The sequence below is a fragment of the Lygodium microphyllum genome, chromosome 30 (assembly GCF_053477565.2).
Source record: "Lygodium microphyllum isolate KBCC chromosome 30, Lygodium_microphyllum_v1.1.10, whole genome shotgun sequence".
NCBI lineage: Eukaryota > Viridiplantae > Streptophyta > Polypodiopsida > Schizaeales > Lygodiaceae > Lygodium > Lygodium microphyllum.
In genome coordinates, this window is record NC_141164.1 from 20,273,113 (window position 1) to 20,335,633 (window position 62,521).

General features: G+C 40.0%; 1 long non-coding RNA gene across 1 annotated transcript; it reads right to left on the minus strand.

Moving 5' to 3' along the window:
* Positions 1-47,184: 47,184 nt before the first annotated feature.
* Positions 47,185-49,065, minus strand: LOC148009608 (uncharacterized). Its single transcript, XR_015689714.1, has 3 exons — positions 48,760-49,065; positions 48,612-48,651; positions 47,185-48,400 (listed from the first exon to the last, which is right to left on the minus strand). It is a non-coding gene; the product is annotated as an uncharacterized LOC148009608 (long non-coding RNA).
* Between the last annotated feature and the right edge of the window lie 13,456 nt (positions 49,066-62,521).

A 62,521-nucleotide genomic window follows, 5' to 3' on the forward strand; every position in this document is an offset into this window, starting at 1 on the left:
ACTGGTTGCTTTTGTATTCAAACTCTTGAATAACGTTAAGCACAGACGATGCATCTCTTTCAATTATCTTCTTACAATGTTGGAAAACACCATGAATGACTTGATCATGAGAACATGGCTAATTGTGAAACTTTAGTGTATTGGCTCTTTGCGAAGGTGAAATTCTTAACTGCGATTGAACCAAAGCCTTTGAGGAAGATGATGAAGATGAATGCTCTTGAGGAGGAGAATTGCCCATCATCTGTTTCAGTGGAAGAAATAAAGTTTTTCCTTTTATATTTTGTACTTTTATAACTTTGGGAGGAAGTAATTTCTTCTTTCTGATGGAGGTGATGTCTAATTGCCACTCATTAGGCAATTCAATTTTGGACCAATCTACACAATCAAGTTAAAAACCTTTGTGTAATCTCATCTGATTTCATGATAATGGTTTGACCTTTATCATGGGACGAATTCACTCCTTCTACTACTCTAGGGATTGCTAAGGACATGCATCTAAATACCATTCTATATTGTATTGCTAGATGGACGGATGACACCTTCATTTGCACACCCATTGTCCTGATGTGTAACATGAGTAGTTCAGGTAAATAGGGATAATCTATGGTGATTATATAGTTTGGTCGTAACTCGAAAAAGATAGGGCCATTGGATAGGGGAGATACTGTTGCTCCTACAATCATATCATGACGATTTAGATGGCGGGTGTCTAGCACTATTACCATCATATAGAATGCATTTAAACCTCTACGGAATAAAGGTATAATGCCTATAGCAATATAGCCAAGATGTATATATGGATAATATTTTCTATTCTGTTGTTTTTGGATTTTTGGGTAGACAAGAGACAACATATTTACATGTTCATCTTCTGAAAGAGAGTCTCCAACTGTTAAAATACCTTGATCTTCAATGTACATGGTTGAAACCTTGAACTTGAAAATCCCATTTTCTCTGTAAATGTGAGGAGCACCAATTTCTAGCAGAATCCACTTTGAACTTGGCTGAGACTCATCAACAATGCTAGTAGAGTTTCCCAATGATTTGTACCTTTTGAAAAGTTGCTTGAATGCAGAAGAGAAAGCATTTCCAACTTGGGTGAGTAGGGTTATATATGAGGATAGCATTCCACCTCTTGTGATAGATGGTTCCCTATTTAGAAAGATCCAAAGGAAAAGATTCCAAAGGTGGTAGGATATATTGGACCTAGGTGAGATTGAGTTCAACCATTCACACGTGGTCCAAGGGGAGTATTAGCTTAGTGTGTAGGAAATAAGGTGACTCAAGGAGGCAATGAGTAGGTTGATTATTCCTTAGGTGTTGTCCTATGTGCCTACCCAACACAAGGTTGGTAGCTTGCATCCAAGATGCCTCTTATCAAGGCTAGGAAGTGTAATGATTCTACAGGGCTCCACCATAGCCTCAATCTTTTTATCTAGTGGCTACTTACCAAAAATATCCCTACTAAAAATATAGTATAAGAAAGAACAAGGATTTCTCACCATGGCCCTTTATATACTAGTCTAAGTGTAAAAATTACATGGCACAATGAATAGAATCTAAGCAAAGAGTAGAGAATACATAGCACATATAACAAGAATAGAGGTTGCTTTAATTTTACAAGAACTAATACAAAGATAGATGAGCTTCCACTATGAAGCTTAGATGCTGATCTAGACAAGATGATGGGCGAAGATCTTAAGGCTAGCTAGAAGAATTTTGACTGGATTGACAATGGATTTGGAAGGGTCTTACTTTAATAGATTGTGAAGGTAATCTAGTTAGCATGACCATATTATGAACCTTCCCTAGTTGGACAATGCATCATGTCTAGTCTCACACATGGCTTCTCCTCACAATGGGGGCCTTACAAATTAGAGCACCATGGATCATTGATGACAACTTACAAGGGTGGGGCTTTGAGCATATCTAACACAAGGAAGAATTTAATGCATCTATTTCACTCCTACCTAAAAGTGAGACAACTATGGAACAAAGTCTTTGCTATTATGGATAAACTACATTTGCACAAGAGACCGAGTATGTAATAAGCCATTTTGGGATTCAAGGGGAGTCTCAAAACTAATTCCAGGTGAATTTGGAATGTGATTAGAGTCCTTATTTACAAGTTATTTGGTTGGTTTTTAATGCTATAATGATAGGGTGTATAAAAAATGCAAGGGGTTCTCTAACCAACCGTAATAATCCTTTGTTCCAAGATTCATTTATATACCTTAGACATGTATATTACAAATATAGTTATTGCATGATTACATAATCATCAAGAAACACCACAAGTTACATGCACTAGCTTTATGCACTAATAGTATTTCCTTTTTGGAGTTGTATTATTTTACATCTCCATTTAGTACATATCTTACTTTTATGCATTAAAAAAGAAATACTAATGAGGTCTTGAGCTACACTTGTAAATGTCAATGTTTATCATGTTCCTACCAATGTTATTAATAGGGATCACAATCATAAGTGGAAGAGGGTTGTGCAGTTAGAGATGGATTCTTTGGAAAAGAATGCTCCATAGGAGTTAGTCTCTTTGCCTAAGGGCAAAAATGCACTACCATGTAAATGGGTCTACAAGTTGAAGGTACCTCCATCTAATGCATTGCCTAAGTATAAGGCAAGGTTGGTGGTCAAAGGATTTAAGACTTGGATGGGTATTTGAATGAAGATATTTATATACAAAAACTTGAGGGGTTAATTTTGAAACTAAGGATCAATTGGTATGTAAGCTACACAAGAGCTTATATGGTTTAAAACAATCTCATAGGGAATGGTATCTTACGTTTGATTCCTTTATGAAATATTGGGGGTACACTAGGAGTGAGACTAATTATTGCCTATATATAAGGAAGGCTAGGGTTGATAGCCCTATGGTCTTGATTCTTTATGTGGATGACATGTTGATCACTAAGAATTCAATTATAGATGTTGATGCTTTAAAACACATGAAGGACGTGAAAAATGATAGTCGCATTTTTTATATGTTCATTATTCAAAATTGAGAGAAAAAGATACTCTGTTTTCCTCAAAATGAATACATTGGGAAGGTATTGGAGTGTTTCAATATGGAGAGGGGAAATGTTATTAGTGTTCCATTTCTTCCATATTTGAAGCATACCCAAGAGAATAACCCCCAAGTAAAATGAGAAAAATGATAAAATGGCTAAGGTTCCTTTTTCTTCATCCACAATTGGTACCTTGATGTATGACATGGTTGCTACACATGCAAACATTACCTATGTAGTGAAAGTAGTTAGTAGGTATGTGGAAAACCCTAGCAAAAGCATTGGGAGGTAGTAGGGAGTATCATGAGATACTTGGATGGCACTAAAGAGACATGCATATTCTTCAAAAGAAAGGATACATCTGTCCTTGGATATGTAGATACTAATTTTATAGGGACTATAGACTCTAGGAGGTCTACTATAAGTTTTTTGTTTACTTTCATAGGTGGTGTAGTCTCTTGGATCTCTTGATTGGAAGCCATGTACAAATTTATCTGCCACTAAGGCAGAGTATGTTGTAGCCACCGAGGCTATTGAATGCTGAAGTAACCTGTGTTTTTTTTGTTGATTTTTGTTGTTTTTGGTTCTGATAGCTTCTATTTAGCTTCAGATTTATTATGTTTTTCTTCTATATGGAAGGATGGAGTAATTATTGATAAATTTTGAGGATGAATTTTGAGGTTTTTTGAAAGCTCATTGAATGGTTTTTTATGATTTTGGTTGGTTTTAGTTGAGTTGGATACTTTCTATTGACCTTTTGTAACCCTCTATTGAGCTTCTGTAGAGCCGTTGTTCTTATTCTGTCTCTGTTCTGTATGCCTCTGTAAGCGTTCTATGGAATGTATGTGTGACTTTGAGAAAACTTTCTAGCCTTAGAAAGAGGTGAATGCAAGTTCAAAAGAGCTCAAAGAAGTGGAAGAAGTAGCTATTAAAGACTCAAGAGAAGAATGGAGTAAAGTGACAGTAGTGAGCTATGAAGAGTCATTGTAGTGGCTCTAGTGACCTTTCATATCAAACACACCTCTTGAGAGGGGTATTCACGACCAAAGAAGGGTTATTGTGAGTGATTATTGAGTATTTTACTATTGAGAGAGTGTGTGTGAGAGATAGCCAATTCTATGCAAGACAATGTATCTATCTATGAGAGATTGTGAGAGAAAGCTATGGAATCTTTGAGGATGAGTAATATGTGATATATTTCCATTCAAAATGGAGTATTATTTTGTGTTTTTATGGTCTATTAAATAATTCTATGAATAATATAGAGAGAATGATTAATTTTTATTAAAGTTAAAGACATGGGAGAATTGTTTCTATGAAGCTGTGTGAAGATTTCTTGTTCCTGGTGTTCTTTTCTTTGTTGGGATTATATCAAATATGAAAAAGATGGGTGTTGATGATACAATATAGATTTTATTGCAGTAAAATACCCATTTCCTTGGTGTTCCTCTTAGGGCTCCATGTTTTTGGTGTGGAGCTAGGGAAAACTACCATCAACAAGCATCTGAAGAGGTTGAAAATGAAGAAAATGGCATTACCAAGAAGAGAAGATTCAATGGATGCTTGCAAAGCTCCTTCAACAACTAAAGAATTAGAGATTCTCATTTCCAAAGCCGCTTTCTACAAGAGGTTCATCCCACAATGGCAGAAATATATTACCATCATGACGCAGGCTCTATGTGGTGGACTATTTCCTCTCCCTGTTGAAGCAATAGAGATGTGCATCTTGGTGGCACACTGTTTGGGAACAAATTGAAATGCCAAAATAGAGAGAATGATAATCTATGGGAGATTTGGCATTCAATGAGAAGTTTCCAGACATCATCAAGTGGGAGATTGTGAAGAAGCTTCAGGAGCCGTGGTTAGTGGAAGTTCACGAAAACAAGAAAGAAAAGAGTTGAAATTTGTTCATGGATGCTCAACAGTATGACACGTGGGACGCATGGTGCACTAACAATCTCCTGTTTGTCCAATTAGCAACCCACTAGAAGCTAGTAGATAGAGTGTTCTTCACAATATACACTATTCAAGCCATCAAAAGTTGGCATTACTATGATGATGGCACTACAACGATCCTTAGAAGAATGAGTTTTGACACTTTTAGAACATAATATCTTCCTCTCTTCTGTAGCAGATTGAAAGTTGAATTCAAAGACGTAGAAAAGCACAAAGTAGAAGAAATGTTGGCAAGAGAGTTCTCTAGAGACTGAAGTCCCCTTTGATTATGTTCTGATTGAGTACAGACCAATTGGGTGGAGCTAACTCCCTAATGAATGACGCAATCAAGAGGCAAGCACTAGAACGAGTCTAGAGGTACGTGAGAAGAGGCAAGCACTAGAACGAGTCTAGAGGTACGTGAGAAGAGGGAAGGCAAAAATCAAAGCCGAGAATGAGCTAACACTAGAAGCCTCCTTTAACACCTTAGCGACACTTTTAATAGAAGTCTGCATGGCAACTCAAGGGCCCCTTCCTAATCAGATCCCGTCCTAGAAATATTGATGGCGGCAGAGCACCAGCAAATGTAGTCCCATTGCCCATTTTTAAGGGAGAGTACAATGAAGACCCCGATCTTCATATAGCAGAGTTTTTGGTAGCATATCTGGCTAACAATGCCAAAACCCCTGAGCATTGGTTGGCAATATTCCCTGCCACTTTCAAAGGCACGTCATTTCAGTGGTATGAGAGATAGGTAATAGGAACTTTTGGTACATGGGGCAATCTGAAGTTGGCCTTCCTCACTAAATTCAGGCATGAAAATTTTGAAGAGTAGCAGATGCAAGAGGAGTTCATGAATCTAAGTCAAACCTCTGGTGAATGAGTAGAAGCCTATGTCTCATGAATGAAATTCATACTAAAGATATGGACCATCATTTGGATGAAAGCATCCAAAAGGGAGTTTTCCTTAGAGGCCTATAATTTGAAGTTTGTAAGTTTATGGAATTGAGAAGACCAAGAAACCTACAAGCTACAGTGGAAGGTGCAAGACTGTATGATGAAGTTGAAGCAAGGTTGTAAATGACCTCAGGAAGAGGAGTCCTACCTCCTCCCATGCTGAGAATGGCCACCACAATAGCAGTGGCCTCAAACAGTTCCCCTAATGCCAACAACTCAACAACAATGGAATCCTACCAACTAGGATCAACAACCCCCAGTCTCAATAGGAGCTTTGAATCAAAACCAGAATAGAGGGCCCTTTAGATCAACCCAACTAGTGTATACACTGATCACATAAGCTTTCCAAAACCCTACTACAAGTACTCTAGGAGATGAAAATCTGAAGGACTACCTATCCAATTCAGTGGCAAGCATCAAGAAGGAGCTTATGGATGTGATTACAGAATAGCTACAGCTGCTAAAGATGAATACCGCCAATATATCCACTCTTGCGGGAGGTGGGAGAGATGTGATGTGTTCGAATACATAGTGTGGAAAGTGCCATCAAGCGGGACGTTTAGCCAATGAATATACCCACAAACCAACCATTCATGGAGCCTTCTGTTCATACTGTTTGAGGAAGAACCATACAGAGGATATCTGCTCTCTCTGAAGGAGATGCATGATAGAAGAAAGAAAGATGATGAAGAAAGATTCAATTTGTTGGAATCCAAAATGACAACGCAAGACATTGGACCAAAGCCTAGGGAGTTCGGTCCTAATTTTGACCCAAGGAGGTTTCCCTCTCAGAGTTATAGAGGACGATAGTCTGGTGATGGCTAGAGATCATAGGAGGTGGAGTGTTGTAGATGTGGAGAAAATAGTCATATCTCACTGAAATATCCAAACCCTAGAAGGTCTATCGATTACAAGCCCTTATGTAGTCAATGCAAAGGAGAAGGCCACACTACAAAAGACTATCCAAGTCTCGCTCCTATGAAAGCTACTCCTGATACCCAATAGAAGACCCAAGAACCTACTTCCAATTTTGTGAAATTGGAGGTTGCTACAATAACGTGTGCAAAGAAAGGAGAACCCACAATTCCAAAAGAGAACATTCCCTCTTCTAAGACCATGAAGTTCAACCTTCCTAGGGAGAAACAGAACAGTGCAGCACATAAAAATGTAATACAAAGTACTATAGAGCCACATAGACAATTGCAGAGAGAGGATCAGAGGTCCAGGAGATAGAGGATGCCAAAGTACCTCCTTAAAGAGAAGAAGCACAGATGTTGCTACTCCTAGAACAAAAAGGAAAGATAAAAGTGGGTGTGGCCCCATTTCCTAGCCAATTGGAGAAGCCTATGGATCTTATCAAAGAATATGACTTGATCAAATACCTAGATACTTTTAAACCAAACCAAACATTCTAACACTTGCTGATGTTGTCTCCTAGATATCGAAAGATATTCAAAATGATATTGGCGAGAAGACAAGGCTTAAAAGTTGATTCCTCCACAGCAACCAAGCCCAATAAAGCCCCAGAGTGTGTGAAGGAAGTGCATGTGGCTAATGCCCTCCTGGATCCTAGAGCCCCAAAGATTGGCATATGGATTGAAGGATGCTTTATAGCAGACACATTGATTGATGGAGGTTCATCAGTGAACATAATGACGGATGTGACAATGAAGAATCTATACTTGCAAGGAATGTAGCCTATGCAGTGGCTTATCCAACTCTTCCACTGAAGTAACAGATAGTATATTAGGAGATGGAGAAGCTGTCAAATAGATCTTTCCCAAGAAAACAAAGGCACTGTCCTTGATAGTGAGCACTATAAGCCAACTACCAAACAAAGCAAGGTCTTTGTCAATGGGTAAATATCTCATGCTTGAACCTGTTGAAATCACCTGTGACAATGAGATAGAAGAAATAGAATCTAAAGAGGACGAAGATGATAATGTGGAAGAAGAGACTATGAAAGCGAGCTAGAAGAGTCTATCCCCCTCGCAGAAGGCAGAAATGAGGAAGAAGTTTCAAAAGTTCCAGAAGCCTGAGAAGTCGAAGATCCCTTACTACTCGACAAAATGACTATGGTACATTTTGGACTGATTAATGAGTCATATTATATGCAAAAAATCCATAAGAAATGAATTAAGAATAATAAGCCTTCCTTCAGTAGTGGCTCTTGCCACCGTAATCCACCCCTCTCACGAGAAGATGATGACAATGCACCTTGCTAAAAACTACCAATTCAGCAGCTTAAACAGAACTCCAAAGGTTCCTGTTATGTGATGTTCTTGGATGCATCCTCGAAAGTTGAGTCTTTAAGCCAAGAAGTAACTCATTCCCAAACCAAACCTGAAATCACAATGATACCCTTTCAGCTTCCCAAGGAGCAAGCTAAGTATCCATTGAAAGAGGAAGTTGATTCTAATGGATCATCAGAAGAGGAGACTACTCCCTTGAAGGAGTTGGATCTCTACCCAGAAGCAACCCTGGGACATTCATGAAGTGAAGTGAAAGGAGAAAATCAATTAATTTTCATGGATGCAGAAGGTATTGAATGCCACCTAAAGGTGGGTATAAATCTTCTTGAAAAAGAATTATTGGTCCTGTGAGACCTACTGAAGGAGAACTTGGATGTGTTTGCATGGTCGTACAAAGATCCCATAGTGTGCCAACACCACATCGACCTAGAGCCTAATGCCAAACCTGTGAGGTAAAGAAAAAGGCCTATGAATCCAAATTACTTTGCCCTAGTGAAGGCCGAATTACTGAAGCTCCTTGAAGCTAAGTTTATCTATCCAGTGGCCAATAGTAAATGGGTTTCGCCCATTGTGGAACTACTCAAGAATGGAAAGCTACAACTATGTGTGGACTTTCGAAAGATGAATTCCAAGACAAAGAAGGGTCATTTTCCTATCCCTTTCACAAACCAACTGTTGAACATAGTGGCAGATCATGAGCTCTATTCCCTCTAGGATGGATTCAGCGGATATAACCAAGTCCAAATCACAGAAGAATATCAATCCAAAATGACTTTCACAAATGAATGGGAAACCTATGCTTACAGAGTGATGTCGTTCAGGCTCTGTAATGCCCTTGCCACATTCCAACGAGTGATGATGGTCACATTCCAAAACCATCTGCATGACTTTATTAGGGTGTACCTAGATAACTTCTGTGTCTATAGCCTAATCTATGAGCATTGGAAACACCTAGAGTAGTGCTTTGACAAATGTCAAGAGTATGGGGTTTCTCTCAACCCCGACAAATGCATCTTCGGAGTCTCGTCGAGAGTTCTTTTGGGCCACATTGTCTCTGCACACGGGATAGCAACAGATCCTACTAAGATTGAGAAGATTGCCGCCTTAATAGCGCCAACCAACCTTAAACAATTGAGGGGATTCCTTGGCCATGTGGGCTATTACAGAAGCTTCATTACACACTTTACAACAAAGGTAGCCCCTATTCACAAAATACTTACAAAATATGGAGACTTCATGTGGACTGCTAATTGTCATGAGACATTCAACTCCCTGAAGCAGTGTTTGATTGAAGCAGCCATCTTGCAACCTCCTGATTGGATTCCATGTGCACACTGATGCATCAGTTTGAAGGCCAAGATGTAGTCTTATGCCAAAAGGGCCTCTCAAAGCTAGATCAACCTATATATTATGCAAGTTAGAAAGTAACTGAAAGAGAACGAAACTACACAGTGATGAAGCTTGAGCCTAGCAATGGTATTTGCCTTGGAGAAGTTCCAACACTACCTGCCGTCTCAACGCACTTCAAATTCTACGTGGACCATGAAGCCATGTCCTTCCTGATGAACAAGGCCGATGTGAAGGGAATGTCAAGATTGTGGGAGAGAAGGAAGGAGTCTCACTTGTAGCTTTCTTGCTTGCACAATGGGGGAATACACACAAACGTGGAGGCTGAAAACTGTTTTCCTCTTCTTAGTTGTGTAAGCCAAAAGAACTCTAGTACAAGGAAATAGAAGAACCCTATATATGGGTCTCAAACCAAACTCAACTAACTAAGGTGACATACTAACTGAGCCACGAACTAGAGTAGATAAGGATAGCTATCATGTAGCTATTATTCATGGGCGGTATACCAACCGCATCTGCAATTGACAAGTCGGTAACCTAAATGCACAACGGTCACCCTGGCATATCATGAGTGGAGCTCGATATCTCAGCACTCCCCCTCGAGCTCAATCCCAATTTCTGCACACCAAGCAGGTCTCTAAACTTGCGCAGCTTCTCAGCGCCCAACGCCTTTGTAAATATGTCAGCTACCTGATCCTCTGTGCTGACATAAACTAGATCAATAAGACCTAGTAAAACCCTCTCCCGCACATAGTGATAATGCACCTCAATGTGCTTTGTTCTAGCATGATAGACTGGGTTATTTGCCAAGTGTATACTACTCATGTTGTTACAATAAATGACAACTGGCCCATCTGTAGGTTGATGCATATCATAAAGTAGCTTATGCAACCAAGCTACCTCACCTGCAGCCATTGCTGCACCCCTGTACTCAGCCTCTGTGCTGGACAAGGCAACTGTAGGCTGTTTCTTGCTGCTCCAAGTGATTGCAGCACTCCCAAAAGAGAACACATATCCACTGGTAGATCGTCTATCAGAAATGCTACCAGCCCAATCAGCATCAGTGTATCCATGCAACTGTATCTGAACCCCAGTCTCATAAAATAGTCCATACTGCAATGTGAACTTCACATACCTGAGTATGCGTCTAGCCGCATCCAAATGCGGTTTCCTTGGAGTCTGCATAAACTGACTTACCAATCCAACAGCATAGCTCAAATCAGGTCTGGTAATATTCATATAAATCAAGCTTCCTACTATGCATCTGTACATAGTAGGGTCTTCCAGAAGCTCACATGCATCTGCGCTCAGCTTCACATTCTGCTCCAAAGGAACTGAAATAGGCTTACAGCCTGTCATCCCATATTTGGACAGCATGTCCAATCCATACTGCCTCTGCAAGAGCTGTATCCCACTTGGTGATCTAATCACCTCAATGCCCAAGAAATAACGCAGCTCTCTCAAATCCTTCATCTCAAACTTATGCTTCAATAGCATTTTCACATGAAGGATATCTTCATCACTGTCACCTGTCATAATCAAATCAACATAAATGACAAGTAGCATAATACCTTTCTCTGTTTTTCTCACATAAAGTGAGAAATCTGCCTTGGAAATCTGAAAGCCAATAGTGACAAGATACTGTCCTATCTTGTCAGACCATACTCTAGGTGTTTGCTTCAAGCCATACAAGGCTTTCTTCAACCTGCAAACAAACTCAGGATGAACAGCATGCACATAACCTGGTGGCTGCTCCATATAGACCTCTTCTTGCAAATCACCATGAAAGAATGCATTCTTTACATCCATCTGATGTAAAGACCATCCCTTTGATGCAGCCATAGCAATGACTGCTCTTACGGTTGCCATCCTTGCAACCGGACTGAATGTTTCTTCATAGTCAATGCCATATGTTTGTGCATACCCCTTGACTACTAATCTTGCCTTGTATCTGTTCACAGAACCATCTGCATTGTGCTTCACCTTATAAACCCACTTACAGCCAATTGCATTCTTACCTTTAGGCAAAGGTACCAATTTTCATGTAGCATTTACTTCCAAGGCATCCATTTCTTCATCCATGTATTTCTCCCATTTTTCTTTTCCCATGGCTTGCTCAAAAGAAGTGGGTTCTGGTTCCTGTATCACTTTGACCATATATGCATAGTGAATGGCTGTAAATCCATCATATTTCAGCCTATCCACAGGATACCTAGCTCTCTAGACCTACGCAAAATAGGTTCACTCCCAGGTGCTCTCAAAACATCCCTGGTCTTCCTTACTCCAGGTGTAACAATAGAAGGAATACCCAACTCATCATCAATGCTCTGTTCTGAGCCACTGGATTCACCATCCACATAAGAGTGACTTGCATTCACATCAAACATGGGCTGATCAACATTCTCTTTTCCTTTTCGTGATACCTGCATACCACTATATGCATTGCTTTGAGAAGATTCTCCCGATCTCAATCTGCCTGTCCATGGCGAAGAATGTGAACCACTGCTAAAGGACGCTCCAGATCCACTAATATTTTGTGACTGCTGCTGTGAATTCTGTGCAACATTACCATTTTGTGCATCTACATCATCAATCACATTTATTGTTTTATACCAGCTACTCATCTCATCAAAAATAATATATCTGCTCACTGTAAACTTACGAGTAGAAGGGTTATAGCATCTATACCATTTTTGCTGCAGAGAGTAACCAATAAAGATGCACTTCTCAGCTTTTGGATTCAACTTGGATCTCAACTCATCTGGCACATGTACATAGGCAATGCAACCAAAAATTTTCAAATGAGAAATATCTGGTTTCCTACCAATATACCTCTCCTCTGGAGTCATCTCATGTATTGCTGCAGTGGGAGTCATGTTCATTATGTAGACTGTTGTAGCAACTGCCTCAGCCCAATAAAAATCCGGCAAGTCTTTTTCATTGAGCATGGTACGAGATACCTCTCCAATATGTCTGTTTTTCTTTCTGCATTTCCATTTTATTGTGGGGTATGACTACATGAATATTGCTGCTTTATGCCATGCTCCTGCAAAAACCTTGCAAACTCATTTGAGAGGTACTCTCCCCCTCCATCTGACCTTAGGCATTTTATTTGCAGGCCTGTTTCTTTTTCAACCATAGCTTTAAGAGTTTTGAAATGCCCAAAAACTTCACTTTTCTTTTTCATAAAATACACCCAAACTTTTCTGCTATAGTCATCAATAAAACTGACAAAATAATGACAGCCTCCAAGAGATGCAGCTTTAGTAGTCCACACATCAGTGGATTAATTCCAATGGCTTCTCACTCTCTTGAACATGTCTAGGAAATGGTTTCCTTGCCTGTTTTCCAAATTGGCAGGCTTCACATACCTTATGCATTTCTGCAACCTTGAATTTAGGCAATCCTGCAACAATATTTTGGGCCTGCATTGATTTAAGTCGTTGTACATTAACATGGCCAATGCGTTTATGCCAGATATCAATATCTGCAACTACACCGGTCCCATGTGCAAACATTGCTGCACTCAATTCAGACATGTCCACATCCAACGTAAACCTTCTGCCCTTCTTCTTTCCTTTTGCTATCAAGCGACCTTTATTTTTCATATCCTCAACAAAGCATCCATGAGGATTAAATCTGACCTGCAAGCCCTGCTCAACTATTTGACCAACGGAAACCAGATTCTTGGTGATATTCGGGACATGAAATACATCGGACAGGTATTTCTTTTTCCCATCCTGCATAGACAAAGGAATTTTTCCAATCTGCACAATAGGATATGCAGTATCATCACCAGTCTCCACAAATCCTGGTTTTTCCATTTTCCTTGCATCCTCCATCCATTCTGCATGACATGTCATGTGGTTTGATGCACCTAAGTCAACATACCATACATCATTGCTTTCTTCTACACTTGTCATAGAATTGTTCATGTGCTGCACCATAAACAAATGCTCATTTCTATCATCACCCTGTCTACTAGAAGATGAATAATTCCCTTGTTGCAGTTTTCCATTCATGATGTCATTCTGCTTTTTATAGCAGTCTTTAGCCATATGATCTATTTTACCACAGTAGTAGCATTCAACATTACTGTTTGCATTTTGGCTTCTTTGCCATCCACCACGACCTCTTTGGCTCCCCCTGCCTCTAGAGTTACCACGTCCTCCTCCATAGGACTGGTTTTCTTGAGCTTGCTGCATATTCTGATTTCTACCACAGCCTCCAAATCGACCTCATTTACCTTTGCCTCTACCTCTTCCAGCATTTGAGTAGAAGACAGCTTCTTTTGAAGTTCCTCCTGAAGAAGATGCACCACCATTTCTTTGCTCCTCAAAAATTAGAAGAGCAATCAACTCCTCAAAATCAGGAAATCTTTCACGGACGGAAATGGATGTTCGAAACTGTGCATAATCCTTTCCTAGACCATTCAAGGTCACAGAAACTAAATCATCATCTTCCACTGGCGACCCAATGGAAGCAAGTGCATCTGCAATCTTCTTCACCTTCATGTGATAGTCATTGATGCTCATACTTTCTCTTTGCGCATTGTACAACTCTTGCTTGAGCTGCATTTTCCTGGCTTGCGTATTTGTGCTATACATTTTTGACAAAGTATCCCATGCCTCCTTTGGCGTACTTGCATCTTGAATATGCACAATCATAGAGTCTAAAATGCTGATAGACAGTCAGTATATAACTTTCCTGGCTCTCTCATGCCATGCTTTAAATGCCTGCATTTGCTATTGATTGGGAACATCAGGAAGAACTGGTTCTTCTTCATTTCATACAACAAATTCCCAATATCATTTTCCCATAAGGAAATTCGTCATTCTAAACTTCCATGCTTGGAAGTTGTTCTTGTCAAGCTTTTCAGTGACAATCTGTGTGAGAGAATCAGACGCCATTACAGAACACTGCAAAAAATTTTGTCACTGCAAAGAACACAGCTTCAACCTCACAAAGGCAAATTTGCAAAACTGACGAAAGTGGTATTTGACCACACAGTCACTTCCTAGTGACGAATTTGCATCAATAGGCAACAAGGATGATTCTGTAACTCCCAATGTCTCTGCGCACAAGCATACAATGCAATTTCTACATTAACTTTTCATCGACCTGTAGAACAGTGTGTCAAGAATTGCGTGGTGGAGGGGGTTGCTCAAGATGCTGCGCCGAACACACACAGAATGCACAAGGAGAAGCTCACTCAAGAGACAAGAAGAGAGATGGAGGCCAAAACGTTTTCTTGCTGATTTCTTCTTCTTCTTCCACACACTTTACAATATACACAAAGTATAGATAAGATACAACATAAAAGGAAAGTGGCCTACTAAGTCAAACAATGCATAACCGACTACACTAGTCGACTGGCGCTATAACTATGCCAGCTGTAAATAGGTGTAACGACCTGAATATAATAAGTAATGAGTCAGTGGCCATGTGAGATTCATAATGACCACCGACGTGCTAAGTGTAGACGTGTGGACCCATCTAACCAGGCGGTCCATCATCAATGTCCGCATGTGTTGAGCTTGTCATCTCAACACAGTGGCTGCAAAGCATAAAACTGGGTCTTTTCCTGAGTGCGTGCAGAAAACTTCCGCCTTGTAGCTTTTTTGCTTGCACAATGAAGGAATACACATAAAGGTGGAGGCTGAAAACTGTTTTCCTCTTCTTAGTTGTATAAGCCAAAAGAACTCTAGTACAAGAAAATAGAAGAACCTTATATATGGGTCTCAAACCAAACTCAACTAAATAAGGTGGCATACTAACTGAGCTACAAACTAAAGTAGATAAGGATAGCTATCATGTAGCTATTATTCATGGGCGGTGTACCAACCGCATCTGCAAAAATGACAAGTCGGTGATATAAATGCACAACGGTCACCCTGGCATATCACGAGTGGAGCTCGATATCTCAACAGGGAAGAATGATAAAATGGCTCCTTCTATTTTGGCAGTTTGACTTTGAATTGGTTACCAAATCCAGTTGCTCTCATGTCCTGGCTAATCATCTGTTGCGAATCCCTCAAAGAAATTACAAAGAGCAAGATGATATAGACCTTCTTGATGCTTTCCTATTTCTAGTTGAAAATGTTACCCCCTAGTACGTAGATATAGCCAATCTACTAGAAACCCAACACTATCCCCCTGGTATCTCGAGTCATGAGAAGAAGAAGCTTCTATTGGAATTAGCCCCCTACACCTTGTTAGGTGGTGCTCTGCACAAGAAAGGCAAATATGAAGTCTTGCAAAGATATGTTGCATGAGAAGAGATTGGAATTGTATTGAAAGCATGCCATGATGAGTCCTATGGGGACACTTTACAAGAGAAGCGACAGTTAGAAAGACCTTGCTTGTAGGATGTTGGTGGCCAACCCTCCACAAGGATGCCTATGACTATTGTAAACATTGTGATGCTTGTCAACGAATGGAAAATCCTACTAAATCTAGTGCCATGCCACTGCAACCAATCCTTTCCCTAAAGCGGTTCAAGAAATGGGGAATCGACTTCGTTGGTCCTATTGATCTGCCAACCAAACAGAAGCAGAATAGATACATCTTGGTCTGTACAGATTATGTGACAAAGTGATGTGAAGCTAAATCTCTGAAATGAGATGATGGCAATAGGGTGGCCCTGTTCTTGTATGAGAATATCATCACTCGTTTTGGTAGTCCCCTAGAGCTCGTCAGTGATAACAGATATACTCACTTTCTTAACAATCTTATGAAAGAATTGACAGAGCTGTACAAGGTCCACCATCGTAAGTCCACACCCTATTATCCTAGAGCTAACAACCAACTCAAAGTTACCAATCACATCCTCTACTCAATCCTGACAAGAATGATTGCTGGACATCTCTCTGATTAGGACGATCAAGTTACAAAGGCCCTCTAGGCATATAGAACCTTCCATAAGGCTGCTACAGGACAAACCCCTTTCTAGTTGGTATATGGAATAGAAGCAATGTTTCCTGTTGAACTCGAGCTAGTCTCTTTACATGTGACTATCAAAGAATGCGTGGGAGATGATGAGTTAGTGCAACATCGTCTCTTGCATCTGGAATGTCTCAATGAGACTTGTAGGATGACCTTATAGTGCATGGAAGTCACACAAGCTTGTAGAAAGGCCTATCATGAGAGCTTCATCAAGCATAAGGAGTTCAAAGAAGGCAACTTAGTCGTAGCCTATGATTCACAATTTGGCAAGTTTCGAGGCAAGCTTCAACAATGCTAGATGGACCCCTACAAGGTACTTGCTATCAACCCTAATGGCTCTATTTAGATATAAACTGTTGATGGCTCTGATGATCCCTTCATGATCAATGGCTATCGCCCCTGAAGAAGTACTTTCCTCCTTGGGGATCCTGACAATCATAGTCGACCGACCCTCTCCCCCTTTGGCGTTGCACTGTAATTCTTCTAATGTTACTTCTGATAGTAGTTATTCTGCTACTACTAATGAGGCGGATGCAGCCCTTTGTCCCCTCAACTCCACCTAACCATCCGATACATGGTATTTCTACCATTCCTTCCCTTATGAAAAATAAAATAAAATTATATATATATATATACATATACATATATATATACATATATATATATATATATATATATAAAGGTCATGGGAGAAAAGTAAGAAATTCCCTGTCATAACATGCCTCGTTGCAAGAAAATGTGGCGCATACCCTTGGATGGGAAGCTGGTTGTGGAAAAGGTTGTAACACCCCACAATCTCTAGGACATCTGAATCTCTAGCAGAACTCTTGTAGCAAAAGTTTCAAAGCCGCCCCCCTTGGTCCGCTAAATCCTGTAACCCCATCATTGCTTTTTATTTCTACAACAAACGATATTTCTCATATGCAATCCAAGAACTGGACTCGTTGGCTACCTCCCTGGGTACGCCTCTTCATCAACCAATTCACATTGGCCTCAACAGCTAGATGAAGCTGATCTTCATCGACAAACCTAGAGCAATGTGAGTTTTCCTCCTAACCAGATGGGGATGTGACTATGGGCTGCCCTCTGTATTCATCAATAGAGTGTGAGATAAAGGGTGGGGTGAGTGACTAGTCCTTGCCCTTTATATCCAACAGAGAGGTGAGATGTGTGAATGGAGAGTTGCACGTATGGGATGGGCCTCTCAATGCACAAAGCACAAAATTATTCATGTGCATGGCACTATAAGGCTCCTTGGCCTTTTTTCTCGCACCATATGCCAGCACAGGGTGGATTGCACTATTGCACCATCAATTGTGCACAATGCATACAACCTTCGCACAAGTGGTTGTGAGGATTTAATCAATGGGATGTGAGAAACTCAATTGCCCTCTTGAAATCATCAACAGACTATGAGACAGAGGGGGGGCTGAGCATGATTAATTTTCCTTCACCAACTGAGAGGTGAGGATTGAGGGACGTTCAGACATAGGTACGTTCTCATTTTCCTATGCACACACAGGACAGGTCTCCTCCACCATATCACTCTACACTTCATTCTCTTTGGCATTCTACACGATAAGGCTCCTTGGCCTTCCTTCTTGCATCTATGCCAAATGGATTGGGACACACAGATGCACTATCAACCATGCACATTGGCATACTCCCTCCTCTGAACCATTTCCTTTGTCGATTTCTAAACTAGATATAAGCTACGGGTTTCAATCATTCTTTTTCAAGGGATGTGAGCCATGGGGTGAGTGACTGATCTATCATTTCAACATGAGTGATTGTCAAGATTGAGTGTTGTATACCTCGCCATCAACAACCCAACCAATGGTTCAACAACAAAGCTACCTCCTTGGGTGCTACTACGTGGTCCCTGCCATGCTGGACGAGTGCGACATGGCGATCTATGGTATCTCCTGCCGCAGACAATCACCTCTCTTCACGAGTTGATGATGGTTTCCCTCGATCATCTACAAATTGGGCCAAGTTTTTCTGACCCTAGCCCTTTTGATTTCAAGATTCAATCATGTTTTAAGTGTGGGGATGTAAATGTATAGGTTATGATCCTATGTTAGGCCATTGTTGCCTCGAAATTTGATTTATTAAGATCTTAAGTGTGGGGATGTATCCTTGCATGCCCGATGTGCATACTCTTTTTGAAACATCCCTATCAGACAATTTGCATATACTATGTCTTGGTCTTGGCCTAATGGGGTCCCTTCCCCACCCACCCATCCTCTTTTCAATCTATTTTGGGATTGTTTCTTATTAGTTTGTCATTTTCTTTTGTTTGGCCACTTTTCCATGAGAATGCACCTTACGTTCACCAAACATACAATCTGAACTCACAACCCTGTTTGTCGCTTTAAACTCGCAATTTTTCCTTTTACAACCCCCTATTTCGAGCCATGGATCATGAGTTATTGATTTTTGAAGAATTTTTTGTCCATTTAATGTGTTTTCATGTGAACGCATATTTCTTTCTTCATAACAATGATCTGATGTGATAGCCCTGAGGACCTACACCTTCCTTTGGGCATTTTTCCTTTTTACTACCCATTATTCCGATGTATGGTTTGTTTGTTATTAAATTTTCCATCTTTTTGAAAAATTTCATGTGCGTTTTTAACCAGTTTTCCATGTGAACCTACCTTAACTATCCTAGACTTTAATTTTGATTGAATCGCATGTTTGGCTTGGTCCCCTACATGAATTTCCTATTTCTCTCATCCTAATCTGACCTACTGATTTTCTTTTATTAATTTCTTTCGTGAATTTTTGTGGTTGTTTTTTCTATTTTTTCCACGTGAACGCCCCTAATACAATCAGAGCTGCATTTTGACTTAACGATCCTATCCCACAAACTTTCCTTGACATTTTTCCTTTTTGTTGCCCTCCGTTCTGATGCACATATTTTTTTGTATTAATTTTTTATTCTATTTTCACTTGTATATTTGTCATTTTTCCCATGCAAATGCACTTTACAATCCCCAAAACTAAGTTTGACCTTACCTATCCTATTTGATGTCATCGTGCAAACAATTTTTATGTTCACTTCATTGGGTTTCAACCATTGGATCTTTGTATTAATTTTCTTTCTAGCTTTACATGTGTTTTTACTGCTTTTTCCATGTGAACGCATTGTCCGAACTGCATTCTCCTATGATCGACTTGTCTAGCACATTATTCTACACACTTTTTCTTTTTTCTTTTTGCATTTCATTTCAACAGTCAAATTTTTCAGAATTAATTTTTCTATGAATTTGTGTTATGAAATTATGTGTGTTTGCGCACGCACATTCCCGCTTCCAGCTTCTCAAGTGCATCGACACATCCATCTCGCTGTCCTCCACCCAGATGAGTTTCCACATGTCCTCTTAATCCTCAAAACACTTTTTTTTTAACCCTTGCCCCACACACACACACGGGATGAGGGCGCCAACGATCGTTTCATTCTAAATAAAAAACAAAACAAAAGAAAAAAACCACACAAAAAAAACCCAAAAGAAACACTAAAAAACACACCCAATACACACACAAATACACATTTCGCCCCTTTAGACCTTACCCCCCCCCCCCCCCCCAAAGCCCCTTAAACAACACCCCCCCTTCCCTCATACCCCTTCCCACCTCCCCCCCTCCTCCCCCCTTCCCCTAACCGCCCCCCCCACCTACCTTCCCCCTTTTCCCCCTCCCCTCCCCCTGCGTACTCTCCCCCCACCACTTCCCTTTCCCCTCCCTCCTCCTCCTCCTCCTCCTCCCATGTGCTCCCTCCCACTCCTTCCTCTCCCTCCTCCCGTGCCGCAGACACCAAGCCGCCCCGCCCTACCTCATCCATGCCGCCCCATCATTGTGGTCGCCCATAGAATCGCTTGGCGCAGCTCGCAAAGTCACACATTGCCACTTGGACCGCCTGTCACGCCTGTTGCAACGCCCTTAACGCTGTCGTGCCGCTACACTTCTCCAGCCTCCTCATGCTTTCTTCCTTTCTGTGCCACCCATCAGCACTATCTAGCTGCCGCATTCTCCGCCACATCCTCCTCTTCTCTTAATTTATCAACAAATTTAAAAAAAAACAAAAAATCAAAATTTCAAAAAATGGAATTTCAATTAAAAAACAAAAACCCAATTTAAATTTTACAAGTACACAACCAACCAATTTAAATTAAGCATACAATTTTGGGGAGGAGAGGGGGGAGGAGGATGTGGTGGAGAAGGCAGTGGCTGCAAAGTGGGGGTGGGTGGTGCAAGGAGGAGAATAAGGCGTGAGGAGGCTAGAGAAGCACGGTGGCGCGATGGCATCCAAGGCGTTGCGATGGTCGTGACGGGCAGTCCAGGCAGTAATGGGTGACTTTGCAAGTAGCACCAATCGATTTTGCGAGTCGCAATGATGACGGCTTGGTGTCTCTGGTGAGGGAGGAGGGAGAGGAAGGAGAGGGAGGGAGCATAGGGGAGGAGGAAGAGGAGGGAGGGGAAAGAGGAGGGGTGGAGGGAGAGAGTACATAGGGGGGAGGGGGGAAAGGGGGAAGGTAGGAGGGGGGCGGTTAGGGGGAAGGGGGGGAGGTGGAAAGGGGTATGAGGGAAGGGGTGGGGGCCATGAGGGGATGGGGGGATCGAAAAAAAAGGGGGAGGGGGGGGTTTAACAAAAAAGTGGAGGTAGGGGAGGGTGGAAATGGGGTGGGGTAGGGTCTAGGGGGGGCAAGGTAAGGGGCTAACCAGGGGGGTAGATGTATTTGTGTGTGTGTTGGGTTTGTTTTTTTGTGTTTTTTTTTGGGTTTTTTGTGTTTTTGATTTGTTTTTAATTTGGAATGAGAGGATCATTGGCGCACTCATCCCGTGCGTGTGTGCAGAGTGAGGGTAAAAAATTTTGCATTCCAAGGATTGAGAGGACGTGCAGAAACACAGGTGGGTTGAGACTGCATGATACGTGTCTAAGAAGCCGAAAGCGGGAATGTGCGTGCGCAAACAAGCGTAATTTCATAACATAAATTCATAGAAAAATTAATTTTGAAAATTTTTACCTCCAGAATGAAACGCAAGAAAAAGGAAAGTGTGTAGAATAATGTGCCCGATAGGTGGGTCAGATGAGAATGCAGTTCCGACAGGGATAGAACATGTTCACATGGGAAAAATCGTAAACACGCAATCGAAACTAGAAAAAAAAATTAATACACAAAAATCCAACGGTCGAAACCCAACGAGGTGAACACAAAAAATATACGCACGACAATGTCAGACATGATAGATAAGGTTGAACTTAGTTCTGAGGATGGTAGAGCATGTTCACATGGGAAAAACAATAAAAATACCAACAAAACAAAATCGAAAATTAATACGAAAAAATCTATGCATTGAAAAGGAGGGAAACAAAAAGGAAAAATGTCACGAGAAGTTTGTGGGATAGGATCATCAGGTCAAAACACAATTCCGATGGCAGTAGGGGGCGTTCACATGGAAAAAAAACACAAAAATTCACGAAAATTTTAATAAGAGAAAATTGGTAGGCTAGATTAGGATGAGGGAAAAGGGAAAATCATGTAGGGGACTAAGTCAGATAGAGTGATTCAATCAAAATTAAAGTTTGGAGTGGTTAAGGTAGGTTCACATGGTAAACTGGTTAAAAACGTACACAAAAATTCTCGAAAAGCTAAAAATTTTAATAATAGATAAACTGTACATGAGAATGATGGGTAGTAAAAAGGAAAAATGTCCAAAGGAAGGTGTAGGTCAGGGCTGTCATATCATTTCGTTATTTCGAAGTAAAATAGACACATTCACATGAAAACACATTAAATGGGCAAAAAAATCTTCATAAATTAATAACTAATGATCTGTGGCTCAGAATAGAGGGCTATAAAAGAAAAACTAGTCATTTCAAATGGACGAATAGGGTTGTAAGGTTAAATTGTACGTTTAGCGAACATAGGGTGCGTTCTCATGGAAAAGTGGCCAAACAAAGGAAAAAGGAAAATGGACAAGAAGTAACCCCAAAACAGGTTGAAAAGAGGATGGGTGGGTGGGAAAGGGACCCCATTAGGGCAAACCAGGACATGGTATATGCAAATCGTCTAATAGGGATGTTTCAAAAAGGGCATGCACATCGGACGTGTAGGGATGCATCCCCACACTTAAGACCTTAATAAATCAGACTGTTGAGGCAATATGGGTCTAACACACGATCATAACCCATGCATATATATCCCTACACTTAAAACATGACTAAATCTTGAAATCAAAAGGGATAGGGTTAGAAAAACTTGGCCCAATTTGCAAATGATCAAGGGAACCCGTCATCGACTCGTGAAGAGCGGTGATTGTCGATGGCATGAGATACCACAGATCACCATGTCGCACTCGTCCAACATGGTAAGGGCCGTGTAGCAGCACCCAGGGAGGTAGCTTTATTATTGAACCGTTGGTTAGGTTTTCCATGGAAATATGTATATAACACTCAATCTTGACAATCACTCATGTTGAAATGATAGATTAGTCACTCACCCCATGGCTCACATCACTCAAAGAAGAATGATTGAAACTTATAGCTCACATCCAGTTTAGAAATCAACAAAGGGAATGGTTCAGAGGAAGTATGCCAATGTGCACAGTTGATGGTGCATTCGTGCGTCCCAACCCATTTGGCATAGATGCAAGAAGGACGGTTAGGGAGCCTTATCGTGTGGTGTGCCAAAGAGAATGAAGCATAGAGTGATGGACGAAGGAGGCATGTCCCATGTGTGCATAGGGAAATGAGAACGTACTTGTCTCCAAGTTTCAGAACGTCCCTCAATCCTTACCTCTCAGTTGATCTCAGTTGATGAAGGGAAATCAATCATGCTCAGCCCCCCCTCTGTCTCGTGCTCTATTGATGATTATAAGAGGGCAACTGAGTTTCTCACATTCGATTGATTGAATCCTCATGACCACTTGTGTGAAGGTTGCATGCGTTGTGCGCAATTGATGGTGCAACAATGCAACCCACATGTGCTGGCATACGGTGAGAGAAGGAAGGCCAGGGAGCCTTATAGTGCCCTGCATAGGAACAATTTTGTGTTTTGTGCATTGAGAGGCCCACTCCATGCATGCAACTCTCCATTCACACATATCACCTCTCTATTGGATATAAAGGGCAAGGATTGATCACTCACCCCACCCTCTTTCTCACGCTTTGTTGATGAATACAGAGGGAAATTCATCCTTACATCCCCATCTGGTTAGGAGGAAAACTCGCATCGCTCTAGGTTTGTCGATGAAGATCAACTTTAGCTAGTTGATGAGGCCAATGTGGATTGGTTGATGAAGAGGCATACCCAGGGAGGTAGCCAAGAAGTTTGGTTCTTGGATTGCATATGAGAAATATCATTTGTTGTAGGAATCAGAAGCATTGATGGGGTTATAGGATTCAGTGCACCAAGGGAGGTGGCTTTGGAACTTCTGCTGCAAGAGTTCTAGTAGAGATCCAGCTATCCTGGACTGCAGGGTGTTACAAACTTTTCCACAGCCAGCTTTCCATCCAAGGGTGCGTGTCACCTTTTCTTGGGACGAGGCCTTTTATGACAGGGAATTTCTTCCTTTTCTCCCATAACAGTTTTTTTTTTTCATTCTTTTCTTTTTCCCTACCCCCAAGAGTGTTTCCACCTTTTCTCGAAGAATAGGTTCGTATGACAAGGATCTAAGTCCTTTTCTCCCATAATCGATATATATATATATTCATAAGGAAAGGAATGGTAGAAATACCATGTATCAGAACCATCCTCGCCACAATTGTCGATTGAAAATAGAGGCTTGCATCCACCTCACTAGTAGTAGTACAAGAACAACTATCAGAAGTAGCATAAGAAGGATTACAGTGCAATGCCAAAGGTGGAAAGCATATTGATGAGTTATAGTCTAAAATAGTTACCCTCTTTGTTCCCCCTCCTACTCCTATTATGCCTTTTGTTATGCCTTCTAAGGAGGAGCTGGAAAAATTAAAGGAACAAGCTAGGATGTATGATGCCTTTGCTAGTGAGTTGAAAAGATTACAGCACCATATGGATTGTGTGTAGGAAGCTTTTGCTCATTACAGTGAACTTGTCTCCTCTTTGCCCTCTTTTTAGCTTAAATATCATCAACAAAGGATGGTCTTATATATCTTTTTGAGCAATGTGGATTTACAGCCTCCCGAGGGCGGTTGGCAAGATCTTTGGTCAAGTGATTTGCTTAAATCAGTGTTTGATAGAGCCTTGGATGATTTGTTTGATCCTCAAGTTAGATTGCTCTTTTTCATGTATATTAAAGGGGATTTGCAAATCCTAGATGAGGAGGATTTGAATATTTATGTGGGGGATGTGGTTTTGCAAGCTATATTATATATACATTTTGTGGAGTTTGATATTGTGGATGGCCTACAAAATTTTCATTAGCGCACATCATGGTGTAGAGAAGTTGATTAGCATCCTCCTTTGGATGATGCTGTCATGGGTCCACGCCATTGATAGAGTACTTTTTATAAGTTTGATATCTAGCAGTTATGTTCTAAGGTGTTGCAACACATTGTTGATAATCCCTTGTTTATTGAGGAGTTCTTCCAGAATTTTGTATTCCGTTGTTGGCCTAATATGGTTAAATGGCAAGATTAATATTCCCTCTACTTCTCCTTTCACACAAAAAATTATGGAGGAGTTGCATTCTTCGCCTTTAGCTAGACACCTTGGAGTTTTTAAAGCCTATAATAAGATCAGCAGAAGCTTTTGTTGGAAAGGGATGTGGAAAGATGTTAAAGATTTTATCATGAAGTGCATGCCTGGTCAATAGAATAAGGATAGCACCCATAAGCCACGTGGTTTGTTTTGTAACCATTGCCTATTCCTACTGGCAAATGGACGCACATTACCATGGACTTCAATACTAACTTGTGTACTACCAAAAAGGCATGGAATAGTATATATGTGGTGGTGGATAGACTTACCAAGGCAGCCCATTTCATTCCAACCAAGACCCAATTTACTGCTTCATAAGTGGCTGGTCAGTTTATGGAGCAAATGTTTAGATTACATGGATTACCGCAAGTGATTGTTCATGACAGAGATTCAAAATTTATGAGTAACTTTTGGCATGTGGTATTCACATCCATGGGCACTAAATTGGCTCCTTCTATCAGCCTATCATCCACAAACTGATGGACAGATAAAAAGTGTAAACAAGTGGTTGGAGACTTATCTTCGCCATTTCTATCATGATGTGTAGAATTTATGGGTTCTTGGTTGCACTTGGCTGAGTTTTCCTACAATAACTCCACTCATGCTAGCATTGGAGTTTCACTCTTTGAGGCTATGTATGGATATAAGGTGCCCTTACCTAGAGTCATTTTCAATGAGAAAATCAATCCTCATGGAAAAAAAGAATTACAAAGAATGCAAACCCTTCTTCAGTAGTGTAAGTTGAATCTTAGAAAAGCCCAAGATTAGATGAAGATGTATGCAAATGAGAAGAGGTGACCCTTAGAGTTCCAAGAAGGAGAATTACTTTTGCTGAAAGTGCCCAATTTTCGTTATTCTACCTTGAAGGATGGATCCAGTAACAAGTCTTCTCACAAGTTTTATGGACCCTCTATGAACTTGAAGTGCATTGGAGACTTGGCATATAGATTGGAATTACCCTCTTCCACTAAGATTCATAATGTATTACATGTTAGTCAGCTCAAGCCTTTCTATGGTGCTTCAATTGATACAGTTGATGAGATGCCACCTATTGATGAAGAAGGCCTTATTTAGTACATCCCTGAGGCTGTCATAGGTCAACATGAGAAGAAGCTTCGTTCTTGCTCTATCATTGAATATCAAAAGCTTCTTGGGGGCCCAATTCTATACTATGTTGCCGATCACATGCAAGCTACTGTTCATATGCCTCATCGCTGGTACCAGCCTTTTATTCGCATCATTATTAATTATTTAAAAAAACAACCCAAAACCCCAAAAACACATAAAAATTTATAAAACATTCAAATTAAATGGAAAATTTTACTTTTTTTTTTGGAAATCCAGACAACTCATTTCAAAAGGGGAAATTTCAATAAATAATTCAAGAAAATAATTGAAAATTTCATAAAAAAATGTCTAAATCATGGAAAAATCGGTAACAATTCATAAAAATAGCACAAAAATTCTTTAAAAATTCATAAACCTCCAACATAGTGCCTACCTAAATTCCACCCATTTTTTATTTATTTTTGCCAACATGACATCATCATTGAAAAAGTAAACTAAACATCAACACAAATATAATATCCAAAATTAAAAATAAATTAAAAAACAACAAAACAAAATACAAACCAATATATAAAAACCCAATAAAACATAATCCAACTCACATACAATTTACATAAATAAAATTCACCCAAACAAACAAATTGATAGTACAATCACACTCTTTAAAAAAAGAGAGAAAAAAATCAAAAATAAAAAATAACATAAACAAAATAAAACGTCAATACACTTATTCAAAAAAGAGAAAAAGAAAAAGAACCATAATTCACAAACTAAACTGGATGGGGCATGTTTTGAATGATGGGTAGTAGCCATCCAGTTTTTTTCAAATCATTGTCCAAGCAATCGATTCTCTGTGGTCGACCTACTGCAATATTGTTTGTGGATTTTTTTCGGACATGATGGGAGTCGTACTAGTTCTTTTCCACTGTGCTAGTAGACTTTGCAAGTGCCATATACACATTACCAGGTTCCATTTTCTTTTCCCTTCTTCACGTGCACCATACCACACATGTAATTTGTAAATAAAATTAACTTGAACATTGCATCCAAAAATTTAATAGAGTGCACCCCATACAATTTTAAATTAAAATCAACTAATCGTTAACTTGTAAAAGGAACCCCCACTGTTGCATAAGCACATGGCACAATAACTTGCATACTTTTGTAAATTAGAATTTACCTCTGATAGTCCACAGTGCATGTACACACGCATTGCAGACACATTTAAATTGTAACTAAAATGAACCCTCACCATCCCGCATGCATGCACTTTGCATGAAACATCATCTAATTTGTAACAAGTGCATTAGTAGAGACCAAAGTTCAATCTAAGTCTGAGTGGGGTTGGGTTATGCAATTCAATTCGCCATACATTAATAGGTAATTTAATAATAAAATGCAAAGTAAAATTTTTACCCATAAAAGGAATCTGTATAGTTCTCACCCACTCACATCACCGCATTATAGGTTGATGAACTATGCTTGTGGAGTTTACTACTTTAAAGTGACAAGTTTAATCTAGGATGAAGTGCTTGACAAGTTTAAAAAATTCTTGGCATTGGCTGAAAATCAAACAGATAAGACATTTAAGTGTCTTCACTCTGACAATAGTGGGAAATATGTGTCCAAGGCTTTTCAGGCATATTGTGACAGCAAAGGGATAAAGAGGGAGCTTACTACCCTTCATAATCCGCCCCAAAATGGAGTTACAAAGCGTATGAATCGGACCATACAAGATAAGGTCCGTATGATACTATCTCATGCTGCATTACCCCATGGTTTTTGGAGAGAGGCTATTATGACGGCCGTACACTTGATTAATCGGTCACCAAACAGGTCTTTTTGGGGAGGGGGGGAGTTCCTCAAGAAGCGTGGTTGGGCAAGCCACCTCCATATGCTCACCTAAAAGTGTTTGACTACGAAGCTTTTGTGCACATTCATAAAGAAAAACACAGCAACCTTGAGCCAAAGTCCTGTAAATGCATTTTCCTAGGATATGGTGACAAGGGTGAAATGGGATATAAATTGTGGGATCCTGAGAAAAGAAAAGTAATACGCAATAGTGATGTTATTTTCCGGGAAGATCACATGCAAAAACAGCCTAAAAAGACTGAGGAGGTCTGTAGGGTTGTGTTCCGGGAAGAAATACCTTTTGGACAGCAAAATGTACCCCCTGTACAGCAGCAAATACCTGCTGTAAATGAACCTGTAAATGTAAAAAATGATACTTTAAATGATCAGCCAGCTATTACCCATGATAATGAGCCACTACATATGCAGGAACAAACAGGAAAACAAGCTGTTAATGCTGATTTGCAGGCTGAAATGCCAGGACAGCATGCTGAAAATGGAAATTTGCAAGAACCGCCAGCAAACAATGATCAAACAATGATCATTGGGTTAGGAGATTGTCTAGGGCTACAAGACAACCTGATAGATTTGTTCCTAGTGCAAATTATGTAGCTGATTATGTCATGTTGACAAATTGTGGTGAACCATCTTGCTTCAAGGAAACAATGTTCAAACAGGACAGCAAGAAATGGTATAAAGCCATGTTGTCAGAAATGAAATCTTTTGAGAAAAATGGCACTTGGGACTTGGTGCAGTTGCCTAAAGGACAGAAAACACTTCCATGCAAATGGGTTTACAAGATGGTCACTTCTGGTTCCTCACCAAAGTACAAAGCAAGATTGGTTGCAAAGGGGTACAAGCAAGAGCTTGGAATTGACTTTGATGAGATTTTCTCTCATGTAGTCAAGATGACTACATTGAGAACCATTTTGGGCTTGGTTGCAGGTGAAGATATGGAGCTGATACAGATGGATGTAAAGACTGCGTTTTTACATGGTGATTTGCATGAAGACATATATATGCAGCAGCCTGAAGGGTTTGTGGGAAAAGGGAAAGAAAATATGGTATGTAAACTCAAAAGGAGTTTGTATGGGCTGAAACAAGCACCCAGAGAATGGTATCATAAGTTTGATACATTTATGCAGTCTCAAGGTTTCCATAGAAGTCAAGTGGATCACTGCTTGTACACCAAGAAGGCAGCAAATGGCAACCTGATTATCTTGGTTTTGTATGTAGACAACATGCTGATTGCTGGCAGGGATACTCATGCCTTGGACTCACTGAAGCAAAGTCTTCATGGCAACTTTGACATGAAGAATCTTGGTGATGCAAATCATATTCTTGGCATGTGAATACTCAGAGATAGGTCGAAAGAATTACTCTATCTATCTCAGCAAGAGTATATCTCCAAGGTTTTGCAACACTTCAATATGGAGGGGGGAAAAACGATTGGGATTCCATTGCCTCCATATGTGAAACTCAGTGCAGAGAACAGCCCTACATCTGATGATGAAAAGGCTGAAATGGCCAAGATACTATATGCTTCAGCTACTATTGGCAATTTGATATATGCTATGGTTGCTACACATCCTGACATTGCCTTTGTAGTGGGAGTGGTTAGCAGATACATGGCAACCCCTGGCAAGAAGCATTGGGATGCAATGAAGGATATTATGAGATACCTCAAACGCACAAAGGAGTTGTGCATCTGCTTTGGGAAGCAGAAGGCATATGTTGTTGGCTTTACAGATGCAGACTATGCTCGTCATGCGGATTGCAGGAAGTCCACTTCTGGATATGTGTTTTCTTTCACAGGAGGAGTAGTCTCTTAGATCTCCAGGCTACAAAAGTGTGTTGCATTGTCTACTACAAAGGCAGAGTATGTGGCTGCCACTAAGGCATGCAAGGAGGCTTTATGGCTTTGACGTCTAGTAGGAGAGCTTGGCATCACAGAGTTACCTGTTCTCTATTGTGATAGTCAAAGTGCTATCATGCTAGCACGGAATCCTGTCTTTCATGCAAAGACAAAGCACATACATGTGAAGTACCACTTCATTAGAGATGTACTTGACAGCAAGAGCATTGAGCTTGTCAAAGTGCATACACATGATAATCCTGCAGACCTTCTTACAAAAGGTCTTCTAGCAGAGCAGTTTGCTCATTGCCGACAGATGATGGAAGTTGGATAGATACATGTATTTCAGCTTTGTACATACCTAGACTTAGCTCATTCTTTTCTCCTCTTAAGGCACGTTGCCTTTAAGTGGGAGGTTGTTGGGAATAAAGACCCTCGTGCCTTTAAATGTGCTATGATTCTTTTCTCCTCTTAAGGCACATTGCCTTTAGGTGGGAGATTGTTGGGAATAAAGGCCCTCGTGCCTTTAAATGTGCTCGGGTGTGAACACACCCTTAGCACTTATACTTACACATATATATCTATCTAAAAACCTACAGCTACACGCTCGTCATTGTACCTAAAAACGTGCACACTCTGCTTTGCTCTCACCCACTCTCTCTCTGTCTCTCGCTACGCATAACGACTAACTGTCTCAATCTTCATGCCTAATCTGTCACTACAAAAAATTTATAAAGACCAAATGTCGTTCTAAAAGCAGTCTTATGGATATTCTCTAGTCTGATTCTGATCTGATGGCACCCAATTTTCAAATATATCCTGCTAAACATTCTTGCTCCCTCTAATCGATCAAGAATGTCATCTATCCTTGAAATCGGAAACCTATTCTTGATCGTGTTCTTATTCAAGGCTTTATAGTCAATACACATTCGCCAAGAGCCATCCTTTTTTTGAACTAGCAACACAGGTGAACAAAACGGAGAACTACTGGGCTGAATTAGTCCCTTCTCTAAAAGCTCATTAACCTATGTCATAATCTCTTTCTGTTGCCCTAGCGGCTGCATTGACCCTGTACGGTGGCCTATTGACCGGACTAGTCCCTAGAATAACATCTATAGTATGATCTTCAAGCCTCTCAGGGAGCAAATCTCCTGGTAACGAATCTGAGAAACAGTCACTGAATTCATCCAAGAAAGCCCTTCAACTTTCATCTAGTACAGACACATTACTGTCAACTTCATTAACTTGCTTTGCAAAAACCAAATACACATAAATATGATTTTTCATTACAGAAGTAATTGCAAAAGTAGAAACAATTGGGACAAACTCTCCTTTAAGCTTCACATCTAACACATAAGTCTTGCCCCTCTGTACAAGAGTAATCGTTCTATTGTAAGTATCCAAGATAGCATGCTTCTTGTGGCACCATGGAATACCCAACAAAACATCACAGCTCTCTAAAGGCATAATATGGAACCCCTCTGTGTCCACATAGCTCTGAATGTGCATATGGAGTTTGCCAAGAATGGGGGTGACAGGTTCAATATGTCCTGGACATGCCAAATCAGACTGTCCAACTGGTCCCATTTCCTTAGGACGTATACCCAATGTAGCTACCAATGCCGGTGAGATAAAGCTTGCACGAGCTCCAGGATCAAAGAAAATAAACACTATGAAATCTCTTATCTTTCCCCAAGCTCTACACAATTTTGTAACATCATCAACTGATTGATCTTCCACCATATTAGGCACTAGGCCAATACTGGGCTTCTTTTTACTTGGCACATCTTTATCCTCCGCATCTTTAGACGATTGTTGTGGGCAATTAGAAGCAATATGGCCTTTTTGTTCACATATACATCATTTTCCAACCATCATTAAAGCCTTTCTTTTTTCAAATGATTTGCCAAAAAGTGGCCTCTTCTGTCCATTGCCTTGTTTAAAAGAAGTCTAAGGTTATTGCTGAAATCCTTTCTTCCAAAAAGACTTCTTTGTAAAACTAGTCTTTTCTAGAAATTACTTCTTCTTTTTCTTGCCAGGATCCTGCTTAAACTGAGAATCCTTCTTTTCAATGCCTTTAAACCTATCAGCTTTTTCTTTCAACAATGCATTTGCCACACCAACATTTTTAATTAACTGTACCATATTTGTAACCCTAGTCTTGGTACAATAAACCCTGATGGCTTCGCACAAACCGCAACAGTACTTTTCAATTTGTTCTGACAGGGCCAGTCCTGTAAGAACTCTTGGGCAAAAGTGCTTCCCAAAATTTCTTATTGTACTATTCTAAATCTACACAATTTGCCGCATCCAATTTATGCCATGCAGTCATGACATCTACTTCAAACGCATTAGTTAACCATGAGGCTGCAAACAACTGTTTACAATGGACCCAGGTGGCAGGTGCATATCCTTGCATCAACAATATGTTCCACCACTGCAAAGCATTACCTTTCAAAAAAGTTGCAGCCTTCCACACCTTAGAAGTCTCGGTAAAATTCCCTCCAGTGTAAGCTGCATCAAACTGTTGTATAAATGTCAAAGCTTTCAGCTTCTCTTGCATACCACTGAAGGTTTCAAAATTTAATGCCTAACCACCCTCTTTATAGTCTTTAGGGTTTGCACTTTTTGGTGTCAGGTTGTCATAGACAGGTGGCTGTAAAAAGGGGAGTCCCTTGGGCGCATTATAAGCATTAATTTCACCAGTCTTAGCTGCCATATGCCCACTAGGCTGAAAAAAACAAGCCACTACATTTTTGTACTTCGTGCATCAAATAAGGACTCTACAAAGTCTAATAGCAGGGCTATAGACCAATATTAGTATAATGTGGGTTCACTGCCTCAATAGGTATCATTCATGATGGCCCTCTAGGGAAATATCCCTGATAACCTGTGGGTAATCCAACCATTGCTTGAAAAACAGACCCACAACCAAAGTAACCAAGATAAGTAGCAAACCAAGGAGGAATAGTCTGTTGTGCCACTTGTGCATAATTACCTTGACCATTCACTCCCTAATCCCGTGCTTGTGCTTCTTGTTGCACTGAACCTGTCTCCATGTTTGGTGTCTTTTCCACATGCTCACACACATTAGAGGCTTGCCTTTTTTAGCACTCCATGGTATGATGTGATGACTGAGCCTGAGAATCCTCATTATGTGACTTCAAAAATTTTTGCATCCGAGGATTCTTTACAAGCTGTTGGAGAGAGCCAACCATACAGAGGAGTTGTACCATAAACAAGTCCTCCTATTCTTACTCCTCATCCTGTGGTTCAATCTCGGTTCTAGAAGGTGCTGACACCTGTGTACCAATACTCTCTCTTCGGTGTCTATGAGCAGAAGAACTCTCTTCTTCATGGGGGAGTTTGCCTTTGCCTTTGTCCATGTCTGCCATCTCTCTAGTCTTGTATCCAGCAAATACTGTATCGAAGAAAAATCTTGTAGTCTTTCTCACCTGTAATCTCTGTTAAACCTCTGTGTATGGCCTTTTCACCCAAAACTGTCCAAGCTTAAATTCTTACAAAAAAGAATTCAAATCCCGAGGATGGAACCATGAAACCAATCTATGATTCACATAAAGCGGTAGTTCCTTCAATTAACATCTGGTCTTTTCACACACACAAACAGAGACCTCACTCCAACTTTAGCAATGGGAAAAGAGTTTTATTTGAAATTGTTTCAATAAATCAAGCAAGAAATAAGTTGAGTATCAAACTCTAATATTAACGCTATATAAATTTCATAAAGCTTAACTTGGGAATTTTTGAAAATTTCCTAGAATCTTACACCCACAATAATTCCCAACAAAGCCCAAGAGAAAATGAATCTTTTAAAGCAAGTCAAACCTCTTGAATTTGACAGGAGAGGCGAGAATGTGGAAGCCGATGCAAAAATTTGGATCGAATCCATGGAAGATTACTTTACTGCTACTTGGAACTATCCCAGCCAACAATCAAGCCATGATAGCTAAGCTAAAATTAATTAGCAAAGCTTGACTCTGATGGAAGCAGTGGTGCTGAGATCAAGGTGTCCCTGAAAATACCATTACTTGGGATTTGCTAAAAGAAGTTGTAAGAGGAAGATATGTACATCCAGCTTATCGTATCCAGAAGATGAATGAGTTTTTTAATTTGAAGCAAATGGGAATAATCCTGGAGGCATATTACTCCAAGTTTGTTTCACTTCTTAAATATGCATCCTCCATGGTTACTGCTCAACAAGTATCCAAGTTCTACAATGGGCTAAATTCTCCTCTGAACACTTGTTTGGAATCAATGCGCCCAATAGACCTCCAAGATGCTTTGATTCAAGCTGCTTCTATTGTGTGGGAAGTGCAATAAAAGCCTAAAAATAATAAGTTTTGGAGCTATAATAATTTTAACAAAGAAGGATTCAAAGGTCAAGCAAAAAGAACCCAAGGACAATTTCACCAAGGTCAAAAGAAAAAGGCAAAATCCAATGCAATTGAAAATTTTGTTCCTACCAGGGAAACAAGGATGGTCTTAGATGCTTTCACTGTAATCAGCCAGGACATTTCACGAGAGATTGCCCAAAGCTTGGTGGAAACACCAAATTGGCCCCGAACACCACCACCCCTCTTAGTATTTCTTTATCAATTAAAAGATGGAAAGTTACAAAAAATGAAATGTTCCAAAATACATAACATGTGAACAGTTGGTTTTCATCTTTTCTAAGTAAATCCCAGCTACATGAGGACAGTACAATATGACCAAAACAACACCCCTTTTAGGAAAGCATTTTCTATGACCATAACTCAATAATTCATGTGTAGAATTACAATCTGCAAAACTTTGTATTTACTATTTTTACTGTCCAACATATCCAAAACAACATCCCTTTTAGGAAAGCATTTTCTATGACCATAACTCAATGGTTAATGTGCATAAATGCAGTATGCAGAACTCTGTATTTACTGTTATTACTGTCCAGCATATCCAGAACAACATCCCTTTTACCCTAGCATCATTCTAGCAGTAAAACAATCCCACAAACAGTACTAAATCAGAGCTAAAAAACCCGGTTCCTGTATGGCATGGTCATCACTTTCTTTAGTTCCTGTATTGGAGAAGCCAAAGCTGCTCCTGAACCTGGATAGTAAGGCTCTTGCCTCACAGAAGTGCAAAGAAAACACAGGAATTGTACCTTTGATGGAATCAGCCCATCATGTAAAGCATTTCCTCTGAGAATAGAGAGAGAGTTGACCAGAGGGAGCAAGCACTACCTCCGTACATGAGTCAGAGACGAAGATACTCTCCATAGCTGATGAACTTGCAACAATCTGCTCTTAGCTCCTCCAAACTTCACTCTCAGATCTACCCCTCATACCTATCACGTTTTTTTTAATATACTCTCTCTCTCTCTCTCTCTCTCTCTCTCTCTCTCTCTCTCTCTCTCTCTCTCTCTCTCTCTCTCTCTCTCTCTCTCTCTCTCTCTCTCTCTCTCTCTCTCTCTCTCTCTCTCTCTCTCTATTGGGAATTTGTGCCACATGGCATACATGTAAAAATTTTCCCGTTTAAACCTTCCAGTCTAAAATTCCCAATGATCGGTGCAAATTTCAACCTTGGCACAGACCAGAGAATTAATCCTCGTGAAAAAACAAAGATAATGACATGAGTAAATTCTAGGGTCCAAAAATAGTAACTCCCTAAATCTTAGGGATGGTGACCCCTACATCCCTCAATGTGACATTAATGTGACATTAAAAGTGATATTTAATGTCACGTTAAGGTCATAAATATGGATGTGACATTAAAGTGACATTTAATGTGACATTAAGGTAAATCTAGGGGAACAAGCACGAGAATGACCGTCTGGGCTCTTGGGCGCCCGAACGGGGTTAAGGGGAGCCTAGAGAGTAAGAGAGTCCAAGAATAGTAGGACTCCAAGAAAGTGGACGGCTGGCAGAGGAATACGGGTGAGAGGTGCCAGCACTTATCTAGGCGTGGTTGGGAGGAGAAGAATCACTCGTGCTCAAGGTTTTCATCGTTTTCTCTCTGTCTTTCCCAAAGCCATCTTTCATTGGTATCAGAGCCGTGAGGATTCCTGGAGGTCTTCAACGAAAGGGCAGTGACGGATTCTCAAGTGCCCGCAATCTGTTAAGTCAACAGTCGACGGACCGTAAAGTCGTTGGTCAGACGTGACGTCGACAACAGTCGACGAACCCGTAAGTCACTGGTCAGAAGTGACGTGACACGTCACGGAAAACTTAACGTGACGTGTAAAATTGGTCACGTAACGTATCAAAGGACAGCCACTTTTTCACGCATGTTTGAAAAACGCGTAAGCTGATCATGAGCCATCGAATCTTGCCCACGCCTATCTGTGAATGCTCCTCCATGAACACGAAATACAAGAAGAACAATGGGAAGAATTTTTTGCTACATGAGAGCAATTTGATGATCTTACTACTCGTGTGCAAACTCAGGGGGTTCAAATGGAATTTTTAACTCAAACACTCACTGAAATAAAATCTCAATTAACTTTATTGTTGAAAAGAGATAAAAATAAGATAGAAACCTCAGATGTCCCATCTTCATCGAAAGATTTAGATGTGACTATGCGAGATCCTAAGGAACCCCAAACTTACCATAAATTGAGGGATAATCCAGTTCTAAAGGATATGAAACCACCTCAATTTTACGGGGAGGAAAAAGATAGGAATAAAGACACGATCTTTAATTTCCTCCAAAAATGGGAAGATTTACATAAATTAAAAAATACCCCACCACATCTCCAAGCACTGGAGGCTAGTTTAACTTTGGGGCCCAAAGCATATAAGTGGTGGCAAACTTTAAAGGAGGCGAATAAAATACCTGAAACTTGGGCTCAATTTGAATCTGTATTTTTGAAAGAATTTCTTCCTGAAAATGAAATGGAAAGAAATTGGGAAGATTGGGATTATGTCAGACAAAAGGGACGACCCCTGTTGACATATCTGGAGGAATATCGTGAGATAATCCTCAAATTGGAAGGAATAGATGAATTCCAAAAAACAAGAGGATTCATTAGGGGACTAGATAAAGCCTGTACAAAGAAAGTAAAACGGAGTTTACCTAAGATGCTGGAAGAGGCAACTAAATTTGCATTAATTTATGAAGATAGTATGCGTCCAGGTACACTCACTAGTCTCACTGATACGGAGCCCAAGTCTAAGGAAGTGGAAACCTCAAAATTTGTGGGCAAATTTAAAAGGAAAATGCCATTTTTTAAGGGTAAAAAACAACCTTTTGAAAAGAAACCATATATGAGGCCAAAGTTAAGTCCTGATGACTTTGATAAGGCCAAAAAAGAAAAGTTGTGTTTCAATTGCATATCCCCTAACCATGCTGCTTGGAATTACCCTCAAAAGAAAAAGGGGGAAGACAAAGAAAATGATAAGGACAAGGGCAAGGGAAAAGAAAAACAAATCCATGTAGTGCAGACCTTAGAATTAAAGGGCCATGAAAAGTACAAATCTTTAGAGGTCTTGCACATGGATGTATAACATAAGTGTTGTATGTCAACTTCTATGTGGCAGCCTACTTTTGGGCCACATGATTTACTTAGAGTACATGGATTGATAGCTGGAAAAAGGGTTAGAGTCATGATTGATGACTCTGCCACACATAATTTTATAAATTATGCACTTGTCAAAAAATTGAAACTTCCCCAACAAAAGAGTGGGCATCAATATGTTGTTCGTATGATGCAAGGCCAAGACAATAAAATATGGGACACAATGGTATCCAATTTGGAAATTGAGATTCAAGAATATAAAGACAAACTCGATTTTCAAATAATGAACATGGAAAGAGCTGATATTGCTCTAGGGAGGGAGTGGCTATGGGGATTGGAACCATCCTTAAAACGTAGTTATCACCATAATACACTGGAATTTGAAAGGGATTGTAAGACTTTTGTTATTCAAGGTGAACATGAAGTATCTGATAATCCTTTGCTATGTTCTACTGAAGTTCAAAAGCTGATAAAGAAGGAAGTTTGTGAGGTATATATGCTATGGTCTCTTCCTGTACAGAATACTTTTACTTTCTGTAATATAAAGCAACAATTTTCTTATGTTTGTGAGTTAAATGTTAATAATGAATTGAATAGTGTGTTAGATGATTTTAAAGATGTGTTTCCTTCTGATTTACCAAGTGGCCTTCCACCAAATAGGGGTGATATAAATCACCCAATTGATATAAATAAGGATATACACCCAATTTCAAAACCACCGTATAGGTTAAGTGAAACACAGCATCAAGAAGTTGAAAGACAAATTAAGGATTACCTGGATAAAGGGTTTATTCAACCCAGTAATTCACCTTGGGCTTCACCAATTTTATTGGTAAAGAAAAAAGATGGTTCTATGCGACTTTGTGTTGACTATAGAGCACTTAATAAAATAACGGTGAAGAATAAATTTCCTATGCCCAGAATGGAAGATCTTTTTGATCAATTACAAGGGGCAAAATTCTTCACAAAGATAGATTTAAGATCAGGTTATCACCAAGTAAAAATTAAGGCACAAGATGTTTCTAAGACAGCATTTCGTACTAGATATGGGCATTATGATTTTTTGGTGATGTCTTTTGGCCTCACTAATGCACCAGCTACCTTTATGAAGCTGATGAATAGTGTTTTACGGCCCTATCTCGGACATTTTGTAGTAGTCTTTTTGGATGATATCTTGATCTTTAGTAAATCAAGAGAAGAACATTTGGAACACTTACAATTAGTATTCCAAATGTTAAGAACACATTCCCTTTATGCGAAGAAAACTAAATGTGAATTCTTTGCACAAGAGGTCAAATATTTGGGGCATATTATCTCGAAAGAGGGAATCAACATGGATCCAGAAAAAGGGCAATTATTGAATGGCCACCTCCAAGGAACCTAGAAGAGTTGCAAATCTTCCTAGGTTTATCTGGATTTTATCGTAGATTCATTCGAGATTATGCCAAAATAGCTGTTCCAATGACAGACCAACTTAAAGGGAAAGGGAAAAGTTTTAATTGGGGAACAAATCAAAATGAAAGTTTTCAAAAACTTAAGGTAGCTATTGCTACAGCTCCAGTATTATTAATAGTGGATTCCAATAAACCATTCGTGGTTGAAGCTGATGCCAGTGATAAGGCAATAGGCGCGGTCTTATTACAAGAAGGTCGACCAGTTGCTTTTGAAAGCAAGAAATTAGATCGTGCAAAGCAGAACTATTCTGTTTATGAGAGGGAGCTGTGTGCAATAGTACATGCAATGAAGAAATGGAGGCACTATTTGTATGGTGCCAAACTTTTGATTTTATCAGATCATGAAAGCATTAAGTGGCTTAATGATCAACCGGATTTACACGGGCGTAAAGCCAAATGGGCCGAACTCCTCCAAGAGTTCAACTATGAGATAAGATATAGAAAAGAAAAGTATAATATCGTAGTTGATGCACTCAGCAGAATGCCCATCATTAATGAATTGAGTTTTACTCGGTTCACTTCCAACTTGCTTGAATCCTTAAAAGGGAAATGCCAGGTTGATCCGGCATATTCCAACATATGGGAAGCAATAAAAAATGGGGATCCAAATGAAAGTCCTTCTACTAAGGAAGGAATATCTGAGGATGTTCAACAAGGAAATGGAGCATCAGGGGTTGCTCAAACTGGATTCAAGTGGAAGAATTTTACCATTGATAATGGTTATTTACTCTACAAGGGTAGGGTATGTGTCCCTAAAGATACAGAAATAAGGCGTCAGATACTCTTTGAGTGTCATGATATCCCTAGTGCGGGACATCCAAGAGTTAATAAGACTTAGTCTTATTAAAAGGCAGTTCTATTGGCCTGGAATGAATAAGGACATCCTTGACTATGTAGTCAAATGTAATAAATGCCAGGTTAATAAAGCTGAAAGATTAAAAATGGGAGGACTTCTCCATCTACTAGAAATTCCTTCGAGAAAATGGGAGAGTATCTCCATGGACTTTATTGTTGCTTTACCTAGAACACAGAGGGGGCACGACTCTGTGTGGGTGATTGTGGATAGGTTAACCAAAATGGCTAGGTTCATTCCAACTTCAACTGATGTTAAAACACCAGAATTGGCTAGATTGTTCGCAGAGAACATATACCGATTGTATGGCCTTCCGACAAGTATAGTTTCTGATCAAGATAGAAAATTTGATAGCCATTTTTGGCGTGCGGTATTTAGGAATTTGGATACTAAACTTAGTATGAGTACGGCGGACTTAGTTTGCCTTTTACTTACATATGCAAACTGAAAGGGTTAACCAAATTCTTGAAGATATGCTTAGGGCATATGTAAGTAAAAGGCAAACTAATTGGGAAGAGTATTTACCGATAGCAGAGTTTGCATATAACAGTGCCAAGCACTCTTCCACTGGATATAGTCCATTTATGTTAATGTATGGGTTTCAGCCTAGAGCTCCTTTTGCAGTAGGACTGCATAAGGAAAAGGTTCAGGCAGCTAAAGACTTTTTGGAGGATATGAATAGTATGTTAAAATTTGCTCAAGAAAATATTAAAAAAGCTCAAAATCGAGCTAGAGCATATGCAGATCCTCACCGAAGAGACATCTCCTTTGAAAAAGGAGAATTGGTCTATCTTAAGGTGCCTGAACAAACTAAAACTATGAAAAAGGGACAATGTCCAAAGCTTTCACCAAGGTATTGTGGTCCTTTCATAATACTTAAAAGGATGGGAGAATTGGCTTACAAGCTCCAACTACCTGTTGGTAGTAAAATACATCCAGTTTTTCATGTAAGTAAATTAAGGAAGAAGCTGGGTGATTTGGATAATCTAATCTTAAATGATGATATTGAGGAGCTATTCAATGACCAATCTAATCCACATGAACCAGAAAAAATATTAAATGTTCGTAATAGACGAACAAGGAATACTATTTATCAGGAATGTTTGGTTAAGTGAAAAGATTGTTCAGAAGAAAGCTCAACATGGGAGCAAGTAAGTACTTTAAAGAAAAGGTTTCCCGATTTACAGTTAGACCTTCCAAGTATCGTTTTCGAGGACGAAACCGATTCTTAAGGGGAAGGAAATGTGACATTAATGTGACATTAAAAGTGATATTTAATGTCACGTTAAGGTCATAAATATGGAATGTGACATTAAAGTGACATTTAATGTGACATTAAGATAAATCTAGGGGAACAAGCACGAGAATGACCGTCCGGGCTCTTGGGCGCCCGAACGGGGTTAAGGGGAGCCTAGAGAGTAAGAGAGTCCAAGAATAGTAGGACTCCAGGAAAGTGGACGACTGGCAGAGGAATACGGGTGAGAGGTGCCAGCACTTATCTAGGCGTGGTTGGGAGGAGAAGAATCACTCGTGCTCAAGGTTTTCATCGTTTTCTCTCTGTCTTTCCCGAAGCCATCTTTCACTCAAGTTGTCCTGAGCAACTTTTATCATTGCAACCACATCAAAAAGTATAATGTGGCTCAATTGCAGTGACTTTTATTCCCTGATCATTCTCACATGTCTATCTTCTATCTTAGCCAGGCTCATTGTCCTACATTATCTCTAGTGCCTAAGCACACAATCCCAAACCACTAGCATTCTATTCTTCAAGGTGCATTCAATATGGAACCAATCCTAAGGCTCAAACAAACCATTAGTCCAATTTGTCCCAATGGCTGCTTCTTTTGGCCATGCAAAGATCCCAACTTAATCCAAGAGAGCTCTAGGAGTAAAAAGCAATAGCAACTAAAGAAAAATAAAATAAATTATTGATATAAGTAAATAAGGAAAGCAACTGCAAAAAGTATCACCACCTGGTGACACTTATAGCTTTTGAAATGCTACTACATCATCTTTCAATTCCATCCACAATGTTCCAAAGCCCCTTTGCAAGCAATACATGATGCATCATATAAGTACAGCATCATCATTACAAGCCATGGCCATCGATTGAACTTGATGCAAAAGTTTTCTCCACAATTGACCTTTGCCGAAATTTTTGAACAAAAGGATGAAATAGTCTCCATAGTATTGGTAGTAATGCAAATGGAGGCCAAAACAAACCAAAAACAAAAATATGGCGACACGAAGTCTTATGGGCTATTGCACAATATTTGTCAGTCTGTGAACACTCCTCGAATATCATCCCAAACTAAGGAAATCAAAGTGGAGAATGTAAACGTTGTCCAAGAGATCAAAGCCCACTCTAATATCAATTGTTGATTTTAGGATTGCACGAACGCAAATACACCTAGGAGAATAAAAAGCAGTGTATATATAGGGCCAAGGAAAAAAAAACCTCCTAAAGATGGAAAAAAGTGCCCCGGTGATCCAAGTGTGTTCATACACATCACAACCAAAATGCCAATTGAATGCCTCTATTATGAAATGACAACCATTAAATGTTAAAAATTATTGATTCAAACCCAATTTTAACAAAATTACAATTGGCATGGCTATCTTGCTATAGACGCCAACAAATCTCAATCGTGCGTGAAGGTTTGTTGCTGCAAATTTGAAGATTAACAATAGATTTGAAGAGTTTTGATCATCTACAACAACGGTCACTTGCATACAATTGTTAAAGACTTCACTTGAGTATTCAAAAACAAGGGGCAAATTGAGGATTACTACTACTAAATGTTCCAGACAACAAGTGATTCCAAATTCAATAGAGATTGTGCTTTGATTTGAAGAGAAATTGGGGACATTTTAGTTGCAAGAACTCATATGTATTTTGAGTTCTTAATTGAAGGAACTCAAACGTATATTGAGTTATTGATTTGGCCCTCCAATCTCTCAAAGCTTCGGTCTTTTTCCATTATGGTCACCTTTTATAGTAAAGATAAAAGAAATGCCGCAAGGGACACCCATTTTGAGGCCAAAAAATCTAAGACTTGTTTGATTATAAAGTGTTGAATTCATTGATGCATTAACTATTTGCATGCTGAAATGCCACAAGGGACACCTATTTTGAGGAATCTAAGACTTGTTTGATTATAAAGGGCTGAATTTGCTCATACATTTATTATTCGCTTGCTATAATAAACTCGTAGACAAGGTATTCACAACCCTTTCAATTGAGGAAAGCTAGTCTCATGGTTCCATTACTGAGATAAATGAACTCTGTCATTGGGCCCAAGGCATCTAATTGTAAGCAATAAAAGCAAGCAATTTGCTGAAATGGGTCTCAGCTGACACAAAATTTGGCAAGCATGTCATCTTCAAGCAATGAAGAATACATCACTCTCTAAAGAGTTTGGAGACAATGGAGAGAATGCAATGCTTGATCATGGAATGGGGTCCCAACATGGGCTACATGCTATAATGCTGGCTTTGGCCATAAAGCTGGAACTTCAATGCATTATGTCACTGAAAATCAGCAAGAACAAGAGAATTCAGCAAGAACAACAGAATTCAGATACTCAGTTTTAAGACTCGATTGATGGCAGCCGTGGGTACTTTATCTCTAACTCACTAAAGACCCATGTTTTGCTATATTCATATAGTCCCAAAAGAAAGGCAGCAAGCATGAAAAGGGAAAGGCATCTTCTAATGCTTCAAGACAGCATGTATCACCAACGGCAAAGGTGGCAAAGGCTCAAAATACAACCAATGCATCAAACCAGTAGATGGAAATGTTTGCTTTGGATCAAGAATAGCAAATGCATAGGAATATTGGTAATGCATACACTATGCCTTTTAGAACAGCAAGGTATACCTTAGAATGTGGAATATCCAAAGTACTTTGGAGGATCCATGCCTATGCTATGGTTGGTCATGGTACTATTGGGTATGGAGCTCACGTATGTCACCAGCAAGCTATGACAAATAGAACTCCTTTCCTTTCTTTTTTTTTAGGGTCCGGGAGGGGGGGAAGAGAGAGAGAGAGAGCTCTCTTGCATGTACACACACAGTGAGAATGAATTAATAATAATGTTGAGATATTAGCAATCACACCTAATGTAGCATCTTTGTATGAGGCAGTTTGGGATGAAGACATGCAGGCTGCACAAACCCCATATGCACAAAAAGAGAAAACTGTACCCATCTAACAACTATAAAGCATTGTACTTGACTATCACTTTTGATAGATGAATGAATACATGATGATGCTTTTCTTTATCAGTTAGTGTCAGCCTTGTACTTGTCAGTCTTACATAAGATTGTGTTTATGAGTCCAAGCTTCCATCTTGGAACCTAATTCACTTGTGTAACAGTTGTAGTCTTCAGTCAATGTCATCATGAGTTTAGTCTATGCTTACAAGCCGCCATAGCCATACTCTAGATCCCGTGTATTTCACATGAAATCAGAGCTCAATTGAGTATGGCCCAAACTCTCCTTTCACTCCTCTCAGCTCCTTTCCATCTCTGTTCAGCTCAGTTTGAGTACTGGACCCTATCTCCAACTTCATTTGCATTCCTACCTTCAATGAAGCTTCCATGGCAGCCATAGCCAACAGCACCTTGTCAGCTTGAAGCTTTCATATCTCTCTCCACAGGCCAAATCTCTCTGAACTTCCTTCGGGAGAAGTGTTTCTCTACTTCCAGAGCTCCTCCCTGGTACCTCAATCATTGAGATTGGGCAACTATAGCTTTAGCATTGCCTCTTCTCAAAGTCGTTGCCATAACCGTGTCTGTGGATAGCACCTACCTACCCCTGTTGGAGCAGCTATATCTCATCAATCAGCCCATATCTCTTCGAGCTATCTTCTCCAGAGTTGTTCTTTAGGTCAAGGCGCAACTTCTTGGCACAAATATCAAGGAGATTGACGCACATCATGCCCAGCATTTGCATTTTTCCAAATCTGGGCACAGTTTTGACAGCGACCACTTTGAAGGCTTAGATCTCTCATCTCGGGCAAAATGAGTACAAACCCTCTTGGCGAAGGTTAGACCCATTAGTGAGGATCCTCCATCTCAAAGGGTTTGAGCAGATTCGACCTGATGAGCTCGTGGGAGCTCATTTACCGGTCGTTGGTCCCTGTTTTGACAAGACAGCCATAACCACTTACCTTCAAGCTCATTTTTTCTTCATTCTCTCTCCTGCCACTTAAACCAAGCCAAGGCCACTCTAATCTAAAGTTTTCAACAAGTATTCAACCATCAAATCAGCAAGGAGGGGAAGCTATGAAGAGTTTTTGAAGAAAATCGAGTCAAACTCAAGCAACAAACATCAAATTACACAAACCTCTCTAAGACCCTTGCTACAACCTCTGGATATCCATCATGTTTGAGATACCTACACTTAGCATTTTCTGCGATAGCCTCTAGTGTTTTACCACGTTTTTTGTGTATCCACACTTTGTAGGTGTTACTTTCACTAAAGCCTCTACACACTTTGTATTTTCTCGTTGTGATTGAGGAGTGTTGAGATATTAGCAATCACACCTAATGTAGCCTCTTTGTATGAGGCAATTTGAGGTGAAGACATGCAAACTACATGAATCCCATATGCACAGAAAGGAAAAACTATATCCATCCAATAACTATAAAGCATTATACTTGACTACCACTTTTGATAGATGAATAAATACATTATGATGCTTTTCTTTATCAATTAGTATCAGTCTTGTATTTGTCAGTCCTACACAAGATTGTGTTTATGAGTCCAAGCTTTCATCTTGGAACCTAATTCACTTATGTAACAGTCGTGGTCTTTAGTCAATGTCATCATGAGTTTAGTCTACGCTTACGAGCCACCATAGCCATACTCTAGATCCCACGTATTTCACAAATAATGAGTGCTAGTATAAGTGATAGAGCCTAAACAATGAACATATAAGCTAAGCTAGTACAAGTGATAGTATACATACACTGTGAGAATGAATTGTTGTGTGTAAAAGTATACACAGAAGGATAAATAATGTGTGTTCACACACATGAAGATAAATAAAGCTAACAAACTCCCTTCATGTCATGGGTGCCTAAACTCATGACACAAAACATATAAAAAAGGAAATGGAAGATCGTACCTCCTCAAAGAGACACTATCTAAGCCTATATAATAATTTTGAAAAAGAAGATACATAAATGAAAGAGGTGTAGCACGAGGATGGTCATGACATGGTCTACCTAGAAGCTCAGGAACCCCAAGTAAGGCATGGTACAGAGGAGTGTGTGCATAGCTCAGAGGCTGATTAAAAACCTGTGTGGCTCAAAGACACTTGGACACATGACCAAAGATTAAATACATGGATATAGCTTTCAAAATCAACTCAGACGTCATGCAAAAAGCAATTACAAAACCCCCTAAATTATCTCCTTTATGAATCAAAATAAAATGAATTTTAAAAAATACAACTCATGTTGGATTGAAATCGAGGCAGAGGATCCCACTTAATAATTTTCATAATTATTCTTGAAAAGATCTTAGTGCATGTGTGAGCATGACCAATGTCTAATTCCGATCAACCAATTTTTTATCTTTATATTTTCAATGTTTTAAATACATATTTTGAATTTTAAATATTTTTAATGGAATCAAAATCCCCTCTCAATGTCAATGTTGAGGAAGATGCAATCAATGTTATCTATTTGTGGTGATGTCGCTAGGCAAATCCAATGTGTGACATACTCGCAAAATATAGCAATACCCTTGAGGCGCTTGGTAGAGCCTAGGAAGACTTACGTGAGCCCTATGTGTGGCCAACCAAAAATGTGAGAGACATGATAATGCCCCATGAAAAAGGATATACGTGCCCATTTTTTTAATACGAATAGCATTTTTTGGTTTAAAGGGCAAAAGATTAAATATTAGGAATCAAAGTTTGATTAAATTAGGCAAAACCTAGCTTAGCTAATGACATTGTTGTCAATGGGTTGCTAGTAGAGCACAAATCAACACACAGGAGGTAGGTTGAAGAAGGGAAGCCATAGTACTAGTGAGTAGTAGAGGGCTAGTGAACATAGTACTTTCTACTCTTCTTCTTTAGCGAGTTATATGGAAAGCAATTGCGCACTAGTAAAAGGCATAAACAACACTTCTTAAGCCTTGCATTCCTAAAAACTAATCATGGCGACTTCAGCAAGTAGACTTGGTGCAACAATCAACATACATGGCTTGTCAAGGTGGCTAAGGGGAGTAGACAAGCAAAATACAACAAGATGGCTCTAATACCATTGTTGGGCACGAAGCTTACGTGACTAGCAAGCTACGGTGGAACTCCTTTTTTTTTGAAGGGGGGAGGAGAGAGAGAGAGAGAGAGAGAGAGAGAGAAGAGAGAGCTCTTGCATTTACACACACAGTAAAAATGAATGGATAGATATGGATGCTAGTACAAATGATAAAGCCTGAATATATAGGCTAAGCTATGTAGCTAACCCTTTGATCCTTATTCAATACTAAGAGGTGTTTATCAATACTAAGAGGTGTAAACAGTGCACACCTAAACATGTAGTTTTACACACAATACTATGTGTTTACACAAGAGGCTAAATAAAGCTAATAGGTACTACTACTTTTGATATGCATGCCATAGACATGTTTGTGAAGAAACTACTAGGGTTTGCACTAAGGAAACATAGAGTGTACAACCACAACAAAAACACAAAGACAAAGATAGTGATGTGCAAAACTCAAACCCGGAATGCAAAAAGCAAAATTCAAAACTCAACGCAAAAACACAAACACAAACAAAGAGAGAAGGAAAACTCTCAAGTGAATTAATCAATGCAATAAATGAATGTAAGAGTGTACCGAATGCTCGAGGGTAGAGCAATAGAGTGTCGGAGTGTGAGGTCCATGGGAGATAAATTTAGAGTACTATAACCACCAATTGGAGTAGTTGAAGGGTGAAGAAGACCAAAACACAAATCACCAACAATAGTAGGATGCTTGGAACAATGGAGGAGCCTAAGGAAACTAGCAATGGTTGAAACTACCAAATGCGGCAAGAAGAGTGTCAACTAGAGCTGGTGATGGCTGTCTAGGGCCAAACACAGTAGTAGAAGGAACACTTGGCAATAGGTGGCAACTGGAAGGGCAATCGCTAGGAGCTAGAGCAACAAACAAAGTGGTGGCAACAATCGCAAAGGCTGGACAGCCACATGGAGGAAGGCTGATGACTGAAATCTGCATTGAAAAGTAAGAAACCTGCACAAAAGGGATGGGCTGAATGGTAGGCAGCTTGTCTATTTATGGATGTGGATGGACACAAAAACTCTCCCAAACTGCTCCCCGTTTTTAGGCAAGCAAAATGCATCTTTGAATGGCAAGCAAAATGCAAAACTCGCATACAATCACATCAATGTGATCCCCAGCATGCAAACAAGAATGTTTGGCAATGCATTTGGTGCTCCTAGCATGATTGGTGCACATCTGATCGGGGCCACATTTTGTGCTCCACAAAATGCTATGTTTAATGCTAGTCAAGGTGGAAGAAAAACTTCGTCTAGAACCAGCACTTGAGGGCTCCCGCATCATGGTTAAGCTAGGAGATCAAATCGCATCAGATGTATGTATATAAAGCAGCACTGATAAGTATGGCAACCACCTACACAAAAGGAATATAAACTTGCAATCAGAAAGAAGAGAATATGCTGACTGTAACTCTGTCATGTTCATGAACACTGCTTGTAGAAATCACAATTAGCAGATTTACTTACATCAGGATGTAAACATTGTAAGCTAGCACATGAGTTGAGGTGCCAAAATGCAGCCAATTATTTATACGAGAATGCAAAATAGACTATCAGGACTGATACCTTAGGTATTTGAGGCACTTGGTGTATGAGCTTCTGTGTCCTGGCAAATGGTTTCAAAAATTAAAAAGAGGAAAAACCCACACAGAGCGTTGTGGATCTTCCGAATGAAGAAGGTAAGCAAAAGATGAAGAACAGGAGGCAAGGGTACCTTTGATGGAGCAGACTAATCTTCACAGGACGAGCGGCGGGCAAGCACCTGCAATCCTTCCAAGGCCAGGAAACGCCCTTGGAAGCCCCTTCCAGAATCCCGAGCTTCGCCATTATCCTAGATGTCAGGAATGCCATGGGGTTCGATCTGCTGCTAGTGTCTGTTCGTCGCGGTCGTTTTTCTCTTCTGTCTGATAGAGAATGGAGTGGAGTGCGCACCCTTGAAGGTTGTAGAAACCCTTGGGCGACATGATGACGCCTCTACCCTTCGCTCTAGAAGAATGCAAAAGCTTCTATTCTAGTACTATGTGGTGTACCCTCAATCAACTGTTTCCTTCTGTAGCCTGGCCTTTCATATGGACCGTTGGATCGAGTAACTCTAAGGACTTTGGCGACTTAGCGAATTGTGGATTAAGGCAAGTGACATGGTGCTTACAATTATACGATCAATGTGATCCATGTGGAGCACAAATCTAACAAATTCGTTCATAATGCCAGTTGTTTCACACCCTCCATTCAAAAATCTGCTAGATGAACCCCTTCTTGGGTGTTCACCAGCTCCTAGCTAGTAGTAGTCACCACCTCTTAACAAGATGCACCCCATCACCTCCTTCACCTCCCATGCAACATCTTTTAATGAGGCTTCCATCTAACTAGTTGATGCTCTATGGCATGGTGGGTCTTGATCATCATACCTAGGGTGTGGTATGATAGGACCACCGAGCCTTCCCTCTAGCTAGTAGTCACTGGCTCTTACCTAGATGCACCCCATCACCTCCTTCACCTCCCATGCAACATGTTTTAATGAGGCTTCCATCTAACTAGTTGATGCTCTATGGCATGGTGGTCTTGATTTTCAAACCTAAGTGGTATGATAGGACAATGCGAGCTTTGAGTAGACGATCTTTGGTGCCAAAACGCAGAAGTGAAGGAATACAATAGTAAGCAATAAGAGAAAGAGAGTAGAGTTGGTCAAGGAAAATGCAAATTAAACATATTTAAAAACCAAGAAAATAGAATTAAATTGTCTTTGCATACCACATGGCTATGTAACATCATTAATAATAAATAATAAATTCTCGATGTTGAAAGCAATCAAAAATAAAGCCACACTTAAAGTTCTTATGTTTAGTATTCTCTCAAGGAGCATCCAAAGTGGTTTCCTCATTTCAATAGCTTTTGGAATTCTTTGGTTATAAACATCTTAATGGGAATAAGATTGGCAATCACTTTAAAGTATTGCTTGCACATTGTGAACTATAGAATTTATTTGGTAGTCACTATGGGTTTATTCCAATAGATTAAAATTGTCACTTTAAAGTAGTAAACTCCACAAGCATAGTTCATCTACCTATAGTGCGGTGATCTGAGTGGGTGAGAACTATACAAATTCCTTTTATGGGTAAAAATTTTACTTTGCATTTTATTATTAAATTACCTATCAGTTACGAACTTGCTATTGTTATGAAAGACAACCCCTAGGCTCTTTAGGTGATAGCCATTGATCAGGAAGGGATCATCAGAGGCATCAACGGTCTATACCTGGATAGAGCCATTAGGGTTGATAGCAAGTAACTTGTAGGGGCCCATCCAATGTTATTGAAGCTTGCCTGGAAACTTGCCAAATCATGAATCATAGGCTAGGACTAAGTCACCTTCTTTGAATTTCTTTTGGTGAGGTTGTCATGATAGGCCTTTCTAAGAGCTTGTGTGGCTTCCATGCATTGTAAGGCCATCCTACTAGAGGGCCTCTATAAGTCCATCATCCCAATCACGGCAATGTGTAACAATCACTCTTATCAAGATCAAGCAGAGGATGCTATTGGTAACTTTGACTTGGCCATTGGCTTTGGGATAATAGGGTGTGAACTTATAATGGCGGATCTTGTATAGCTTTGTCAATTCTTCCATAAGCTTGTTAAGAAAGTGAGTACCCTTGTCACTGACAAACTCTAGGGGACTACCAAAACGAGTGATGATATTATCGTATACAGGAACAAGGCCATGTTGTTGCCATCATCCCATTTCAGAGCTTTGGCTTCACACCACTTTGTCACGTAGTCTGTACAGACCAAGATGTATTTATTTTGCTTCCATCTGGTTGGAGAATCAATAGAACCAATGAAGTCGATTTTCCATTTCTTGAACGGCTTTAGGGTAAGGATTGGCTACAGTGGCATGGTGCTAGATTTGGTAGGCTTCCCCATTTGCTGACAAGCATCACAACATTTGCAATAGTCATAGGCATCCTTGTAGAGGGTCGGCCACCAATATCCTGCAAGCAAGGTCTTTTTGGCTACCTCTTCTTCTGCAAAGTGCCCACCACAAGGCTCATCATGGCATGCTTTTAGTATGATTTCAATCTCTTCTCTTGCAACACATCTTTGTAAGACTTCATCTTTGCCTTTCTTGTACAAAGAACCATCTAACAAAGTGTAGGGGTCTAATTTCAACAGAAGCTTCTTCTTCTCCACAGTGCTCGAGATACCAAGGGAATATTGTTGGGTTGCCAAGAGGTTGACTATATCTGTGTACCAGGGGGTAACAGTTTTAACTAGAAAGGGAAGTATCAGGAAATTCTGGATCATCTTGCTCTCTGTCATCACACCATATATTAGAATGCATCACATCTCTCCCACCTCCCACATGAGTGGATATATTGGCGGCATTCACCTTTAGCATATGTAGCTATTTTGTAATCACATCTATAAGCTCCTTCTTCATGCTTCTGACTAAATTGGACAGGTAGTCCTTCAGATTTTCACCTCCTAGAGCACTTGTAGTAGGGTTTAGGGAAGCTTTTGTGATCACTGCATACACTGTTTGGGTTGATCTAGAGGGTCCTTTGTTTTGGTTCTGATTCAGAGCTTCTGTTGAGATTGGGGGTTGTTGATTCCAATTGGTAGGATTCCATTGTTGTTGAGTCGCCATTAGGGGAATTGTCTGAGGCCACTGCTGTTGTGGTGGAACCATCATTTGAGGCACTGTTGTTGACGGCCACTGTGGATTTGGTGCACTGTACTACGACACTATTTGCATCTAGGGGTAGGGGTGGGGAACTTTTGGGATTGCATTTGGTGGGTATACCATTCTTGGGAGGTAGGACTCCTCTTCTTGAAGGTCATTGACAACCTTGCTTCAACTTTATCATACAATCTTGCACCTTCCACTATAGCTTGCATATTGCCTAGTCTTCTCAATTCCACAAACTTGCAAACTTTTGGTTGTAGGCCTCTAAGGAAAACTCCCTTCTAGATGCCTTCATCCAAATGATGGTTGGTCTATCTCTTCAGTATGGATTCCAGTCACAAGACATAGGCTTCTACTCTTAGGTTCATGAACTCCTCTCGCATCTACTCTTCAAAACTTTCCAACCATGGCCTTTTTGTTGTTGGATGCAAGTTGTACTCAAGAATCTACTAAAAAATGACCTAGTTGTCTACAATGGTGATAAGTAAACTTGAACTTTTTGTGTTTGCATTAAGATTCACATATTGAGGCTTTACCTTTTTGTCTCCATACTTTTAATATTGAGGCTTTACCTTTTTGCTTTCGTACTTTTATTTGATACCGCTTTTTGGTTGAAAGTTAGAAGTTTGGTTGGCTAGAAAAGAATCGAGGCAATAAGGATTGAAAGATTTCTTTGGGATGTGGTTGTTGTTGAAAGGCCAAGATGGATTGTATTGTTTCCCATAAATGATTTGGGTGATAGCTTGAAATTATTTCTCGGCATCATGGACATAAGAGATGGCATTGTGAAGTGAAGTAGGTTTAAGAGAATTCAACTTAGCTTGAATGCTCGATTGAAGACCATGTTCATATTTATGTTGTAGCATACTCTTTGAAACTTTCTCAAGCATCTATAATAACAAAAGATATTACCAAAAACTTTCAATGTATAGAGACACATTATCACCTTCTTGCCATGACAAGTTTATCCAATTTTGCCTTGCATAAAGATGCTGAGATGGAAGTAAAGATTCTTTGACTTTTCTTGAAATTCTCCCATGTCTTTGGCTAATTGGTGCTAATTTGAATGTGTCCTCTAATCACCTTGCTCTGATACCAATGTTTGAGAGGAAATAAATGGTGGGATGCAAGGTAGAAGCTATGGAATACAAGAGGGTTGAGAGATAGAGAGAAGAAAACAAGAGAGTTATGTGGGTACAAAATAAACGGTATACTTATTCTATTCTATCTTCACTTATGTACGACTATATAGTGTGTACATGTAAAAGGGGTGCCACCCACAACTATGGCCATTGGTCTTTACCCTAACAACCTCTCACTTAAATGCCACTGCACCTTTATGGGAGTATAAGAAGAAAGTGAAAATACTACCCAATGCCCATCAGTTTTCTATACTGTGCAAAGTACTCAGAAGATAAACTCTTCATAAGGAGATTTGCAGGATTATTATCCGTATTGATCTTGAAAAGATCAATGCACTTCTTCTCAAGCATCTCCCCAATAAAGTGATACTTCACCTCAATGTGCTTTGTCTTTGCATAAACAACAAGGCTGTGTGTCAATTGAATGGCAATCTTAGTATCACAATGCAATGTAGGCACCTTTCTTTTAATACCCAAGTCTCCTATTGGACGAGTAGGACATATAGCTTTCTTGTAGGCCTCTAGGGCCCTAAGAGGAACACCAAGGAAACTGGGATTCTACTATAAGAAAATATATATTGCATCATTAACTATATTTTTTATATTTGATATGATCCCAACAAAGAAAAGAACACCGCGAACAAGAAATCTTCACACAACTTCATAGGAACAATTCTCCCATGGAATGATGGAGTAATGATTGATGAAGTTTGAGGCCTTTGAAAGCTCTTTGAATGGTTTTTTATTATTCTTATTGGTTCTAGTTGAGTTGGATACTTTTTGCTGACCTTCTGTAACGCTCCTTCTGAAGAGCCTCTGTTCATGTTCTGTTTTGTTCTATATGCCTTTGTAAGTGTTATATGGAATATATGTTTCACTTTGAGAAAGTTTTATAGCCTTGAAAAGAGGTGAATGCAAGTTCAAAAGAGCTCAAAGAAGTGGAAGAAGCGGTTCCTGAAGACTCAAGATAAGACTGGAGTAAAGTGACAATAGTGAGCTATGAAGAGTCATTGTAGTGGCTTTGGTGACCTTTCATATCAAACACACCTCTTTGGAGGGGTATTCATGACCAAAGAAGGGCTATTGTGAGTGATTATTAAGTATTTTAGTGAGAATATAATGTACTATTGAGAGAGTGAGTGAGTGATGTTGAGATAACAAGCTCAACACATGCGGATATTAATGATGGACCGCCTGGTTAGATGGGTCCACATGTCTACATTTAGCATGTCGGTGGTCATTATGACTCTCACATGGCCATTGACTCATTACTTATTATATTCAGGTTGTTACACCTATTTATAGCTGGCATAGTTATAGCGCCAGTCGACTAGTGTAGTCGGTTATGCATTGTTTGACTTAGTAGGCCACTTTCCTTTATGTTGTATCTTATCTATACTTTTTGTACATTGTAAAGTGTATGGAAGAAGAAGAAGAAACCAGCAAGAAATTTTTTTGGCCTCCATCTCTCTTTTTGTCTCTTGAGTGAGCTTCTCCTTGTGCATTCTATGTGTGTTTGGCACAACATCTTGAGCAAGTCCCCCCACCACGCGATTCTTGACATAGTATCAGAGCCGCGCCACTGAGAGAGGCTGATTTTGAGGGCTGAAGTGAAGGAGAAGAAGCAAGGTTTGAGCAAGCAAGCCACGGGTAAGAAGCTCTCCCATTCTTCCACTCTTTCTCTTGGACGGTGCCTGTGGAGGCACCAGAAGCAGGGCAGAGCAAAAATCTTAGATTGCAGTGAGATTTGGTGTGCACGAAGAGCGTTGTGTTTTCTACAAATAGGTCCTTTAGGGCTTTCCCGCCGCTATTTTGGCCATCTGAGGTCATTTCAAGCCCCGTTTTAGAGCCATAAGGTTGGGGACAGCAGTTCGAGATACCCTGCAATTTTAGCTGTGTTTGCGTATATAGGTGCACAGGTTACAGATTTCAAATCTTTAAGTTCAAAGGTGTTTATGAGTGAATAAACACAAGGTTTATCTACAAACTAGTTGCAGATTGTATGTATTGTTGAGCAGATAGTGAAAAAGGCTGTCTGGTGTATTGCTGTGTACTACAGGTCAAGGGTTGCAGAAGATTTGCTTGCTATTTGGTATTAGTTTTGTGATAATGGCAGAGAACAGTGGAAACCCCATCATTGAGAAGCTCAACAAGAACAACTACCCTTCATGGAAGTTCCATGTCACAAACTTCCTTATTGGAAAAGGCCTCTACGAGTTTGTGTCAGGTGAAGAAAAGGAGCCGGAGGTGAGTGATCCTCCAACTGCAGAAGAGACAAAGGCACGGAAGGAATGGAATGCAAAAGACAAAAAGGCCATGTATTTGCTGTCTGTAGAAATTGACAATAATATTCTGGGACATATCAGAAATGTAGAGAATTCATATGCAGCTTGGACCATACTTGAAAGTATGTTTTCCGTAAATACAAAGGAACGAAAGATTCAACTCAAGCAAGAGTTGAATACATTGAAGAAAGGGAAGATGTCTATCAATGAGTATGCACTGAAGGTAAGGAGCATTGCAGATGCCTTGGCAGTGATTGATGCAATGCCCGATGATGATGATTTGGTGCCATCTACCTTGGGTGGACTTAACAATGAAAAGTCTTGGAAGTCTTTTGTAACTTCTGTATATGTCAGAAAGCCATTTCCAGATTTCGATGAGTAAGTCTCCCTTATAATCACTGAAGAGATCAACATGCAGAGTAAGATCTGAAAGAAGTGGTGAACAGGTCCAAGCTTTCTACTCCACTTCAGGAAGGGGACGTGGCAGGTTCTCTTCAAGAGGCTGTGGTACAGGACGTGGTAGTGACAACCAATAAAATAGATTGAATTAGAAATTTAGCGATATGCATGTTTCAGGAGGTTGTGGTAACTTGAGAGGACGTGGAAGCTTTAGAGGAAGAGGTGGATGGCAGAACAGAGGTTCTAACAACTCTGGTATTGTGTGTCACTATTGTGGCAAAACAGGTCATATTGCAGCCCAATGTTATGCTAAGAAAGATGATATTCACAATGGTAAGTTTCAGCAAGGAAACTATGCATCGTCTTCACGACAGAATGAAGACAAAAATGAACGTCTGTTTGTTATGCAGCATATGTTGAATGCTATTACAGAAAAGGGAACACACGATGATGTTTGGTATGTTGATTCAGGTGCATCCAATCATATGACCAGCCATGCAAAATGGTTTGGAGAGATGCAGGATTTGCAAAATGCAAGTTATGTGTAGATAGGTGATGATTCATGCCACCCAATTTCACACATTGGAAAAGTTTCCTTGTCCTTGCATGATGGTAAGACAAAGAGTCTTTCAGATGTATTACATGTACCATCTATTACAAAGAACTTGGTGTCAGTAGAGCAAGGGCTGCAAGTCAGATTTAATGCAAAGGGCTGCTTTGTAGAAGACTTCAATGACAAGTGCAGGTTAGTTGCAAAGGGAAGTAGAGTTAGACGTATGTTTACTCTGGATGCTGGAAGTCCTACTATGAATGCTGCTATGTATGCTAAAGGAAAAGATGTTGTTGTAGATATTGAAATTTGGCACAAACGCATTGGACATGTAAATGTACAAAGGCTAAAATTAATGCAGTCCACAGGGTTGGTTACAGGTTTGCCTACATTTAGAGTTGCAGAATTTCATAAGGTATGAGAAGCATGTCAGTTTGGTAAGCAGGCAAGACAACCCTTTTCACATGACAAAGATGTAAGTAGAAATATCCTTGATGTTGTGCATGCAGACATTTGGGGGCCTACACAAAATGTATCTCTTGGAGGCAGTTCATACTTTGTCACATTCATTGATGATTGTTCTAGAAAGCTGTGGGTATATTTTATGAAGGAAAAGAGTGAAGCTTTTGAGCACTTTAGAACTTTCAAGGCTGTAGTTGAAAGAGAAACATGCTTGAAAGTAAAGTGCTTGAGGTCAGGAGGGGGAGAGTACCTCTCGAATGAGTTCAGTGATTTTTTGAGGTCTCATGGGATAAAGAGACAGTTCACATGCAAGTATACCCCACAGCAAAATGGGGTTGCAGAAAGGAAAAACAAGCATATTGCAGAAGTTGCAAGCGCCTTAATGGGCTGAAAAGAATATGCCTAAGCATTTTTTGTCTGAGGCTGTTCATACTATTGTTTATATTATGAACAGAACTCCCACAGCTGCAGTTCATGGGATGACTCCTGAAGAATGCTTTACTAGGCAAGAAGCCTGATGTATCGCACTTGAAGGTATTCGGCTGTGTTGCATATGTTCATATGCCAGATGAGCTACGGAAGAAGCTTGATCCAAAGGTAGAAAAATGTGTCTTTATTGGATACTCTTTAGAGAAGAAAGGGTATCGTTGTTATAACCCTGTCACATGTAAGTTCAGAGTTAGCAGGGATGTCATCTTTGATGAAATGAGCAGTTGGTATGCATCTAGTGGTGATGCATTGGATGATGATAATGATCATGACACTCATGTGCAGGCTGAAAAGCAAGAATCACGGACTCTTAGTGGACCAAAGACATCATCTGGTAGTCCTTGGTCTGGGAGACTAAGGAGTAGCTCTATATCTTCAGGTGTATCTAGTAGCACTACAGGTAAAGACAAAGGAAAGAATAAAGTGTCAGATAGCATTGATGCAGTGCTTGATGGATACTCCAGTGGCTCAGAGAGCTTGGATGATGAGCTTGGAATTCCTTCTGTTAGGACACCAGGTGTACAGAGAGCTCATAGTAATGTAAAGGCTCCATTGAGTGATCCAGTGGTATGCAGATCTAGGAGGGTTAGATACCCTGTTAAAAGATTTGGTTTTGAAGGTTATACAGCTCACCATTATGCTTATATGGTGAAACTAGTTGAGGATGTTGAGCCCACTTGTTTTGAGGATGATGTTGGTCATACTCATTGGGATGCAGCAATGGATGAGGAGATGGCTGCATTAGAGGCCAATAAGACTTGGGATCTAGTATCATTGTCGGAGGGCAAGAAAGCTATTGGATGTAAGTGGGTTTATAAGATTAAGCACAATGCAAATGGTTCTATTAGTAGGTACAAAGCTAGGCTGGTTGCAAAAGGCTATGCCCAGACATATGGTATAGATTATGATGAAACCTTCAGTCCAGTTGCTAGGATGGAAACTGTTAGATGTGTGATTGATTTGGTAGCAGCCAAAGGTTAGAGGTTGTAGCAAATGGATGTGAAGAATTCCTTATTGCATGGTTATTTGCATGAAGAAGTGTATAGAGCATCCCACATATGTGTGCAGGTTGAAGAAGGCGCTCTATAGGCTCAAGCAAGCATCTAGAGCATGGTTTGACAAGATCAGAGAGTATCTTGTCAATATTGGCTTTTATGTTTTTGATTGCTGATCACTCACTTTATGTGAGAAAGGGAGATGCAAGTTTGGTCATCATAGTCATCTATGTGGATGACTTGATTATTACAGGTGATAGTGATAGTGGGATTGCTGATGTCAAGGACTTTTTGAAGAAGAAGTTTGAGATGAAGGATTTAGGTGAGCTAAGGTACTTCCTTGGCATTGAGGTGATCAGATGTGATGATGGTATATAGCTGTCCCAAAGACAGTATGGCTTGGATATATATATATGTTGTCCAAGTATGGTATAACAGCATGCAAACCACTTTCAGTCCCGTTGGAGCAGAATGTAAAGTTGAGTGCTGATGTTGGGGATGAGATAGAAGACCCTACTATGTTTAGGAGGATAGTGGGGAGTTTGATCTACATGACCATTACAAGGCCAGACTTGAGCTATGCTGTTGGTCTTGTGAGTCAGTTTATGCAAGTACCTAGAAAGCCACATTTGGATACAGTCAGACGCATATTGAGATATGTGAAGTTCATATTACATTATGGACTTTTCTATGAGGCAGGTACAGATGTACAGGCGTTTGGATATACAAATGCAGATTGGGCTGGTAGTATGTCTGATAGAAGATCTACCAGCGGATACATGTTCTCTCTTGGTAGTGCAGCAGTTGCTTGGAGCAGCAAAAAGCAGTCTACAGTTGCCTTGTCGAGTACAGAGGCTGAGTATAGAGGTGCTGCTGTTGCAGCATGTGAGGTAGTATGGTTGCAAAAGTTATTGGCTGATTTAGATGTGCAGGTAGAAGGTACAGTTGTCCTTTATTGTGACAACATAAGCAGTATACAGTTGGCTAGGAACCTTGCGTTCCATGCCAGGACAAAACATATTGAGGTACACTACCACTTTGTGAGAGAGAAGGTACTAGTAGGTGAGATTGACTTGGTGTATGTCAGCACACAGGATTAGATAACTAACATCTTCACGAAGGCATTGGGTACAGAGAAGCTTCAAAAGTTTCGAAGCTCTGGTTAGATGGGTCCACACGTCTACACTTAGCACGTCGGTGGTCATTATGACTCTCACATGGCCACTGATTCATTACTTATTATATTCAAGTTGTCACACCTATTTATAGATGATATAGTTATAGCGCCAGTCGATAGTATAGTCGGTTATGCATTGTTTGACTTAGTAGGCCACTTTCCTTTATGTTATATGTTATCTATACTTTGAGTACATTGTAAAGTGTGTGGAAGAAGAAGAAGAAACCAGCAAGAAAACGTTTTGGCCTCCATCTCTCTTCTTGTCTCTTGAGTGAGCTTCTCCTTATGCATTCTGTGTGTGTTCGGCGCAGCATCTTGAGCAAGTCCCCCCACCACGCGATTCTTGACAAGTGAGAGATAGCCAATTGTCTGCAAGACAATGTATCTATCTATGAGAGATTGTGAGAGAAAGCTATGGAATCTTTGAAGATGAATAATATGTGATATCTTTCCATTCAAAGTGAAGCATTATTTTGTATTTTTGTAGTCTATTAAAGAATTATATGAATAATATGAAGAAAATGATTATTTTTTGTTAAAGTTAAAGCCGTGGGGGAATTTCTTCTATGAAGCTGCATGAAGATTTCTTGTTCATGGTGTTTTTTTCTTTGTTGGGATCATATCAAATATGAAAAAGATGGTTGTTGATGATACAATATAGATTTTCTTGCAGTAGAATCCCAATTTCCTTGGTATTCCTATTGGGGCTCCATGTTTTTGGTCGCAGACGAGGAAAATTGCCAATCAACAAGTATCAAAAGAGGCTGATTATGAAGAAAATGGCATTGCCAAGAAGAAAAGAATTCAATGGATGCTTGCAAAGTTCCTTCAACAATTGAAGAGTTGGAGAATCTCATTGCCAAAGCCACTTTCTACAAGAGGTTCATCCCACAATGGCGGAAACATATTATCATCATGATGCAGGCTCTATGTGGTGGATTATTTCCTCTCCCTGTTGAAGCAACATAGACATGCATCTTGATGGCACATTGTTTGGAAACAAACTGAAATGCAGAAATAGAGAGAATGATCATCCATGGGAGTTTTGGCATTCATTGAGAAGTTTCCAGACATCATCAAGTGGGAGATCGTGAAGAAGCTTCAGGAGCCATGGTCAGTGGAAGTTCATGAAAGCAAGAAAGAAAAGAATTGGAATTTGTTGATGGATGCTCAACAACAGGACACGTGGGACGCATGGTGCACTGAAAATCTCCTATTTGTCCAATTAGCAACCTAGTGGAAGCTAGTAGATAGAGTGTTATTCACAACATACACTATTGAAACCATTAGAAGTTGGCATTACTATGATGATCGCACCACAACAATCCTCAGAAGAATGATTTTTGACAATTTTAGATCAGAATATCTTCCTCTCTATATAGCAGACTAAAAGTTGAATTTAGAGACGTAGAAAAGCATGAAGTAGAAGAAATGTTGGCAAGAGAGTCCTCTAGAGACCAAAGTCCCTCTAATTCTATTCTGATTGAGTACAGACTAATTAGTGGAGCTAATTCCCTGATGAATGACTCAATCAAGAGACAAGCACTAAAACAAGTCCACATGTACATGAAAAGAGAGAAGGAAAAAATCAAAGCCAAGAATGAGCTAGCAGCAAAAACCTCCTTTGATGCCCTAGTGGCAGTTTTTACAAAAGTACCCATGGTGACTCAAGGTCCCCTTCCTAGTCACATCCATCCTGGAAATTTTGATGATAGGCCAATAAATGTAGTCCCATTTCCCATTTTTAAGGGAGAGTACGATGAAGACCCTGATCTTCATGTAGCAGAGTTTATAGTAGTATGTATGGCTAACAATTCCAAAACCCCTAAGCATTATTAGGCAATATTTCTCACCACTTTCAAAGGTGCGGCATTTCAGTGGTATGAGAGGCAAGCAGCAAGAACTTTTGGTACATGGGATGATATGAAGTTGGCCTTCCTCACTAAATTCAAGGGACCATGTATTGAGATGGCAAGCTCAACATATGCGAATATTGATGATGGGGCTGCCTAGCTAGATGGGTCCACACATCTACACTTAGCACATCGGTGGTCATTATGATCCTCACATGGCCATTGACTTATCACTTATTATATTTATTTTGTTACACCTACCTACAACTGGCATTGATATAGCGCCAGTCGTCTAGTATAGTTAGTTATGCATTGTTTGACTTAGTAGACCACTTTTCTTTATCTTATATCTTATCTATACTTTGTGTACATTGTGCAATGTGTTGAAGAAGAAGAAAAAAATAGCAAGAAAACGTTTTGGCCTCCATCTCTCTTCTTGTGTTCTTGACTGAGCTTCCTTTTGCGTATAGAGTGTGTGTTTAGCGCATTGCAACTTAAGTAAGTCCCCCCACCACGCGATTCTGGGCATGGTATCAGAGTTGGGTGACTGAGAGAGGCTGGTTTTTAAAGTTTAAGTGAAGAAAAAGAAGCAATGTTTGAGGAAGTAAGCAATGGGTAAAAAGCTCTTTCATTCTTCCACTCTTTCTCTTAGATAGTGCCTATGGAGGCACCGGAAGAAGTAGGACAACAGAGTGAAAATCTCAAAATTTTGTGAGATTTGGTATGCAAGCAGAGCACTATATATTTTATAGATCATCCCTTTAGGAATCGCTTGCTTTTTTTTTTGGACATTTGAGACCATTTCGAGATCTGTTTCAGAGTCGCAAGGTTACGGGCAACAATTTCAGGTATACTGTGATTTCGACTGTGTCGACTGAAAGTAGGTGTACAAGTTGCAGATTTTGAATCTGTAATTTTTGAGGTGTTTACTAGTGTAAAATTCTATGATGGGGGCATAGGAACCTCCCACTATCAATGCCGATAGTAGCTGGTAGAGGAAGAGGGAAAGTCAGCATGACGACGAGGGAGGGGCAGCTGCAGTTGACGTGGAAAGATGGAAATGACATGGGCAAGTAGGCCGTCGATGGTGACGGAGTAATTGCAGATGAAGATGACGATAACGATAGTGAGAGGGAGGGGAGGCCACGTGTTTACCCCCCCTTGGGCATAACGGCACGTTCACAAGGACGGGCAGCTGCGAGGCCCCAAAACTCCCCACCAGCATGCATCATCACACCCCCCATAATATTCTACCACCACTTCACGTTCCCCCCCAAAAAATAATCCCCTGTCCCTTATATAAACCCCCATTGTAAGATGTAAGAACGTATTGGAACAGAAGGGCCCCAGTGCTGAGTAACACACTGAGAAGAGAAAGAGAAAGAGAGTGAGGGAGAGAGACAAGAGAGAAGAAGAGGAGGAGAAGAAGAAGAGGAGGAGA